General features: G+C 34.8%; 3 protein-coding genes, 1 non-coding gene and 5 pseudogenes across 9 annotated transcripts in view; 7 read left to right on the forward strand and 2 right to left on the reverse strand.

Moving 5' to 3' along the window:
• The window catches only part of LOC143570064 (coronatine-insensitive protein 1-like), a 3,042-nt gene extending 1,434 nt beyond the window's left edge, over nucleotides 1-1,608 (forward strand). The window contains exons 2-3 of the mRNA XM_077055815.1: nucleotides 51-522; nucleotides 617-1,608. Coding sequence (XP_076911930.1) covers nucleotides 51-522; nucleotides 617-1,414 — 1,270 coding nt within the window. The 3' untranslated portion in view covers nucleotides 1,415-1,608. The remainder of the gene's footprint in view (nucleotides 1-50; nucleotides 523-616) is intronic.
• A 2,160-nt stretch (nucleotides 1,609-3,768) lies between these two features.
• On the forward strand, nucleotides 3,769-5,928 carry LOC143570067 (coronatine-insensitive protein 1-like). The gene is made up of 2 exons (XM_077055816.1): nucleotides 3,769-4,260; nucleotides 5,220-5,928. The coding sequence occupies exons 1-2, from the start codon at nucleotides 3,779-3,781 to the stop codon at nucleotides 5,752-5,754; spliced, it is 1,017 nt and encodes a 338-aa protein (XP_076911931.1). The 5' UTR covers nucleotides 3,769-3,778; the 3' UTR covers nucleotides 5,755-5,928.
• Nucleotides 5,929-11,560: 5,632 nt separating this feature from the next.
• On the forward strand, nucleotides 11,561-19,618 carry LOC143570074 (isoleucine--tRNA ligase, cytoplasmic-like; annotated as a pseudogene). Its single transcript, XR_013141857.1, has 24 exons — nucleotides 11,561-12,007; nucleotides 13,008-13,073; nucleotides 13,876-14,019; nucleotides 14,113-14,273; nucleotides 14,350-14,515; nucleotides 14,939-15,052; nucleotides 15,130-15,227; nucleotides 15,303-15,381; nucleotides 15,454-15,612; nucleotides 16,447-16,536; nucleotides 16,619-16,752; nucleotides 16,818-16,977; nucleotides 17,068-17,151; nucleotides 17,227-17,439; nucleotides 17,519-17,644; nucleotides 17,745-17,882; nucleotides 17,970-18,073; nucleotides 18,187-18,250; nucleotides 18,344-18,432; nucleotides 18,540-18,825; nucleotides 18,904-18,971; nucleotides 19,054-19,176; nucleotides 19,284-19,349; nucleotides 19,460-19,618. The product of XR_013141857.1 is annotated as an isoleucine--tRNA ligase, cytoplasmic-like (transcript).
• Nucleotides 19,619-20,203: 585 nt separating this feature from the next.
• Nucleotides 20,204-21,193, reverse strand: LOC143570075 (transcription factor DIVARICATA pseudogene; annotated as a pseudogene). Its single transcript, XR_013141858.1, has 2 exons — nucleotides 20,757-21,193; nucleotides 20,204-20,671 (listed from the first exon to the last, which is right to left on the reverse strand). The product of XR_013141858.1 is annotated as a transcription factor DIVARICATA pseudogene (transcript).
• A 1,396-nt stretch (nucleotides 21,194-22,589) lies between these two features.
• TRNAR-CCU (transfer RNA arginine (anticodon CCU)) lies at nucleotides 22,590-22,662 on the forward strand. The gene has a single exon. It is a non-coding gene; the product is annotated as a tRNA-Arg (tRNA).
• A 103-nt stretch (nucleotides 22,663-22,765) lies between these two features.
• Nucleotides 22,766-25,951, reverse strand: LOC143570065 (sedoheptulose-1,7-bisphosphatase, chloroplastic-like; annotated as a pseudogene). Its single transcript, XR_013141854.1, has 8 exons — nucleotides 25,803-25,951; nucleotides 24,666-24,785; nucleotides 24,389-24,574; nucleotides 24,221-24,302; nucleotides 23,696-23,917; nucleotides 23,319-23,418; nucleotides 23,144-23,215; nucleotides 22,766-23,046 (listed from the first exon to the last, which is right to left on the reverse strand). The product of XR_013141854.1 is annotated as a sedoheptulose-1,7-bisphosphatase, chloroplastic-like (transcript).
• Nucleotides 25,952-26,358: 407 nt separating this feature from the next.
• LOC143570071 (uncharacterized) lies at nucleotides 26,359-27,901 on the forward strand. Its single transcript, XM_077055821.1, has 7 exons — nucleotides 26,359-26,439; nucleotides 26,530-26,751; nucleotides 26,834-26,950; nucleotides 27,020-27,163; nucleotides 27,241-27,342; nucleotides 27,423-27,491; nucleotides 27,601-27,901. The coding sequence occupies exons 1-7, from the start codon at nucleotides 26,359-26,361 to the stop codon at nucleotides 27,817-27,819; spliced, it is 954 nt and encodes a 317-aa protein (XP_076911936.1). The 3' UTR covers nucleotides 27,820-27,901.
• A 366-nt stretch (nucleotides 27,902-28,267) lies between these two features.
• LOC143570061 (uncharacterized) lies at nucleotides 28,268-31,961 on the forward strand (annotated as a pseudogene). The gene is made up of 2 exons (XR_013141853.1): nucleotides 28,268-31,029; nucleotides 31,612-31,961. The product of XR_013141853.1 is annotated as an uncharacterized LOC143570061 (transcript).
• Nucleotides 31,962-47,243: 15,282 nt separating this feature from the next.
• On the forward strand, nucleotides 47,244-50,387 carry LOC143570076 (uncharacterized; annotated as a pseudogene). The gene is made up of 3 exons (XR_013141859.1): nucleotides 47,244-47,930; nucleotides 48,543-49,891; nucleotides 49,969-50,387. The product of XR_013141859.1 is annotated as an uncharacterized LOC143570076 (transcript).
• Nucleotides 50,388-67,137: the final 16,750 nt, after the last annotated feature.

Here is a 67,137-nt window from a genome sequence, read left to right on the forward strand (position 1 = left end):
GTATATCTAAACTTTTAGTCACGTTTAAAACTATGTCATAATATTTGCAGGAACCTGAAAGTATTATTTCTAGAGGAAAGCCAAGTGATAGAACATGATGGAGGCTGGCTACATGAACTTGCAGTGAACAATACTCAACTCGAAACATTAAACTTTTACATGACTGATTTGTCACATATTAGTTGCAATGATCTTGAACAGATAGCCAAAAGATGCAAGTCTTTAGTATCGGTCAAGATAGGCGATTGTGAGATCTTGGAACTTGTTGGTTTCTTTCGGTTTGCGGTTTCACTTGAGGAATTTAGTGGTGGTTGCTTTAACAACCAGACCGAGCAGTATGGTTCTTTAACGTACCCTCCACGGTTGTGTCGGTTGGGTTTGAATTACATGAGCACAAATGAATTGCCCATTGTGTACCAGTTCGCTTCACGGTTAAAGAAACTTGATCTGCTTTATGCGCTTCTTGATACCGAGGATCATTGTGTGTTGTTACAAAAGTGTCCTAATTTAGAAGTTCTTGAGGTACATTATAATTATTCATGTTTCTATTAATATTTGTTACATTTGATAAATGAACTATTTTTTTTTAATAAAAATTTAAAATCGATGAAAACAGACAAGAAATGTGATCGGAGATCGTGGATTGGAAGTTTTAGCGAGATCCTGCAAGAAAATGAAACGTCTCAGAATCGAACGAGGTGCGGATGAACAAGAGCTTGAGGACGAAGAAGGCGTCGTTTCACAAAGGGGATTAACCGCGATAGCAGAAGGTTGTCTTGAGCTAGAATACATTGCGGTATACGTATCCGATATCACAAATGCAGCTCTAGAGTCCATGGGGATGAACCTGAAAAACCTCTGCGATTTTCGTTTAGTTTTACTCGATAAAGAAGAAGTTATCACGGATTTACCGCTCGATAGCGGGATCCGGTCTTTATTAACTGGCTGCACTAAACTCAGAAGATTTGCACTCTATTTGAGACCAGGAGGGTTAACTGATGTGGGGTTGACTTATATTGGTCAACACAGTCAAAACATAAGATGGATGCTTCTAGGGTACCTTGGAGAATCCGATTCCGGGCTTCTTGGGTTTTCCCGAGGCTGCCCGAGCCTACAAAAGCTTGAAGTAAGAGGGTGTTGTTTTAGTGAAAACGCACTTGCATTGGCGGTTTTACAGTTGAGATCTTTAAGGTATTTATGGGTACAAGGCTATAGAGGATCTAAAACAGGATTTGACCTGTTGACAATGGCCCGCCCGTTTTGGAATATCGAAATAATTCCACCGAGAAAGGTTAAAACCGGAGAAGGTAGGGAAATGGAACATCCTGCACATATACTCGCGTATTATTCTCTTGCTGGACCAAGAACTGATTTCCCGCCTTCTGTTATCCCGCTTGACTACATTGCGCAATAAATCTGTACATATTTATCGAAAAAGGTAGCATCTTTTTCGATCTTGAGATAAGTTTTATGTTGGTTTTGTTTGTTGTATCATGTAGTTGTATCGTTACTGTTTATACCGGTTTGTATTTTTTTTAGTTTTGGAATAACATTCGAGCGTGTGATAATTCGGTTTATGAGCCATTTGAAACATGGGATCATGTAAATATTGTGGTTTTGGTCATATAACTAAACTTTGATTTATTCTTGTATTATTAATAGTTGTCTGTCTGGTATAAAAATAACAAAACAAATACAAACAGAAAACAACAAAATGGAAACAAATATAGTGGTTCATATGCATTGTGTTTTCTTAAAGTGCCGTACCATTTAACATCATCAAATAAATCCAACCACATCTCTTATGTGGTTTTAATCCGATTCACATATTCAGAGCTTGGACAAATTTTTATGCAAGGCGATGACGCGTGTCATGCCCGGGCGTAGACCCAACGAATATGAACCATACACTGATCGGTGATGGACATGTGTTTACCAAATAACTGTTAGATGTTAACTAAACATATGAATGCCCAAATTCATAGAGACAACATTATACGTCTGGACCTACAATGGACAACCACTCCTGCACGGCCAGACGATCCATTCGGTCATCTGGCACGTCCAGTACAATAACCATTATAATATAAACACGACCATGCCCTGTATGCAAACACACAATCAAAGTAAGTTAAGAACAACACTCGACCATGTCCAGTATGATCCAACCATTACCGTTGTATTTGGTAAAATGTAATCGGTATTAATATTAATCTTCTTTATTAATATTAATATTAATCTTCTTTATGCTAAACCTTAATGTTGATAAATATACAATGTCTATTTAAGGTTCAATGATCAAATTTTATTTTGTCAACACATAATTTATATTGAGTTGCCTTTTAAATTTTAATATAACATAATCAATAAGTAGACAAAAAGTTTAAGTGTATTGCATTTGCACTAAACACATCCCACCCATCCACCCAAAGTGAAAAAAAAGACAAGAGCTTTGAGCCAGTTACCATCAGTTATGTCTCCCCCATTATATATGTTTCATTTTAAAGGGTTTATGCTAACTACCAAGAAGACAATGATGTTATGTAGTGGATCTCTTTAATAGTGACTAAATTACCATAACACCATTGGCTTAACTCATCTTTGTTATTTTAATTTCTAGGGAGAAAGAAATGTGATTTGGATTTAAGTCCTTATAGTATTGCTAAAAGTAGTAAATTGCTTAAACTTTTAAATATATCTTTTATTAAGTGCTATTGTTTTTAGTCTAGTTTTTTTAATGACCGACGAATAAAGCCTGGTTACTAAGGGTAATCCAACGGCAAAGGCGACTCTATACACGCGTGATCGCAAAAAGCATTAGGTAGCCCAAGCCCATCACGTGTTTTGTTACGGGGAATAGTCGCTGCCCAAACGCCCACTTGGGTAGCTTGAGAGTTGAGACCATGGTGCCTTTATTTGAAATCTTCACTGAATCTCTAATGCCGGTTGAGCTATGATTGTATTGTTTAACTAAAAGCAAATTAATATTAATGCTGTTTTCAGTCTAATGCACTCTATTTTTTTTGTCTATTTTATTGATTGTACTATTTTATTATATATTGATTAACATCAAATCAAAGTTTAACGAAAAGGAAATTATTAATATTGATATTGTTTACATTTTACCAAATAAAAAGGTTATGGATCCCCACTTGTGGCAAATGGTAGGAGGTTCGGTCTTCAAATGAGACTCAATTTCGATTCCTACTTGTAACATTTTGGGTGGATATTGATAATGGAGGATTTGAGCTAAGCCTGCGAGGTTGTCAGTTCCGGGTTTTAGTCCCACCATGTGTTACGCCAAAAAGTTATGCTGTTGTGGTGGCACAACGATTGTCAAGTGGCTGGCAGCCAACGGTATGGTTTTCCGGGATGCCCAAGCCAAACTTTGAGGCCAGCGTGAGCTTGGTTTACAACATAGCCCGGCCAGAGTGAAGTAAATGTACTATTCAAATTGGAGAGCGTTGTGACCTAACACATAAGAAACTTGCCGTTTTACAAAATAATAATAATAATAATAATAATAATAATGTAACAGTCAAGTGACGGTGACAAAATAGTTAGTATTAGCTTGTAAATAGAAGAAAGAGAAAAAAATATTAAAAAATAATACAGAGATAGAGATAAAGAATGAGATGTGCGAGGCTTTTATAAGATGCACAAAATTTAAATATAAATTTATGGAATTATTTTTTTTTTTTGGGTTAAATTATATGGACAAGGATAAAGAAGTTGATAGGTTTTTCTCTTTGTTTTGAATTCTTTCTAGAATTTAATCATGGATGACCGAAACTACAACAACCAACGAGTTCGTGGCGCGTTCGACGTTTTTGAATCCGTGTTAGCGTACATAGACGACTCACGTGACCGTCAGTGCATATCCTTGGTCTGCAGACGGTTATACGAACTTGAGGCTTTGACACGTAAGCATGTGACAATAGCTCTATGTTATGCAGCCACACCTAAACAGCTGCTGCGGAGATACCCGTCTATCGAATCATTGAAACTAAAAGGGAAGCCACGGGCCGCTATGTATGACTTGATACCCGAGGACTGGGGCGGGTATGCAAGGCCGTGGGTGGAGGAGGTTTCGAAGTCTTTTGGTTGCTTAAAGAGTTTGCATTTCAGAAGAATGATTGTTAAAGATGAAGATCTGGAAGTGTTGGCCCGTGAACGCGGGCGTGCTCTTGAGATTCTTAAGCTTGATAAGTGCTCTGGATTCTCTACTGATGGGCTTTTGCATATTTGTAGATTTTGCAGGTATTAGTTTTGGTCTTGTTATAGATGTTATAAACAATGTCACTTTTAGTTGCTAAATCTAGAGGTGTCGAGATCGGATTGATAAAAGGCGCGAAACGAGCTGAGCTTTATCGAGTCCGAGCCAAAAATAAAGCTTGTTTAGTTATTGAGCCCGAGCTCGAGCCTTATATGGGAAGATCGGTTAGGCTCGTCGTGCCTTAAGGCTTAAGGAGACTAGTGTATATTTAAGTTTTAACTCTCTTGAACTTCTATATTTTAAGTTAACACTGCACAGCCGAGCTCAAGCCGAGTCTTGGCTCGTTTAAGGTACCGCACATGAGTTTGATCTGACCTTAGGCTCGTTAAGGTTTTTCTCAAAATATAAAGGTAATGATAATATAAAAATTTTAAAAATTATATAAATTAGTTAATAAATGATAAACGAGCCGAGATTAGGCCCGTTAAGGTCTTTCTCAAAATATATAAAGTCAATTAAATTTTTATATAAATTAATTATTAATTAATAAATGAGCCAAGCTGAGCTCGAGCTTGAAAAATTGACTCACTAGCCATGTTCAAGCTTTAAAAAAAGAGCTTGAAACGAGCTGAGCTTGATCTTAGAAAAAGAGCTTGAAATGAGCTGTGCTCGAGCTATCATACGTTTAGCTGAGCTTGAGCCTGGTCTAGCTTGGGCTCGGCTCGTTTACACCTCTAGTTAAACAATTAAATTTTATCGAAGATTGTTATTAGATTGAGAAAGATTGAATCTTTAAATTTTTGTAGAAATCTTTTTCTAGTAAATTTTACTTCAAGTTGGCAGTTAATATCGATAATCCACATTTGTTTGACAACATGGGTATCATTTAACTTCCTTGAAAGCCGAAGAATTTATATCAATATCAATCATTCAAATGTTTGACTTAAAATGTCAATTAGGAGACATGACTTAAATGCTTGACTTATAATCTATGCTAGTGTAGGAACCTTAAAGAATTGTTTTTAGAAGATAGCCAAGTGATAGAGAAGGATGGAGGCTGGCTACACGAGCTCGCTACGAACAATACTCAACTCGAAACATTAAACTTTTACATGACTGATCTGTCACAAGTCAGTTCTAACGATCTTGAGCTAATAGCCAAAAGATGCAAGTCTTTAGTATCGGTCAAGATAGGCGATACTGAAATCTTGTACCTTGTTGGTTTTTTCCAGTTTGCGGTTTCACTTGAAGAATTTAGTGGTGGCTGCTTTAACAATCAAGCCGAGCAGTACGCTTCTGTAACATACCCCCTGCAGTTGTGTCGGTTAGGTCTGAATTACATGAGCAAAAATGAAATGCCCATTGTGTACCCGTTTGCTTCCCGTTTAAAGAAACTTGATCTCCTCTATGCCTTTCTTGACACCGAGGATCATTGTGTGTTGCTCCAAAAGTGTCCTAATTTGGAAGTTCTTGAGGTATACATTCTCACTTTTACTGTTTCTGTTAATGATTATTATTACAATAAACTAGGCCTGTGAACGAACCGAACGTTCAGTGAACTGTTTGCCGGGAAGTTTGTTTATGCTCGTTCATTTAATAAACGAACGAACATGAACAAAATATTTGTGTTCGTTTAATTAAACGAATGAACATGAACACATGTTTCGTTCGTTCATTTATGTTCGTGAACATTCGTTTATGTTCGTTTACATTTTAATAGCAAGTAATTAAACGTTATCCGGAAGAGTTATCTAAATGGTTTTATATTTGTTCAGTTGTCTTCATTTAAGTTATGTTCGTTCATGTTTGTTTGTGTTCATTTACATTTGTTCATATATGTTCATTTATGTTTGTTTATCTTTGTTCAGTTAAACGCCCTGCTTGCGGTGCGCCCATATAATGTATATATGTGTGAACCCTCGGGTGGGCAAAAGTGAAATTGCACTAATTTTGACGTTATTTTACTAATCTCGTGAAAATAACGTTAAAAGTGGCGGAAGGTTAATCAGGCATCATGTGGTGGCGCTGATAGCCGAAAGACAAGGGTACACGCACCAATCGGCCGATGTCCCGGTGGTTGAGTGTTATGTGCCTTATGTCCAAGGCTTGATGCAAAACTACTATCGAGCCGGGGGTCTCACCGGAAGCAGCCTCTCTATAAATCAATTTCCTTATTTGTTTCTCTCATTACTCACCTACATACTTTTTCTCTAACTTTTCAACTCTCTACTTTCTCTCTCTTAACTTTCTCTCTCTAACAGAGAATATCGACGACCTTCGGTGGTCGTCAAACGCGGTGGTCCAACGAGAATTTCGGCATAGTTTTCCAGCAAATTTTCTAAAGAGTGAAATCATTACATGTCAATGGTACTTTTCCAAATTCGGAGCTGTTTGAGCCCTAGAACAACTCCGACAAGAGTTATGGCCAAACTCCGGCAAGCTTGTTTTTGAGTTTCCTCTTCATGCGTGTCTATATAAGGCCTTTTCCGACGAAACTACGATAAGATATTTCGTTACGATGCGTATTGTTTTTTATTTTAAATAATGGTGTGGTACAAGATTGCACCAACTCAAAGGTTTTTTTTTTTCAAAAGCTAAAATAAGTGATTTTTCAAGCAAAATGAGTGATTCTTGAAAGTGTATTGTTGTGACATTTGTTAAATATTTGTATTTCTATATCGCGACATGCGACGGGTTTGATCAGAACCCTTCGTGACATGCTACCAAACTCAACAACAAACGAAATCAGATTTGGGTCGCGACACGCGAAGCAATTCTCTGTTAAGCGAAATTTGTGCCGTTACGAATTGATCCCTCATTTAATCCAATTATCACCAAATTGGTTGCTATTTAAATTGGCTCGTTTTACTCTATCATACCATGATTAAAACCACATACACTAATCTTTCATCCCTCTTCACCTATACACACAAGTCACAACCAAGTTCAACCACTTTTCAATTTTATTCATTTATCAAAAAAGCCCCAAATTCGATATATGAACCCTAAATCCCAAATTGTTAGCGTTTTCTGTTTCATTTAGTTTATTGTTTTGTTGTTTTGTAATCAAGCAGGGTGGTTGTTTTTTTAAGCAGAAGCATTAACTTTTATGGGGTATTTAATGTTCTGCTAGGGTTAAGTTACTTAGCAAATTGATTCCTAATTGTTGGACCTCTTTGTTGTTGAAGTTGGGATTTTGCACTTTTGGAACAATATATATCCGAAAAGATGACACTTGCTACCAAAAGTGTCACCTCTTGAAAAAAATATTTCTTTAACTTATCGATCCACATTATTTTAGTGTTGTTACCTTCAATTGCTACCAAAAGTGTCAATAAATAGCTTGAAACTCTTTAAAAGTCCATTTTCAAATGGCCGTCGCCAACCTGACAACGGATTTCGCGCATGATGAGATGAAGCACACTCTAAGGATGGTGATTCCATGACATATATCATTGCTATAGGGTTTTTAATGTTAAGTAGTACTTACGACCCAAATATTGCCGTTTGATTAATTCCTATTGATTAATTCCTAATTGTTGGACCTCTTTGTTCCAAAAGTGTCACTAGTGTTGTGAACTTCAATTGCTAAATGATTTCTAAGAATTAAACTGCTAATTAATAATGATTTCTTTTTGTTATTTTTACACAGATTTAATCTCAATGGATTGCTTACCTAGTGGCGTTCTAATCGACATTCTAGTACGACTAGACCTACCGAAGTTGTGTGCCATTAAGTACACATGCAAAAATATAAAAGATGTTAATGAAAAAGAGTTTCAAAAGGAGTACCACCTCAAACACCTTTCCAGGCCTATATGGTGCTTTAACTACAGTTACAATGTAACTAATATGAATAAAACCGAACATTGGTTGATTGGAGTTAGGGAAGTGGACGGAAAAACATTGAACATTCGACTTCCATTTGATGTGGATGTAGATGTGGTGTCAAAAGGGCATATCGAGCTCATTGCGGTTTGGAAAAGTCTCATTCTTTTTTGTTATCAAGGCTGTGGATTAATGGTGTTTGACTGATGGTCATGGAGGTTGAATAAATCGAGTATGAACTTGTTGAAGATCTGGATTCGGCGGTTACACGTTGGGCAACGAGGATAATAGAAGACGATGTTGATGACGATGAGCACTATATTATCACTTTGTTCCATGAGGATACGGAGGGGTAGTGCCATTTCTTTAGCCACCACTCCCACGCTGAGGGTGAACGATTTCCACATATGGCCATTGTCAAACCGACAACCAATTTCGCGATTGGCGATATAAAGCACTCTTTGAGGATGGTGATTCCAAGCATTCGCCAAGGACTGGAGTATGTGATTGCGACTATGCGAGGTGACCGAGAGCCGGTTAGCCGGAAGTTTATCATGGGTTAGGTTTTATGTCATACCCCGATTTAGGGCCTAGGCGTGTGATCCATTAGTTAGTACCTGTTTTGTATATATAACAGAGTTACGTTTATTTAGCAGAAGTCTTTGAATAAAATATTATTATTTTGAAAACTTAGGATTTAAATACCCGTTTGATCATTCAAATACATGTCTTTTGTAAATATGATTATCATATTTTGAATAAAATATATAAGCCATCAAATAACATCTAATGACTAGATCTCCAATCTTCTATTCTGTCTTGTTGGACTGATCTAACATTTCTGATTTCCTGTAAAATGAGGGAAAAATACGCCAGCACACAGCTAGTGAATGACGCTGACTCTGTTATAAAATCTTTTCAATACCATTATGAAATCAACAATAATACCTTTTTGACAACTCATTAAGCACCCAACTCAATTGGGATAAATTACTCTAAGTACATGTAGAAGTAAAACATATACACAAATCATTTCTAAAGCTTCCGGAGACATGTTGATGATTTGTATGGCCTTAGGAAAATGCAAAATGCTGAGTCACCATGTATGAATGGATCCATACACATGTATACTTTTAATTAGAGTGTCCGTTTCTTATTATTGTAACACAAAGTTTTAAGGATTCATAGATCCTATGCAATCATTCTGACTCTTAAAGAGTTTGTAAAAGTTTAGGGCGTATCCACCTTTTCTTTATGATCAGCTTTTGATACTAATTTCTGTTACTGATTTCTGCTATCGATTGTTACCTCGGACCTATAGTACGAAAATAACCTTTGTATAAATATCAACATCAACGATCTGGCTTCAGACCTTTAGTCTGTTTTGTATAGCTTTAAACCTTGATAATTTATTTGTTTATATAAAACATTTGAACCTTTAATCCCTTTGTTTATTTACCAATTATATGCCACGTTTCTTCTTCATGAAGAAACATCTATATTGGATTTCTTCCTTAAGAAAAACATTAATTTAACTATAACCTTTATATTTAAATATATATTTCTTAATCTTCAAGAAAATAAATATTATTTTGACTACACACCTTGTATGTAAAGCTTACGTTTCTTAATCATGAAAAAACAATATTTGATTATAACTCCTGCTTATGAAAAGTTATATAATGCTTAGTTGTAATCAAGGTTCGGGCTATACCCCTACTATGGTCTAAGCCATTACAATGATATTAAAATAATACTTAAGCGGAACCTCTACCTCACACGGGCATTTGGAGTTAAATGCCTAAGCTTGAATGAGCAGCACTTTTATTCTACGTTGCGTATTAGTGATTAAATCGTTAGAACTTCGGAACTTGACACGTACTTCGAGATGCGGCACGCAAAACGAGGCTAAATGTTATGTTGTGTATATAACCAAAATAAGAGATGCCGGAGTTGTGTGCCATTAAGCACATATGTGGAAGATTTCAATTTCTTCTTTCTTTTAATGTGGGATAATTTTTTTATTTCCTTAACATGAGATGCTTTTTATTTTTTTTATCTCATTTTCTCCGTTACTTATCTTGAGAATATTTGATCCCTCATCTTTACTATGTTGTTATCTTTGGCCCACAATTAATATGAGATTTTTCGAGATGTTACATTTTAGGTTTAGTTTAGCTTTAGGGTTAGGTTTTAGGGATGGGTTAGATTTTTTTTCATTAGCAAAAACCATTTTGACATATTTTCATGATTCAAAACCATCACTCGCTATGAACAATACTCAACTAGAAACCTTAAACTTTTATATGACTGATTTGTCACAAAGTTGTAACGATCTTGAGCTAATAGCCAAAAAGATGCAAATCTTTAGTATCGATCAAAATAGGATATAGTGAAATCTTGGACCTTGTTGGCTTCTTCCAGTTTACGGTTTCACTTGAAAATTTTATATTATAATGGACATTTCATGTTACATGTTTTTTCCTATTCCAAGAAGTGTATGATTTGAATCTTTATATATTATAGAGGAATAAAATTTAATAGTGGAACCAAGTGGTCTATCATGCAACTTGCATTCTTGCAATACATTTATAAAAAAAACTATTTCATCAAGTGAAGGCCTTTGTCACACTCCAATAGATACACCAACTACATAATATACATTTATGTGTTGTGTATATACATGTGGGCTGCACTTTGGCATACTTTCCTTTTATAATACATATATACTACTATAAATGGTCGTGATGATCTGGAAAAAAACTAGATAAGTTTAAAGGGAGTTAAGGGTGACATGGCGATTGACATAAATAAAGTTGGTTCAACTTTAACTATGCATTACATGCAGTGAAATCTAATGAAGTTTAACATGTCAATCTACATTTTTTTTTGTCATGATTATTAATCATAAGTTAAACTAGAAAACTACTTTGACCGGACTTCAAACAGTTTGGATCCATCGTTTAAGTACGCGATAACATTAATACATATCTTCAAGACAATAATGTGAACTACAACCACAAACCTAGGCTGTCTAACCCTCAACCTGGTACCTTGTAGTTGAGAAAATAAAACTATGTTAAAAAATAAAACAAATTATTACAAAATAATAAAATGATTAAAAATAAAACCTAAATAAACCCCCGTAGGTTATTTTTTGCCCATAAGAAAACCCAACTAATATTATCCTACACGGGTTTTTACTATTATTATTAATTATTATTTATTAATAACGAGAAAAGGAAAAAAAGATATATTATTAATATATTTGTTTGTTCGGACAAAAAATTAGAGTTGGTTTTAGGTTTAGGCCCACATGGGTTTTCTTGTCATGCACACAAATAATACGTATAAAAGGAATAGTTTTTGTACTTGTGGTTATTACTTATTATTCCTCTTCAGCCGCTGCACGTACAAGAAAAGAAACCAGGAACTTCTTTTGGTATTATTCTCTTGGTCGATAATTCTATAGATATCCAGCCGCATAACTTTTTAAGGTTTTAAATCGAAAGAAAAATGGAAGATGTATGTGACGGGAAAGACTTCTCGTTCCCTAAACACGAGGAAACGATCATGCAATGGTGGACTGAACTCAAAGCCTTCGAATCGCAGCTCGAGCAAACCAAAGACCAACCGGAATACATCTTCTACGACGGGCCTCCATTCGCCACCGGCCTCCCTCACTACGGCCACGTACTAGCCGCAACGATCAAGGACATCGTCACACGGTACCAGACAATGACGGGGCACCACGTCCTACCCGTGGAGCACGAGATTGATACAAAGTGGGGGATCAAGTGCAAAGGTGACGTGTTAAGGATGGGGATTGATAAGTATAATGACGAGTGTAGGAGTATTGTGACTCGGTATGTTGCCGAGTGGGAGAAGGTGGTTACGAGGACCGGCCGATGGATCGATTTTGATAATGGTTATAAAACGATGGATTTGAAGTATATGGAGAGTGTTTGGTTGGTGTTTTCTAGTTGTATGAAAAGAATCTTGTTTACAGAGCGTTTAAGGTAATGTAATTGAATAGCATAATAAATTTATCCATAATATATATAAACGAAAACCCTAAAATCCTATGCGTCGTGATGTGGTCGCTCTCCCTTTTTATGGAATTTCTTGATGATTTTTAAATGGAGCTCTCTCATTAATTTAACCAAAATTCATGGGTATAGATCTTACCAAAACCAGATAGCTCTTAAACGGGTTATAACATCTCATTAAATTAAAAATTAATCTTACCAATTATTTGATATGAAAATCCTATAAAATAGAGATATACTAAAATTTAATATTTAATTTTAAAATAAAAAGATATTATTTATAATTAATAAACAATTTTATGGTAAAAAACATAAGCGGGTCATGAGTCACAAAGTCCAGATAGCTTTTAAACGAATTCATGGGTAAGGGTCTCACCAAACCCAGATAGCTCTTAAACGGGTTATAACATCTCATTATATTAAAAAAATAATCTCATCAAAGATTAGATTATAACGTATCTTTTATTTGTGAAACCATTATTATTAACTATTCTTACAATAAATAAAATTAAAATCCAAATATACATATATAAATATTAAAAACGAATAATATAAAACAACCCCCGTAATACGGGGGATAAAATCTAGTTTATTATATATCTGCTATATATATATATATATATAGGGATGTGTTAAAATAAAAAGAGATAGCTTTATAGAAAGACTAGGAATAAATCATAGCCATTGGATCATGTTAATCAATGGTTGAGATTTAAAATTACCAAAAACCGACATAGTTTCCTAGAATTATTCTTTTACCATAGATTTTAATTCCAAATGTTAAAAATCTATTGGTTCTTACCATTCATAGGAAACTCTTTATTCTTATTAGAACCCTTTTCTATATATATATATATATATATATATATATATATATATATGTTTATGTGGTGGTTTTATGCTATGTTTAACAGGTGATGCCTTACAGTACTGGGTGCAAGACACCAGTGTCCAATTTCAAGGCTACTTTAAACGTCAAGGTTTGAAATCTTAATCCTATATATGATGCTATTATTATTGATATGTTATATTAAAGTTTTATCAAAATTAGGGGTGGTAAATATGACCCATGGGTTGAGTGGGTTGTAATAAAATGTATATAATAGGTCAGAGTGGGTTAAGCTAAAAAAAGAAAATGATTGAAACGAGTCAAATTGGTTGACATTTCTTGAGTTTTTTTATATGGAACGAGAGTTTTTTACCTCTTTAGTTTTTGATTTACATTTCGAGTTATGATTTTTTAATCATTTTTTTGAATTTTTTAATGAGGGGTTTTTGAAACGGGTCAAAATGGGTTGAGATTTCAGAAACCCCTCACTAAAATACTCAAAAAAAAATAAAAAATCATAACACGAAATATAAATAGAAAACTAAAAAAGTAAAAAAACTAAAATGTCAACCTGTTTTGACCCTTTCAACCCTTTTCTTTTTTTAATTTGACTTATTCTGACCCATTATATACATTTTATTGCAACCCATTCAACCCATGGGTCACATTTGCCACCCCTAATCAAAATGCGGATGGTGCTTTAGTCTAACTGAAAAGTTATATTATGTTTGTTGTTTTTGTTCGTTTGTGTTGCCAACTGTTTGTTTAGGTTTTAAATGAACGAACATGAGCATGCTCGTTTACTTCATGAACACAAAAATATGTCCAATTATATGTTCGTGTTCAGTTATAGTTAAATGAACAAACACGACCATGCCCCCGTTCGTGATTGTTCAGTTTGCTTACATGCCTATTTATGAATGTTTGTAAACTTGTCACCTATTTTCGAGCAGGTAGTGCCAGATCCTGAAGTAATGGTAACTTTTCCGGCTCTTGATGATCAAGATGGTGCTTCGTTTGTTGCATGGACAACCACACCATGGACGCTTCCTAGTAATCTTGCACTTTGTGTCAACTCAAATCTTATATATGTTAAGGTTAGTTGCCCATTATGCTTTCGTCAAACGTGCTGGAAAACTGTTTTTATTGTTTTTGTGATCATGCTAATGCATTAATTATTGATAAATCAGGTGAAGAGCAAAGCGAATGGAAAGTTTTATATAGTTGCTGAAGCTCGATTATCCGAGCTTTCTGTAGAAAAGGCTAAAGAAGGAACACCTAATGGCGATGTGGACGTGGTTGCTTACGAAGTGTTAGATAAATTTCCGGGATCTTCGCTCGTGGGCAAAAAGTGAGTTTTTATGCTGATTTTTCTTGTTGTATATTGGTAATTTTCTCAAATATTAATGCACAATATTGTATTGCAGGTATGTTCCACTATTTGATTACTTTAAGGACTTCTCAGAAACAGCTTTCAGAGTTGTTGCAGATGATTATGTTACTTCGGATAGCGGAACTGGAATCATGCATTGTGCACCTGCATTTGGTGAAGATGATTATCGTGTTTGTATTGAACACAAAGTAATTGATAAGGTGTGACAAGCATCTTACTTACAGTTAAATTATTATACTTTAAATAACCAGATTTTACTTTCTTTTTCTTGTTTTGGTGTATATTTTTTTTGAATTTTTTAATGAGGGGTTTTTGAAATGGGTTAAAATGGGTTGAGATTTTAGAAACCCCTCACTAAAATATTCAAAAAAAATAATTAAAAAATCATAACTCGAAATATAAATCAAAAACTAAAAAAGTAAAAAAAAACTTAAAAATTTCCTCCGTTTTTCACGTTCCATAAAAAAAAAACAAACAAACTCAAGAAATGTCAACCCTTTTCAATCATTTTTTTTTAGCTTGACCCATTCTGACCCATTATCTACATTTTATTACAACCCATTCAACCCATGGGTCATATTTGCCACCCCTAGTATTAATACTGTAAGTTTGGCTTTTTCTAGGGAGAAAATTTAGTTATGCCAGTTGATGACGATGGCTACTTTACAGAAAGAGTTGCTGATTTCAGTGGTTGTTTTTTCGAAGAGGCCAATAAAGATATTATTCAAGCAGTGAAGGCAAGAATTATTGAAATTTACAAAACATAAGTTGTTGCATGGTATTGCTTATCATTCATTATTTACTTTTTGTCCAGGAAAAAGGCAGGCTTCTAAAGTTTGGAAGGTTTATGCACTCATATCCGTTTTGCGATAGATTTGATACTCGTCTCATCTACAAAGCCGTTCCCAGCTGGTACATGTTCAAATTATTATTTTTAAAGATTTTTTTAAATTGCAATTTGTTTAAATTCTTTGTTTCTTGTTTAAGGTTTGTTGCAGTAGAGAAGTTGAAGTATCAGTTGCTGGAGAACAATGAGAAAACACAATGGGTTCCTGCTTTTGTAAAGGTCAATATTTTCTAAACTTATATTCTCTTAATACTAACACTATTAGTCATGTATTAATATATAAAATTATAGGAAAAACGGTTTCGCAATTAGCTAGAAAACGCGAGAGATTGGGCCATTAGTCGAAGTAGGTTTTGGGGAACCCCTCTCCCTATTTGGATCAGTAAGGATGGCGTGGATATTGAAGTTATCGGTTCTGTTGAAGAACTCGAAAGACGATCAGGACAGAAGGTTAACTGTTTTGACATTTCTCAGTAAACCTTACACTCTGAGTCAATTCAATTTTTTTGGTAATTAATACTAAGAGCATCCACACTCATAAACCAATTCAAACCTCCACCTTAGGGGAGTGGGGGTGGTCCGTTATAGGGGCCGAGCACGCGTGATGGCATCACGAACACCGCCGCCGGTCCTCCCATCACGCGTGATGGGGGGCCGGCCGTGATGGCCATCACGCAACTCAAAATCCATCACTAGTTTAAATTTAATATTTGAGGAGATAAATAAAAAAAAATCCATCACACCACCACCCCCACCAAAATTCCATGACTAGTGATGGAAAGTGGTGAGGTGAGGTGGCACACCGTGATTGGTGGGAGCAAGTGATGGTTTATAAACCACCCCCACCCCCCTTATCGTCACATCATACTCTGATAATTTCTTTAAAAAATCTCACTTTTTACTTCACGCGTAAACTAATAAAAACCTCCACCTCATCTTCCACATTATTACTTACTTTTAATATTATTTAATATTTAATAAATTACTTTTACAATACATTAATTTTATAATATAATTATTTAAAACTACTTTAAAAATATTTAATATTAACAGAACAAAATAATAAAAAAATGTTTAAAAAATTTATATATTTTTCGCACATTAATTATTTTTTTGAAAAGAAAAGACTAAAATATTAAAAAAAAAACTAAAATATTTAAAGAAAACTATACATTAACTGAAATCGACAAGTTACATGAAACATAAATTAAACATACATCAAATTATAAAATAAAATGAACATAACATAAAAAATACACACTCATATATTAAACGTATGCACAGGTTACTGACTTGCATCGCCACAAGATCGATCACATCACAATTCCCAGTCCGCGCGGTCCTGAGCTTGGGGAGCTGCACCGTGTAGAAGATGTAAGCCAATTAATTAATGAACTTTTTTTTGAACCATGTTGTTTTGCTACAGATTGATAATTTTCCTTTTGTGTAACTTCAGGTATTCGACTGCTGGTTTGGGAGCGGGTTGATGCCATATGCATATATTCACTATCCGTTTGAAAATAAAGAATACTTTAGCAAGAATTTCCCTGGACATTTCGTTGCCGAGGGCTTAGATCAAACTCGTGGATGGTTTGTTTCTTTTTTTTTTCTGTTACATTAATTAGTTTAACTGTATATGATAAATTTGGGTACAGGTTTTACACTCTCATGGTTCTTTCCACTGCATTATTTGGAAAACCTGCATTTAGGAATCTCATATGCAATGGCCTTGTGTTGGCTGAGGATGGTAAAAAAATGAGTAAAAAATTAAAGAATTATCCTTCTCCTATGGAAGTTATTGATGAATATGGTGCTGTAAGTGCTTGAGTTTGAAATACGTTAAAAGAAATTTACATATCTTTTCATGTTCTTGATCTGAATATGTTATTTTGTTAATGTTTACAGGATGCACTGCGGTTGTACATTATTAACTCTCCAGTAGTACGTGCGGAACCTTTACGTTTCAAAAAGGATGGAGTTTATGGCGTTGTAAGTAGTCTCCATTACTCTTATTTCTATTTGTTTTTGTTCTTTTACTAATTTGAAAGATGATCACTTGTGTAGGTGAAAGATGTGTTTTTACCATGGTATAACGCGTATAGATTTTTGGTCCAAAATGCAAAGAGACTTGAGGTGGAAGGACTTGAACCGTTCGTTCCTCTTGACCGGGCCACTGTTGCTAAATCGGCTAATGTTCTTGACCAGTGGATCAACTCAGCCACTCAGAGTCTGGTTCATTTTGTCAGATGGGAAATGGATGCTTATCGACTTTATACAGTATGTTACTTTTTGTTTATCTAGTTATATACTTATAAACAACTGATGCATACTTAATAATCTGTAAGCATATTTGCAGGTGGTTCCTTATCTCTTGAAGTTCATTGATAATTTAACTAACATATATGTTCGGCTCAACCGAAAAAGACTAAAGGGTCGTACTGGAGAACAGGACTGCAGAACTGCACTTTCCACTCTATACCATGTATTGATTTCTTTTATCTGTTTAAATAACTTACTTTTCTTTTTTTTTTTTTAAATGGGATTTGTGTTTAGTTTTGATTTTTTTTTACAATGGTCTGTAGGTGCTTTTGACATTTTGTAAAGCAATGGCTCCATTCACACCGTTTTTCACCGAGGTTCTTTATAAGAACATGAGAAAAGTATCCAATGGATCAGAGGAAAGCATTCACTTTTGCGGTTTTCCTGAAGTAGAAGGAAAAGTAAGCGGTTTTATTTGACGAAAAAAAAAACGTTCTTAGTCTTTGTATTTTTGTTGAATATTTTGATGGTTAATAATGTTGTTTCAGGGTGGAGATCGTATTGAACAAAGTGTTAATAGAATGATGACCATCATTGATCTTGCACGTAATATTCGCGAGCGCCACAACAAACCTCTGAAAACTCCACTCAGGTAATAAAAAATTCACAAATTTAAGCATGTTTGACAAAGGGTCTTTTTGGGTCATTCCAACCCGGATCGTTTTGACTCATGACCCAGATTGCCTAACTCGTCCATGGTTTCAGGGAGATGATTGTTGTGCATCCAGATGCTGAGTTTCTTGATGACATTGGTGGCAAATTGAAAGAGGTCAGAACTTATACAATTATTTTTTATAAAATCATTGTGTACCTATGTTACCATTTTATTTATTTTAATTGTGTGGTTGAATTTGCATCACAGTTTGTGTTGGAGGAGCTTAATGTGAAATATGTTGTGCCATGCAATGATCCTATGAAGTATGCTTCGTTACGTGCTGAGCCCGATTTCAGGTGTAGCTTTAAAACTTAAGCTCTTGTGTTTTTTTTTACTCTCATTTCTATCTTATTTGTAGGTCATGAAATAAACTCTCATTTATTGTTGACGTTTAATGTATCAGCGTGTTGGGTAAAAGACTCGGAAAATCAATGAGAGTAGTTGCAGATGCAGTGAAGGCAATGTCACAAGAAGACATTTTATCTTTGAAAAGTCGGGAGAAATTACTATTGCTACACACTGCTTAAAACTCACTGATATCAAGGCAAGTCATCGGCTCCATTTTGCCAAAAAAAAACATTCATTTATTAAACTATTGGTGTTAACATTTATGATGAATTTATAGATTGTGCGTGGATTTAAGCGTCCCGATGGTGTGACAGAAAAGCAAATGGACGCCGCCAGTGATGGTGTGGAAATTGAGCAATTTTATAATATTATATATGTTCTATTCTTTTGTTTAACATGCATTTTGTTTAATCAATTAGGTGATGTTCTGGTTATTTTTGACTTGCAACGTGACGATTCATTGGTTGAAGCTGGATTTGCGCGTGAGGTATTATTATACCGCCCCCTTAGAACACAACATTTTTTCGTTTTGGGTTGCCAAATGAAATATAAATATAATACTTTTATAGGTTGTTAATTGAATCCAAAAGTTGAAGAAAAAAGCTGCAGTTAAACCCACTGATGCAGTGGAGATCTACTTCAAATCATTGGATGAAGATGCATCAGTTTCTGCAAAAATGTTAAAATGCCAGGTACCATATCTTAAATTGTCTTTTTCATTAAGTAAAAATTAGATTATTATTGTGGTTATATGATTTTTTTTAGGCAACAATTAATTGCATCCTGATTTTTTTTACAGGAAGCATACATCAAGGAGTCAGTTGGCTCTTATTTACTCCAAAGTAACATGTTACCGAAACATGCGGTAAGATTACTCAAATACTGACACGCGCTGATAAAAGCCTTTTTTATGTGTTCTATTTTTTTAGAACTCTTTATATAGTTTTTACTTATTTGTGTCTTCTAATTTTGTAGGTAATCATTGCTGAGGAGACCTACAAGAACATTTCAAATTGCGACTTTCAGTTACTTTTGTCAAAGACAGCATTAGCGTCTAATGACAACGGGCAATTATATAGATTTTTACATCAGGCGCACAACCAGTGTTTAAATGTATTTACAACGGACCTGTGACGTATTTACCAAATATTTGGGACATTTAAATTTAATGTCAATTATCTATGGTTTTCGTTATTTATGTTATTTATGATGCCTCGTGTTGACCAGATGATAAGCATACATTCTCATTGTTCCTGTTTCTATAAATGATTGTTACATCAAACAACATAACTGCACTAACTGTTAATAGTTGATACTGGACCTTTCAATAATTGTTTACATGTTTTTTTCTATTCATGGTAATGTATGATTTTGAATCTTTATTATGTAAGCTATCCCCACACATATTAAAGGAATAGAATGAAGTAGTGGACTTAGTGGTCTATCATGCAACTTGCAACACATTTATAAAAACTATTTCATTAATTGAAGGCCTTTTTCATACTCCAATAGATACACCAACTACATAATATACATTTATGTATTGTGTATATACATGTGGGCTGCACTTTGGCATACTTTCCTTTACATATATACTACTATAAATGGTGGTGATGATCTGGAAAAAAAACTGGATAAGTGTTAGGTGAGTCATCTAATGACATGGCGATCGACAGAAATAAAGTTGGTTCAACTTTAACTATGCATTACATGTCAATCTACATTTTTTGTCATGATTATTAATCATAAGTTACACTAGAAAACTACTTTGGACTTCGAACGGTTCGGATCTATCGTTTAAGTGCGCAATAACATGAATACACATCCTCAAGACAATGATCTGAACTACAACCACAAACCTAGGCTGTCTAACCTTCAACTTGGTACCTTGTAGGTTGGGAAAACAGACCCGAGTTGTACATTCGTATATTGATTCCATTGTCTGGCGTATTGGCCAATTGCGAGAATTTGCCTGTGTCACTTGAGAAATTGCTCGTTCGTGCAAGGTGGACTGTGGTGATGTCATGAATGCTAGGCCTTCTCTTTTCTTTCCCATCTGAATGTTGCCTTGCATAGTACTTTTGAGCATGACTCGCTACTTGTGTTGGCGTTTTTGTCACCACAAAGTTGCGTGAAATGTTTCGCCAATCGCCTTTTCCATGAACTTGAAGACCCATCAAGAATCGCCTTTAACACATTAAATACAAGTTACCAAAATGTTATTAAACACAAAATATAAAATCTATACTAAGAAAAGTATAAAGCTAGTCACCTGTGTTCTTCTTCGGTCCAAGGTACACCTTTTCGCCTCTCGTGGTCAAAGGATCTTAACCTCAAAAACCTGTTCTTGAACGAAGTGAATCGATGATCTTGATTGAATTCAGACTTAACGGTGGAGTACCCTGGAACTTCATCTAAACCGGCCTCTATATTATTGATATCAGCTTCTAATTCCTCATATTGTGCTCTCACTTCATATTCTGACTTCCCGGGAACAAAGGCAGCCACATTTGACCACCTATCGGGTGTTTCAGTATCAAATATAGCTAGAGCACTTTCGAACCATTTGTTCTGTTCTTTCGTCCATTTTGATCGCTTGCTTTCTTGCATAATGTTATTCAAGCTCAAATCTTGCAAAGGTGAAGATGCTGTTTCAAAAACTGTTGAATATTTGTAGATGAAAAGTTTAGAATATTTGATAGGAATCATATCATTAATATACTCTTTTTCAAGATTTATTAGAACATATTCAAGAATCTTGAATATGACACATCAATTCAAGAATCAAGAACACCTTGAAAAAAATAAAATTTTTAACTAATATAACTTCCAATAAATCACAAATTTTTAACTAATCAAATACCCAATTCAGAAACATGATCAAAAAGTAAAACTGCACTAGTAAAAAAAAAAAATCGCTCTAGACTATGAATCTTGAAAAACATAGGGGAAAATAGAGAGCATAATTTACCTCTTGATGTGTGATGGTGATTTGTGGATGAGCCCAAAATGATTGCAAAAGGAGGTTGCAGAGTTGTCAATGGAAGTGTTATTGTGTGATATTTATACACCAAGTGTTGGATGATTTGTATAATTATAAGCTATTTCACTGTAGCTTCTCTAGAGGGTTTGCTTTATGACAACTTTTATAGTTGCATGAAAAAGTTAGCAAGATTTGGCATGACAATGATCCATTTGCCTTTTCATTTATTGTGTTATTATTGCTCTTACCAGAACCTTTAGGAGAAAGAAAACTCTATAAAACTTCTTTTTGTGAACCTAGTGGCAAATATCTTTTATTTTTTGTAATAATACAAGGACCTTTTTCCCATTTTATCTCTTGATATAATAAAAAAACAATATTAGTATTCGAATTGTTCTTAAACTCTCTACCAATAGCTCTGATACGAGTAAGATTTTACTTGTTATCGTTGTGTATTCGTTTGTAAGATGTTATTTAACACTTTGTTACAAAAGAACCAAGGGAATTAGATTTAATTAGTGTCGCACTAGCTACGTATAGTAAGTCGAATAATAAAGTTGTCATTGGTGTCATACTCAAACGTTAACGTCTTTGTGTAAACGTATAGAACAAAACTACAAAAGGGTATTAAGTATACCACCAGCCGCATGACGGAAGCCACTTCTTTCGAATGTCGAATGGGCATACGAGACAAAGATTGGGTGCATGAGCAAAACAGCCCATGAGCAATTATTTGAGGCAAATTAGTGAAAGGCAAAAGGAGAAAAGAAAGGAGTCAAGTGGAAAAGAACATGGCTTTAAACAAAGGTGTCCTTAACACATCTTTTCATTACCATAAATCATGCATGATATTCATATCGACTTCACAAAGTGTCGGTAACAAATATCAAAACACAAAATACACATCTGTTTAGTACGTCACTTGTTCCCTGCTTCGTTCGAGGTGCGGTCGTGTGGGCCATCGTGGAATTATCAAAGATGTGAGAAATGATTACATAGATCTTTCATAGATATTTATCTAAAAAGAATAATAGCAACAATAACAAACACATTTTAATTTTTGATTATGTGAATAACAGTCTGAATAGTTATAGATTATATTAAAGATAATTATGCCGTCAAGCGCCTGTAGCTCAGTGGATAGAGCGTCTCTTTCCTAAGCAGAAAGTCGTAGGTTCGACCCCTACCTGGCGCGAAATATTAATGTTTTTATATTTATTATTAATAAATTTTTAAATATAAATAATATATAATGGAATTCTCATTATTAAAATATTTAACAATACATGATCTTTGTATTAAGCTGAGGCTCCAACAGGGACACCGGATGCGAGCCTAGATGATCCGTATAGCGTTTCTTCAAACCGAATGATCTCATTTTTGGACCCGTAAGCTACTTGAGTCCGGTCATCAAGGTTCACAACAACCTTATCTAACACAGACCGTGTCCCATCACTGCTGTAACCACCTGCATTCTCAATCATAGTCCCAATGGAGCCACCTCGAAAAGAAGCCTTAGTTTCGCCTTTGTTGTTGGTGATATCACATTTGTGAAAACACCCTTTTCTTTCACAATAATCTGTAACAAAAACAACATTATAAGTTTTATAACAAAAAAAAAAAGGATGAATAAAAAATGTACATTTTTTTTTGAAAAACGAAGTGGCGAGATCGACCTGGTTAACATCGGGCACCATTCCACCGGTGTATCGCAAAGTGTACTTCTCTTTTACATAGTAATTTATCAGCTGTATTCAATCAAATAAAAGTTATTAAATAAAATGATACAATTTAATTTTCAATATTTCTTGATATGTTTAGTAGTATGATACAATGAAAGTTTAAAAAAACCTTGTCATAATCAGGATTATCAAAAGTGGCTCTCAAATTTCCAGGAGAAAACATTTTCCCTTCACCAATTTCTTTGTTTCTTTCACATGCTGCCATTTCCCTGACCATCAACATAAAAGTCGATAAATGTTTGTACGTGTTAGCCGATCGAGTTTATTATCTATTGTACTTATTATTATTTGATTTATTATTTATCTTTTTAAGTTTGTTTGCTAGTCATTATTATATCCCTAGTTTGAATATTAGAAAAGATTTCTTTAACGTTTTATCATTATCATTAGCTAGTTAGCTTTATCATTATCTTTTTCGTTGCAATCTCATATTTCTTTTAGTAGGTACGCTTATCATAAGTTTTTGATAAAGAATAATTCTTTTACCTTCGTCAAGAAGTAGAAACTCATGGGTTCCAGGGAAACCCTTGAGTGCTATAACATAAGTGGTTCGAGGTCCGTAAATTCCCATGGCTGCAGCCACTTGGTCCCTCCCGGTCACCCCGGTTAGCTTATCTCCCGGCCACACACCAAAAATGGTACCAACTGTGAAGTTGGTGTCAACAATGCTAGACCCGTCAAGGGGATCAAACGCAACACTAAATCCACCTGTCAAGATAAAAATATAAGTGTCTCCAATATTATATATCTATATATAATACATAATTAACCGAGTGCGCCACTTGTCACAATTTGACAATTCTATGAGCCCTCGTTTAATTTTCCCGCTTCTTTTTTTTCACCTAATAAATAAGTTTGTTTTTCGAAACCCCCCCCCCCCTTCCTCCTTAATTAAATCTTTATTGGCAACTATTAAATATTTAATTTAATATTTTCTTTATTTAACCTGTACGTAATACACGAGTTTTCTAGCCTAGTAACATATAAAATACTAAACTGTAAGATTTTAACCTTCGACCGGACCACCCATGTCTTGAAGCTCGGGAACTTCTTCCGAGCAAGCATATTTACAGAAATGCGAGTGACTCAATGCCTAGAAAACAGTTTACAACAAGTTATGTTATTTCATATTTATGACAAGAAAGTACATGAACAAAAGTACAAACATATGAAACTAACATCAAACAAAAGCTTGTCTGCGAGCACATCGACCGCGAGCTGTTCATCACCAAACGAGTTGATACACGCGGTGCCACCACAAGATGCAGTCCGGACTTTAAACGCGATGGTCCTAATCGCTTCACTCATGCTTATCAACACTCTGATCAGACCCTTGTCAGGGGTTGCCTTTGATAGAAAGTCTTCCTGTACATATATCACAACATTGCTAATATTAATAACAATTAATTTGAACTTTAATGACAAATTTATACCCGTAGGATCGTGGTTAACTCACCAAACTTTCACCGATTTCGCATTTGGTTACGAATGAGGAGTTTTGTGTCTTTGAAACCTTGATGGATGATCTAGGCATTACTCCTAAGGACTCTCCGAAAAAGGAACTCGACTTCAAATTCTGATATCATCAAAAAGTATTAAAGTCATGATTCATAGTACAAGATAAAAGAAAGGGAAAATGATCAAATTGCCCTTCAAAATAAATATTTTGTCCATTTTTAAACGGGGTTGTCCAAAAATGACCGTCCCATATCCAGTCAAGTCGCCTACTTAATAATCATCACCCGACTAGATTTTTCAACCAACCAGGTTATGCGGGCAGTTAATGCGGAAAAATATCAGATATCGGTTATCGCAGTGAGATATCGGTGGGATATCGGTAATTTTAATATCATGTAAAATTCATATATATATATATATAGCAATTTAACACTAATAACTCAGTATAGTCTCCTACCATTAACAGATTAACCCTTTTCAACTTGCAAAACACTAGCAATCATAGCAAGTAAGAACTAATTAAGACTTAAAAAACTAGCATTAAACACTAAAAGTTGATAATTAAGACTTAAAACATTGATATCGGGAATATCGGTCAAATATTGTCCAATATCGGTCAATATCGCTATATTATCGGTGCCGAAATTCTAACCGATATTTTGACTGATATTTCACTAAGGGACCGATAACCAATATATCAATGGTATATCGGTGATATATCGGCGATATCGACTGCATAACTTACGCCACATATCAATTTCTCGCCGAGACGCCTAGCTTTTTTTTGAAAAAAATAGTCGAATCGATGGGCCTTCTTAGGCGTCCCAATGAGATTTATCTTGTCTTCCAACAAATATTTTTTGGCTTCCGACGAGATTTTTTTGTCTTTTATTTCATCTTCTGCCAATATTTTTTTAACTTCCACCGAGGTTTTCTTTTGACTTCCCACGAGATTTTTTGGACAAGTGGCAGAATCTAATCTAGTTGGTTGAAAATCTTACCAGCTAATGATTAAAAAGTGTACATGTCAACGGGATTGAGGGTGGACGATATATGAAAAAGAAAAAGCTGTTCAAACGGACATTTTGCTCATTTTCTCTAAAAGAAAAAGCAATGAAATATGAAGCATGCATACCTTGGTGGTGAATGGTGGGGAGATGGTACGAGGAGAAGCAAATGAAGTTGTATGTTGAGAAGCAACACTTGGTGAGATTGTGCCACGTGCAAAGCACGCTACTCCTGTCTCCATTTTTATTGTCTGGTTTATTAAGGTTCAAACTTCAAAGATGAGGAACAAGCAGTAGCAAGAGGTTGTTGAGTTAGAGGTTTTTAGTTGTTTTGTTTTGAGGAATTAGTTCTTCAACAGATAAAGCAGGGAACGATGGAATGACACGTGGCAGTGAGGGAGTGGATAGATATGGTGTTGATGGAAAGTGTGGGGTGAGGTTTATTACTCATCTTTTTGAGAATTATGTGGTGTTCATGCATGTGGTGTTCTCATGAATTATACGAGTGATAATGTTTAATACAAATTCATGGAAATAGACTAAGTAGTTATATTTTTATTCTGGCTTCTTGACGGATTCAAAATTTTTTTAAAACAGGTTGAAAATTGATCGGGTTGAAGTAATTTGGGTCAAAAAATAGGTCGGGTAAATTTAATTTATACTTATTTACTTCTGTGAAAAGAAATGGATGATTTAATAAAGGCAATATATTCTATGGCGAAAGCTAACGCTCACGTTCCTATGCTTTCTCGGACTCATGGACAAGTAATGAATTAAAACCAAAATTTTTCTTTAGTTTATAGCATTTATATATTTGAACATGTAACTTATTTAATTCGTTATTGTTATATGCAGCCAGCCTCACCTACAACTTTGGGAAAAGAAATGCTAATATTTGCTGAGAGGTTAAACCGAGAAAGGCGGGGCATTTCACAAGTAGAGATATTGGGAAAATTTGCAGGTGCCGTTGGTAACTATAATGCACATGCTGTCGCATATCCTGATGTAGATTGGCCACATATTGCAAATCAGTTTGTAAATTCTCTTGGATTAAGCTTTAATCCACACGTGACACAGGCATGCGTTTGTTTATAAATTTTTTGTTATATATAAATGTCATATTAAAACATGTATGTAAAGAATGATATTGCTGATGCAGATTGAATCTCATGACTATATGGCTAAACTTTTTCATTCGTTCATTCGGTTTAATAACATCTTACTCGATTTTGATAAAGATATATGGGGCTATATCTCCGTGGGCTACTTCAAGCAGGTAACTTAGTAAATAATTCTTAACAATTACTGTTTGATCTTGGCATTTAAATACTTGTGTTGTGTATAGGTAACTAAGGCTGGCGAAATTGGATCATCAACAATGCCTCATAAAGTCAACCCCATTGACTTTGAAAACAGTGAAGGTAATCTTGGGATAGCTAATGCAATTCTAGACCATTTAAGCATGAAGCTGCCTGTTTCGCGTTGGCAGGTATTATTACGTTTAATCCTTTAAATTATAATTATATGAACCCAAAGCTTATGTGTTAATCGGTATAATAATCGCAGCGTGACTTGACTGATTCAACGGTTCTGAGAAACATTGGTGTCGGTTTGGGCTATTCACTTTTGGCTTACAAGAGTGCACTAGTAGGAATTGGAAAGCTTCAGGTACATTTATATGTTCATTTTTCGTAGGCATTTGTATCTATATTAACCAATAATTAACTTTGTGTGTGTGCGCATGTTAGGTAAACGAAGCGGCGTTAAACAAGGATTTGGACAATTCATGGGAGGTTCTTGCTGAACCAATACAGAGAGTATGTATATTACCCTTTTATAGTGTTAAACAAATTAGAATAATCTTATGGATCAAAACAGGGTCACAATTTTTTTATTTTTTTTATATTTGATTTTGGTAAAATGTAGGTGATGAGGAGGTATGGTGTTGAGGAGCCTTATGAGAAACTGAAGGAACTTACGAGAGGAAGAGCGGTTACTAAGGAGAGCATCACTGAATTCATTAACGGGTTAGAAATACCGGTGGAAGCTAAAACCGAGCTCTTAAAGTTGTCTCCACATAACTATGTTGGAGTTGCAGCCCAGTTGGTAGAGGATGCATGTATTAGAGCCAATGGAAGTGCTTGATTCAAGTTAATTCACAATAGATGCATCTTTTTTAATTTTTAGTGACACTTTCAGATGCGTCACTAAGTGGCATTTATTTCGAGTACAAGAGATACATTTTTTTTAATTATGAAGAAAATGCCATCTTTATCAGAAACTTATTCCCAGACTTGGAATAATACATTGGAATTAGAATGTAGTTTTAGTTTTATAAACTAAAAAGTTTACCATTATGAAGAAAAGCAAGTGGTTGCTACAGTCAAAAAGTAAAAAATGTGGAATTTTATTGGATATATGCTGAACCTAGAAAGCTGGCGAGCTACAGTCGCGTAACGGATTGACAGTCAAGAATATCTCGGTCGTGAGAGTAACGAATTGTGTGACGATTATGAATGGAATTCAATGTAATGAAAGTACAAAATACTCCAAAAACCAAGACCAAGACTTATGAAGATGAAACATAAATCCAATGGGTCCATGCTTCACTTCAGTCCCCTTCAAGTTATATGCCAAATATTACCAACATTATTTATATAAACCCAAGGAGTAATTGTGTTAAAACTCAAAAACAAGATAGACTGCTGGTCATGGCATACCTTTCAGTTTTCATCCATGCAATCATACTACTACTATTATGTTCTGTCGCACTTGCCACAAACCATACCGATCAACTTGCACTTCTGGCCATCAAATCAGCCATCTCTCATGACCCGCAACATGTTCTTGACTCATGGAACACCTCCCTCCATTTCTGCCAATGGAAAGGTGTTGCATGTGGTCGTCGGCATCCCAGGGTCACCGAACTGGACCTTGGATCTAGAGGCATAGTTGGTTCCTTGTCTCCTCATATCGGAAACTTGAGTTTTCTAAGAGTAATTAGTCTTGAAAACAACACCTTTGAAGGTGTAATCCCACCTCAAATAGGTAACTTATTTAGGTTGCAGAAGCTAATTCTCATGAACAATTCTTTTGAAGGTGAAGTTCCAGCCAGTTTATCAAACTGCACCAGACTTGAAGATCTTAGGCTGTCTCGCAATAAACTAGTTGGAAAGCTCCCAAACCAGCTTAGTTCTCTGATGAATCTCATGATCATAACCTTTCATAATAATGATTTAACAGGAGGTATACCGTCTTTCTTGGCAAACCTCACTTCTCTTGTAGCCATATCGGCTGCATACAATCATCTTGGCGGACGCATTCCACACGCTTTAGGTCAATTACACAACTTGAAGCAAGTTGGTTTTGGAAATAACCAACTTTATGGTGAGATCCCTCCATCCTTATACAATTTAACATCATTGATAGTTATGAGCTTCACAGACAATCAAATCAGTGGTGAACTACCAAAGGATATAGGGTAGCAGCTACCTAATGTTCAGGTTTTTGAGATAGCCGGAAACAAATTTATAGGAACCATTCCGTTTTCTTTTTCCAACTGTTCGAACTTGATAAAGCTTGGATTGTCTGAAAACGGTTTCACCGGGAAAGTTAACATAAATTTCAGTCAGATGCCAAATCTTTGGCTTCTTGGGCTAGATCAAAATAATTTAGGTAGTTCACATTCACAACCAGATGACTTGAACTTCATTGATTCCATGATCAATTGTAGCAATCTTGAAATGTTGCTTGTTCATGATAACAAATTAAGAGGAGTTCTTCCTAGTTCTGTAGGCAATCTCTCATCTCAAGTTACAACTCTTTCTTTTGCAGGAAACTTTATATATGGCACTTTGCCTTCTGGGATCGGGAACCTTGTGAAGTTAGAGCGGTTATTAATGCAAATTAATCAGTTCACAGGCATAATCCCTAATGAACTTGGAAATCTGCAAAGCCTAAAACTTTTATACCTACATAACAACCGCTTCACTGGGAACTTTCCAGATTTTATAGGAAGCCTGTCACAGTTAGACGAATTGTGGTTGTCAGCTAACAGACTACGAGGACAAGTACCTCAAAATCTTGGTAACTGCAGGAGATTGACATCATTGCACCTTTCTAAAAACAATCTTACTGGTCCACTCCCTATAGAACTGTTTCGGTTATCATCCCTGTCTACAGTTCTAGATCTTTCGCATAATCAGTTAGTTGGAACACTTCCCCAAGACATAGGAAAACTCAAAAGCTTGACAACGCTTGATTTGTCACATAATCGTCTGGTTGGTGCAATTCCAAACGCCATTGGAGGCTGCACAAGCCTTGAGAATCTAGACATGAAAGCCAACTCTTTTCATGGTCCAATACCTTCCACTATGAGTGATTTAAGAGGTCTTAGAAACCTTGATCTTTCTAGTAACAACCTTTCTGGACAGATTCCAAGGTTCTTGGAGCAACTAAATTTTTCTTTGTTGAATTTGTCATTTAACAATCTTGAGGGGCAGGTACCCTTGACTGGTGTTTTCAAGAACACAAGCGCGTTTGCAGTTAATGGGAACGGCAGGCTATGTGGAGGCCCTCCTCAACTTGGCTTCCCCGAGTGTGTCATGTCAGCAAGATCAAAAAAAGGTTCACATGTGCCGCGTGTTGTTTCTGTTGTCATTCCGCTTTGCGCGTCCCTTCTTATAGCAACGGTGTTGTGTTCGCTGTTTTGTTGGAAACGAAGGAAGACACTAACACTGCCAACAAGATCTTCTTTCATCCAACCATTTTCAAGGGTGTCTTACGGAAGCATACTCAAAGCCACAAATGGGTTCTCCCAACAGAACCTAATCGGTAGTGGGACGTTTAGTGATGTTTACAAAGGGATCCTTGAACCAGATGATGCAATGGTTGCAATCAAGATTCTAAAGCTTGAAAATCAAGGAGCTTTAAAGAGTTTTATAGCAGAATGTGAAGCTTTAAAAAACATTAGACACCGAAATCTTGTAAAAGTCGTTACTTCATGCTCGTCCGTTGATTATCAAGGTAACGATTTTAAAGCTCTTATTTACGAGTTCATGCCAAATGGGAATCTTGAAAGGTGGCTACATCCAAGTTCAGAACAAGAAACTCCAAGAAGATTAAGCCTTCGCCAACGAGTAACAATTGCAACAAATGTGGCTCATGCCATTCACTACCTCCACCAAGACTGTGAGGTATCCATAATTCACTGCGATTTGAAACCGAGCAACATTTTACTAGACAGTGACATGGTTGCACGCATTGGTGATTTTGGGCTAGCAAAGTTTCTTCCATTAAAACCACACAAAAGCAGCTCAATTGGAATAAGAGGGACAGCTGGATATGCAGCTCCAGGTAACTCATAACTAGGGGTATGCATGGGTTGGTTTGGTCTAAAAAACATAACCATATCCAAGATGCCAGTTAATGGATAGCCATAACCATGATCGGTTATGGTGGTTTGGTTATCGGTTTTAAATGTTATAGGTTGGTTAAAAGTGAATTTGGGGCATAGCTAAAAATAGCTTAAAACAATATAACTGTGCATTATTGGGGATGAAAGTTTGGGCTTTTGACCATGGAATGTGTTGTTATTACACATTTGTATATATTAGTGCATTTTTTTAAGGCTGTATACATTAGTGTGTTACATAGCATTAAAAATATACATATAATGTACACCATTAAAAATAATATATATAATAGGTTTGGTTCGGGTTTGGTGGATGTGGAAACCATGTTAACCATAACTGACCCACTATTGTCGATTTTTAAACAGATTCATCAATTTTTTTGGTACAGTTTGGTTTCATCGGTTAATTTGGTTATAATTTAATCGGTTTTCAGGCTTTCGGCACACCCTACTAGTAACTAGAACTTCAAAAGTATGTTTTTTGCGAATAGTTTTGTGACACTAATAATTTCATAAAATTGTAGAGTATGGTGTTGGAAATGGGATGACAAAAGAAGGGGACATCTACAGTTTTGGGATTTTGTTGTTAGAGATGATAACCGGAAGGAGACCAACGGATCTGGTTTTCCAAGAAGGATTGAACCTCCATGACTATGTGAAGATAGCATTGCCTGATCATGTCATGGAAGTCATTGAACCGGACCTTTTGTGTATCGATGAAGATCATACGGAAGCTACTAAGTTGAAGAGATTGGAAGAGTGCATGGTTTCATTAGCAAGAATTGGGTTGGCTTGCTCCATGGAGTCTCCCAAAGAGAGGATGAATACTAGTAGCATGGTCCATGAGCTTCATCGAGTAATTGAAATGCTTTAAAACGATAAAACGGATTTGAAACATCGAGAGATGGTGGCGCAGTTGGCTAGCGCGTAGGTCTCATAGCATAAGAGTGATCCTGAGTTCGGGCCTCTCTCATCCCAACGATAGTTTTAAGTAATTTTTTCAATATTTGTTTCTTATATTGGCTCATAATATCCGATTGTTCTTTTTTGTACGTGTTTTCTTAAATAATGTTTATAAACAATGTTTTGCTCAAATTGACATTTAATATATACTAGCAGTAGTGCCCGCGCGTTGCGTCGGGTGTCCCAATTGATGTTGGATTTCGTGTCGCTACATCCCTCATTCATTATATCAACCACACTCCCGCGATAACATAACTCTTCTTCACCGGTCATTATGGTACCGATATTTGCTATAGCAAAATTTATACTCGATACAGTTTAAGATACAAAAAATACAAAATTTATATAGCATTAGCTAAAAATTAATAAATTAAAGATTAAAAAACAGACGCACACAAAGACGCGTATCGAGTCAACTCAGGTTGACCCAATTAAAACCGTAGAAAAGAATAATGTATCATTCGCAGACTGCATCAATCTGAAAAAAACTAACGCTTTGTACCTCGTAAACAACTCTATATTGGTATGCTAAAAGTTCGAATAAAGTCGAGGTTAAAGTTGGGAGATCTATCTAATGAAGTACTCTATATATGGTTATTATGTATATAAATATAATATATAACTACATTATCTTTATCATTTTTTAACGGCTAATATTGATGGGCCTCTGACCCATCCAATCATCTCAATTCCACCCTCAAGACGAAACCCAACTATCAGTGAGAAATAGGGATGAGCAAAAATCGGTATGGTACCGGTACTGAAATTGGTACCGATTTGGTACCGTTGGTACCGAATTGGTACCAAGGTTTTTAGTTTTCGGGACCGGTATGGTACCGGTACCGATACGGTACGGTACCGTATTTCCCGAATTTTACCTTAAATACCGGTGCCGTCCATGTACCATACCGGTACCGAACCAAAAATTTCGGTACCGGTACCAAAAATTTGTGATTTTCGGGATCGGGATTTTCAGTATCGGTACGGTACCAAGCTGATCCCTAATAAGAAAACCACTTGACCCAACTTGAGCCCTCTATTTTTCCTTTCTCAAGTTAAATATCATTAAAATTATCATTAAAACTTGATAATTTATATCAGGGCTTATATATAGCCATCCTGTTAGTTACAAATATAAAATAATAGTTTAAAAAAAACAACTGAGTTAAAAGATATAGATAATAGATATAAATATGGAGAGCATGCCAACTGATGTTAGATTCAATTTGTTATGTATATATTAAATGAAGATTGATTGGTTCAAGTATATAAGATCAAAAAAAGTAAGGACAAATATTAATACCAAGTGTATGACTTTAAAAAGTTCACAATTTTTTAACTTATAAGAACTTGCAAATTAAAAGAAAAAAAGGTAAAAAAAGTTTACAACTTGAAGTAAGCCGCGCATTTTCTTGTTCGTGGCATTCATCCAAACACACACATTACAAAATCTGAAAATGACCAGAATGAAACCGTGTAATGTAGCAGCCGTGGCAAACATCACCTGGTCGTAAGTGGTTTTTAAAAATCCGACCATTGTTGATGGTTTAAGTGGTAAGGTGAGGAAATCTTCCCGCGTTTTTTAAGTTTGAACAAAGTAAAGCCTAATGACACATGACGTTGGAAATAACAAAGAAGACGCAAGACTTGAGGACAGGAAAACAAGTTCATCACCTAACTATAACGTGTGAAATTTCATGGTCAAATATTCAAAGTTACAACCATTTATAATAATAAAAAGGTCCTTAAACCATTTCACATGTTCCCCTCTAGATATTGGAAGAAAATAAAATACCAGAAAAAGCTACCTGAGGCTCAAACTGTAACAGTTTCACAAGCCAATTGCTAAAACTGCAGGCTTCCTTTAAATACTTTAAATGCTGAAGAAAATGAACTGGAAATAAAAACTCAACCAACATGTTGCTTAATTTGGGCAAAATGATTTTACTTAAACTCAGTGAAACATATATATCAATATTAACCTAAATTCTTATATAAAAAAACATTGATCAGTCAACGATTGGGCAATAATCAAAATTTATTAAAATAAAAAAAAATGATTAAATCTAAATCTCCCTTCAAATTAAATAATAAGAGTTTCAATACATAAATAAAGATAAAACAAAAGGCTACATAGCAGTTATAGCAACAAAAGAAACTTTTATTAGATCCAAGCCAACAGATTAAAAAGTAAAAGAACAAAAAGACATTAGGGGTTTTACGGGCCGTTTTGGTTCGAGCTAGGAGTGGCATAACACTGCATCTTAATACATGGCATCAATTTGCATAAACAAACATGGAGTTGCATCAAGCCATCAATTACTTCTGAAAGCACAGGATTTATTGCAGTCATCCTAACAGGCACAAGAAACGAACCTTCTAACACTTCTTAGAAATAATGTAAGGCTTAGCCTGCATCAAAGTATCCAAATGTGTTAGATAAGAACTTGCATAAAAGTTAATAGGGTTATTGACTTTAACCTATAAAATTAGTTTCCAAGAAATAATAAAAACAAGGACTTAGTTACCTCAAATTGTAATAAACACTGAATGCGTCCGTCGAAATATGGAGTTGACCACAATCAATAAGTCAAAGACGTTTAACTAATGACCAAAAAATGGCTGAAACAGGGCCAGAAAACGACAACATTTCTGATTTGGCCTCCTTCTCAACCAGCCCCGGTTTCGCCACCGTGGAAAAGCATTGAAAACCATTATATAAAAGCTTAACATTTGGGTGCGCGTGTTAAAAGTGATTACTTCAGTTTAAATAACCAAATGAAAAGACTCTTGTAATCACTTAAAGGCAAAGGGTGTGTGCTGGTACAATAATCTTAAGACTACACGTGATAGTAAATGCTACCGTATTATTGGCTAAAGGAATAAGATGACAGCTTAAGTTTGACCCTAATTTATGACTACATAATCCAGTTAATCAAAAGTCAAAAAGAGTAAATAAAGATTTCAGAAAGTTTCATGAAGAATTTAAAATGATGCAATTACCGCATTGTTTTGTTTGTATGTGGAACTTGTCATGGCAATAGAAACCGAGTAGCTGCTATTGGGCTCACAAAGAAAAGAAACACTTGAGAATTACACTAACACAAAACAATGTGAAGTTATTATATAAATGGCTACAATAACATAACTATAAGCATTCCGTACCTCTGTGCAAAGGCATAATCAAGGGCATTTGCTTTCTCCACACCTACGAAAAGCAATGAATAAACTATGAAGTCGTTCTTCTCCATTAAAGTATAGTCTAGATGATGGTTAAAATTTGCATACAACAACATACCATCATAGAGAGCTCACTTATAAAGCAAATATGAAACACATGGTCCACCCTCACGATAATATGTCATGGTATACAAATTATAACCATCATCTAAACTATTGTCAATGTGTGTCTATTGTCTCTGTTGTGAATGTGCATTAGTAAAAGAAAATGTGTACGACAATAGAGACACACACAGAAAAAAGATGTTATATCAGTGTTTAAGCAACCTAAAAAAACTTTCAATCAACATTATGATGAGAATTTACAAAAGAGAGTGTCATAAAGCACCATCAATTAAACCAATTTTTTGTGTCTAGTGAATGAAATGTCATGTTCTAGTAGTATTTGAGATTAACAAAAAGAAAGAAATAAAGTTAAAAACCCTTGAATTCACAAGCTTTAATGTATACTAACTATACATGTAAACACATTAGAGAAACTAATTCACAAGGCCAGTGACGGTGATTTGCCTAATAGCATCAAACTGATTAAAAAGGTACACTTCTGATATAATCTAATCCAGGATGAAACACAAGCTATCAAAGATCTAATCATATATGGTATTAGTTTAACCAATAAATTAAACTACAAAATAACTTAAATGATTGTTTTTCAAACCTTTTGTGGGAGTGGAACCGTGCTGCCTTCATCTTCAGCTCATTTGCTGAATCTTATTTGTATCGTCTATTTGACCTGGTTCGTCTCTGTAAGTTTGTTTGTTTTCTTTATGTTTGTTTGTGTTCGTTTATGTTAATGGTTGTTTTTATGCATGGGCAAAATGAAGGCACAAATAAGTCATTTGTATCGTTTTTTTAGAACACACTCACAATTGACAATATTTGACTCTTCCTTCCTTCATTTGAGCACTGATGCAATTCTAGAATATTTCAGTGCATAGGTAATTATCGTCCGTGAATTACATATATTCTTCTAATTTGCAAGGTGCAACCATTAAAGGGCACCGTATTGTGTCAAATATAACTCAGATTATTTAATTACCATTTAAATTTCTTATTACAAGCGTAAGTAATTGTAACATGGAATTTGATCCAGTCAAATTGTCATTTTAAGAAACCAAATTCCATTTGACTTTTTTAGGTTAGGTGTTCAAATATGTTACAAAAATGAGTTTATTATGTTTCTACAGGCACAATAGTATTTCATAACATCCACAATGACATATAAGTTTGTATATGGGAATATTTACCAAGTCTGCTGATGAACTTTAATAAAACCAACAGAAACAAAGAATCATATTTAGATGGTTTTTTGTCTCTTAGCATTTGAATTTACTAAAAAGAACAAATATATAGTCATGTTTTTTTATTGTTTTGTTTTGGTGCGCAGATGCAGGTAAAGAAGTAATGCAGTCACTGTAAAATGTTTTCCCCACGGATTGATCAAAAATACTCACTCACGGAACATAAACCAACTAACAAACTACATAACAAAGCAGTAACAAACTTACAAAGTGAATACACCATTGATACAACCGACAACTGATGGCACAAAATCTTTAGCTCAATGCTGATACACCTGCCTTGTGTAGCAATAATAACCAAAAACAAAAATATTCAAATTATAATTAAACATTTGTGATCTTGAATATATAAAATGGACACAAAGACAAGGGCATACGAAAATAATTAATATTTAAAATCTTGAATATATGAAAATGAACACAAAAACAAGGGCATATCAAATGTATGAGGAGATGAATACATGGATCTCTTTGGCATACTGAGATTTCTATTTTTGTAAACAATTGTGTTATTATCAAAACACTCCTTGCTACAATTTTCCTCTCTTTCAATAGCCGCAGCCATACGAACACAAAAATCTTCTTGCTGCTATCGCCCCCTGACATAATCACCCCTCCACCACCACTGTTTAACCCCATTTCCCACGTATTGTGAAATTGTGTACAGTTACTTTGAAGGTTGTGCATTTCCTTCCGATGATCACCAACAACCGGTAAGTGATTGATTAAATTCTCGCTACACTGTGTATCCAATATACTATAGCATTACATTGGCAAGAAACAGTATTATTAGCTTTGCAACAGCCACATCAATATAGAAAACATACAGAAATTCTAGTTAAAACACAAGTTTTAGATCCATCAATTATAGTTATGTAGATCAAACAGTGTAACAAATACGCATGCCTGAGAGCACTTCAACTAAGGGCGAGCAAACCTTAAACGCAAACCGAAATTAACCGACACCAAACCAAATTAACCAATAACCAACAGTTATGGCTAAGGTTATTTGATTAAAGGCGTCCCATAACCGAACTGAACCGAAAAGAATCAACACATGCTTATTAACCTTCATATAATTTGCAGTTTGATGTCACCTATTCTATTTCCAGGCTTGTGGTTAATTAACCAAAACCAAACCATTACCTAGCTTCATAACCAATTAACCGAAACCTAAGTTCAGTTATAGTTAGTTATGCTTAAAAAATCCCACAACCAAAGCTAACAGTTATGGTTAAAATTAAAAACTAAACCGAACGGAATCAACCGCAATTTGCACACCTATCTACCATTGTTGCATCATATAATAACACAAACAAAGTATAATTGAATTGAATTGATATATTCTCCCTGCCGATGACATTTCTAAATTCCAGGGCTATGGGCTCAACATTAAAACCCTAAATTCCATATTCCAATACTATACTGAAAAACCAATAGTAATAATAATCAAATCATGCTTCGACCGGCTGCTTTCGCCTCTGTTGAACATGTCAATTTCCAGGAGCCGTGCTATATCCGCAGTATCATACTGCACAGAAGAAATTAATCAAAGCAAAAAACGTTTAATAACAATACGATACGAGGAGCACTTACCTGCATTATGAGGGCAAACATCTCATACTTATAGCATAGAAGAGAAACCGCCGACCTTTTAATTCAGCCTTTTGATTGCACAATGATCAATGGGTTGAAGAAGGAATGAGAATGGAAGAGTCTAAATTGATTGAAGGAATTAATAGAGCAAATTGAATTAAAGAATTAATAGCATTCAGGAGCTCAATAAATTAACATTAATGAAAGCAAGTTTCAAATTACTACATGGATATATAATGCCGTGAATGTAATTCATTGATTAATTTGCGAATTTCGGATTATTATGTCCCTTTCATGATATGATTTACTCGCATTTTTTGTGTTTTGGTGTCTTTTAATGTAGTTAGATATGGGGACTGACTTGAGGAGCAACTTTTTATAATGATATTTTTATAACATTTTTTTTGTTATTGTTGTTGACATATAATGTCTCTCTTTCTATCCAGCATCACACCTGCAGTCAAGATTCTTTGGTATCATGATGAAAGTTTAAACATTACTGGATTAAACTACAATTTTAGTTAATATATGTGTGATTGTCTTCATGTAATTTGTATTTACATTGCTTCACAATGTTTTTGTTAACTAACGTTTGAGTTGAATTTATGTGCAGACAACTGAGAAAAGTGGGGCAAAAGCGAAACTTGAAGGTAAAGATTTTTAACTTTGCATTTTGCGGTTCCGTCTCTTGACATACAGAAGATTGTATGATTTTCCCGCACTAACATAAGTCAAATCCTGAAATCCTAAAACAGTTTTGTGCTGCGAGAGGCGGATTTAATTCACAGGCGTGTGAAAGAAAACAACGAAAAAAATTGAAGACGAAATCGATTCAGAGGGAGAAGATGAAGTCGATTCAGAGTCATCTATTCTGAATCGAGCGTACTCTACACTTTTTGAGGTAATCAACTACTTTCTAAGCTTTAACCTTTGATTTGATTTATATGTTGTGGGAACTTTACGACATCCCTAAATTTTTTTCATTACTATAACATTTTTTTAAATAGTTTGACAAATTATCGAGTAAGTTTCTACCATAAGTTCGATATTTATTGGAAATAGGACTTTGAAGATTGGCCTGTGAAAATCTATTTGCATATTTATCACTGTTAAAGATGAACAAATGCTGCCCAAATTTGCACCATTTCTTTGTTTCACTTTAATAAAATAATTGTTTAGTTTCCTTACACTCTTCCAAATGAAATATTTTGGAAGAACATACATCCTATTGCAGAAGGATCTCATGTTAGCTATATGCACACTTCATAAGTAAGTTTCTATAAGCTAAAACTATGTTATAGTTAATACATTAATAAAAGAAAAGCCCATAGTTTGTATTATGAATATAGCAGTTTGTTGCTTTTGTGTTATGAATATCACCATGATTCTTCTATAACTTGTTCTTTTGGTATGTTTCCCTTTCATTTGGTGTTTTGGATCTTGTAAAAAGGACTCTTATAATCAAACTAGCTGAGGCTAGGAGTAGCGTTTCCAATGAAAGTTTGAAGCCTAAGTTGCATGAAAAACGGATTTATCTTCATGCGAGGGAACGTCATGGGCAACAAACCGATAACCATAACTTAGTTGAAAGAATGAGTTACCAAAATCAATTCTTTTTTATATTTATGCTTCGTAAAATAACAAACAATACATTTCAGTTTTGTGAAGTTGGCTGAAATCCAATGAAAGTTTTGTGAAGGCTGAAATCCAATGAAATCCAATCGTGAAGTGTGCTTTTTGTCAATTAATTGTGTAGATTTATTTGCCTTACTTTATTCTTTGGTTTGAGTTTTCTCTGGTTAGAGTTATGTATTACAAATCACAAACCGAAAAATAGTTCAAACTAACAAGTCCCATTTTGTTGTTTGCAAGTGGTTACTTCTTAAAATGGGATTAGTTTAAGGCAACCATGTCGCATTCTAAACCTTAGTGTTCCAAACTGGTTCACGTTAGCAGCCTATTTGATCAAAAGTTTGCGTAGTTTATTACGTGTCAGTGTTTCCAGGGTTTTTGGGTCAAAATATGCGCCTATTTTATGGCCTTACACCCCCTTCCCCCCCACAACGCGGGTGGTAAAAAACTAGCATATATACAAAAACGGGAGAAATGGTGCATTCAAAGTTGTACAAAATGAAGTTAAAGTTGTACATCGTTATTTGTGACGCATGTTGCTTTACCAAAGCTTGGCGGTGGTAGAGGAGACTGCCCTTGCCCCAATCTTAGGTAATTTGTGTATCTTGGCAGCTTTGATAGTTTTATGCCTAATTGTACATACGAATTTGCTTAAATCTTGCTATGCATATGATTGTGTGTGCTTGATGAAATCACATTACTCATGAATTCAAGTCTGCTGTGCATTCACATGTTATTTTAGGTTCAGTTAATGTGTGTTTTGTTGGTGTCATTTTGTTTTTCACATTAGTAGATCTTTTTGCGTTAGCTTAGTTTATTTAGTTTTTTATGGTTTTGCTTATTTGGTGCCCACCAAGTGTTTGATAAAGTTACATGATGAAATGGTTTTATATGGATTCAAGTCTATCGTTTTGCGATCTGTTATTTTTTCCTTCAACATATATAGTTAATGTTTGGTACTTAGCTTTTAACTGTTAGATTGACCAATCCATCTTACACACTTTCTTGCATTCATGTTGCAGGTTCATATGTTGTTGCTAGATGTGGCAACCTACTTAGGCTCATGTTTTTTCTCAAGGTGCGTCTTCTTTAACACTCTCAACAGTAGTTTATATGTATCAAAAGTTGTATATTTTTATGAAAACAATGACCCCCAAAGTACTAATTTTAATGTTCATAGACCAATCACAAGGAAAACTTGCAGCTTAAATAGCCAACAAGAAACAATGTTTGCTCGAGGTACTATTTTCACTACATATACATGAAGAATTTTGTTTCAATTTACTGTTTATCTTATAAAAATTTAATCTCTTTACATAAATGACTACATTTTATTACATACACATAAATATAGTTAGGCAACTTTTGTATTCAACCAAAAATAAAGTAGTTTGTTGACGTCTTCACCATGTACAAGCTTGAATTGTTTATCCGGGTGTACACTAAAAAGGGACATGGTATATAACTATATATGTATTTCCAAGAAAAAAATGATAAAGTTGGTTTTTTCAGCACTTGATAAAGTAAGCTATATACACCTGTACCTGAATATGAATATAGCTACAGTTTAATTTTTATTCCTTTGTGTGTTTCAAATGCTACATATTACAAATCCTAGGTACAATTGTGAAGCCCGGGCATTAGTGGTAATGTTTGAACGTTGTTAGTTTTCGGTTAGGGTTTCAACCCCCCCCCCCCCCCACCCCGCGGGGGTGAAACAACTAGTTATTAATAGCATTGAGGAGCCCTAACGAAGGGCGGGGAAGGAATGAGAGGAAAATGTAAAAAAGTCATGTTCCAGAGATTTGTTAAGGAAAGAAAGGGAGAGAGGGGAGGGAAAAGGCTAGAAAATTTGGGGTATGTTTAGCAATAAGTTTTTAGGAGCTTTTAGGGGCTTCAAGCTTTTAAGAAAAAGCTCCTATCTAACAAAAAACCTTGTTTGGTTCAATGGGCTTGAAGCTTTTATATTATGAGAAAAAGCTTTTTTTCTAAACGCTACTACTACTAGCGTTTAAGAAAAAGCTACAAGTTTTTACAATTGAATTTACAATTTTGGTACTTGAACTTTCATCAACTTTTGTTAATTTATATAATAGTTACATATTTTACCCTTATTCAAAACTAACTACCACATGACTCTTTAAAAGTCCATAACTTTTTCACACGTTAATATTTTTTAAAACACATTACATCATAAAAAAGAGCATTTTATTCTCTTTAATTTGAGTATGATATTGTTACCGGTTATGATTGGCAACAAGTCGAGTCAGACGAACTCAAGTCATGTGTAAGACCAAATTGAAGTCGGAACGAGTCAATAAAAAAGGGTTAATTTAGTTCGGTTCGTGTCGGTACGGTTTTGGGTCGAAAGGGGCCAGGTCAGAACATGTTTCAAATTAAAACGGTGTCGGGTCGGAAAGGGTTTCAAATCAAAAGAGGTTGGTTTAAGAAACTATTTATTTGAAATTACTGTATATTTTAGCTTTGTTTCTTGATTTTCACCACGATTACACGCTTGCTGCCTTTGCACGAAGTACACGTCTGCATTCGGGTTATGCGTGCACTAATATCAAGTGAATCACGTACCGATACTTATTATGCGGTTGGTCTCAGGTTGCGCGCGCACTCCGCCGCACCGCGCTGGCATCCAATTAGTTTTATTAAAAGCTCCAGCTACTCTGTCAAATACCTAAATATATTTAAAAAGCTCCAGCTGCTCTGTCAAATACCTAAATATATTTAAAAAGCTCCAGCTACTCTGCCAAACACCTAAATATATCTAAAAAGCTATAGCTAACCGATACCAGCTTCCAGCTTCTAGCCACCAGCTACCGGCTTTCGGCTTACAGCTAGTTTTGCCAAACATACCCTTGATCCTATACTCATCCTCCCAAATTGGAGAGATTTGAGGAGAAAATGAACGTGTTTAATTTTAACTATATTTGAATTCCTAAATTAACCTTATCTTATCTATTCTTTTTAAACATAAACTCACGTTCTAATATCATTCCAATCAGTTTTCTCTTTTGTTGGTACCTGCGTAACTTTGTTGGTAGTTGGCTCAACTACCAATCAGGTTAGTAAAGTTTTTGATTTCTTCTTTTGTGTTGTTGGCACATCGTAAAAGTTTTGATTTCTTTTTTTTTTTGGCACTTCAATTATTCATTGTTTTAGATTAGATGATATAGATATGGACATGTATAGTAGAAGCTTGAGGCCACCACAATTTAGGAGGGGCAATTTTTATTATCTAACCCATAGTTTGATTAATATGGTATTCATAGTAGGGATAATCTCGGGATGGTACCGGTACCAATCTCGAAAATCCCGATACCGAAATCCGGAAATATATGGTACCAAAAATAACAAAAAATGTATAATATAAATAGTTGTATTATGAATTTGATAGTGCTAGGATTTTCGTTTTCTATTCATAGAAATCTAGCTTGGTTATTTTTTTTGTTAGTTACTTTGGACTTTACTCGTAATAATTAAGCGTCTTTAAATATTCATAGATATTTCGTTTTTGTTTTTTAAAGTGAATTTTGGCACTTCGCTATGGACGATCAAACACTTTGTGATCAAATACTTCATATTATTCATGTTGTGCGAGCTAGACAATTGCAAGCAGCTAGTCTAATCTGCTTATTAGTAGCTTTCATTACACGACATAGATTGTCTATCAAAAAAAATGCTAATATACCTACTAGAGATGTAGTTTTACAACGGCGGTATGTACGAGAAGAGATGTTACATGACCTTTCAAACAGCGGTAAGTGTCGTCAACTTATTCGTATGAGTGAGAGAGCTTATATGACATTGTGCAATATCTTAAAGCATAATGCTGGTCTCCAACCTACTCAACGAATGTCCGTTGAAGAGCAAGTTGCAAGATTTTTACATATTGTAGGTAATGAAATGAGAAATAGGTTAGCCTCTTGGATATACCGTCGTTCTAGATCAACAACCAGTCGGTGTTTCCATAGAGTTCTGAGAGCCATTATATCGTTAGAAAGTCATTATATTCAACAACCTAAAGGTGATATTGTCCCGAAAGAAATTCAAGAGAAAAAGAGATTTTATCCTTTTTTCAAGGATTGCATAGGGGCAATTGATGGAACACATGTCCGTGTCAAAGTACCAAACAAAGATGCTGCCAGATATCGTGGTCGTAAAGGATAACCAACAATAAATGTATTAGAGGCTTGCACATTTGACTTGAAATTTACATATGTTTTGACTGGTTGGGAGGGGACTGCATCAGATTCGAGAATAATAAAAAATGCACTTAGTAGAGATAATAAACTAGTAATTCCAACGGGTAATCTCTCAAACAAAATTTAATTAATTGATATAATATTTTAAAAATACTAATTACAATTTAATTATAGGTAAATATTGTTTAGTAGATGTAGGTTTGCCTCATACAAGCTCACTAATGACACCATATAGAGGCGTTAGGTATCACTTGAAAGAGTACTCCACTCGTGCCCCGGAGAACCAAAAGGAGTTGTTCAACCTTCGTCATGCATTGTTACGTAACGCAATTGAACGAGCATTTGGTGTCTTAAAAAAGAGGTTTCTAATCATTAGAAGTACAGCAGAACCATTTTACACTTGTCAAACACAATCAGACCATCTTTTTGGCATGTTGTGTTTTACATAACTTTTTACTAGAGGAAGATCGTGACAAAGATCTTGAAGATGAAGTCTTACATGAGGTGTTAAATGGACCAGTAGAGGAAGAACGTCATAGTACTAGAGGCATAGGAGAGAGTAGTACCGAAGCTGACTAATTAAGGAACTCAATCGCAAATCAAATGTGGACTAATTATTTGATGTTACAAGAAGATGAAATAGATATGCCAGATTAGTTTTAGAATAGTACATTATAGTTGTTTGTTTTGACATTGTATTGATTGGTGTTTGGGAACATTTATGTTATTTGGTTTTGTATTAGTAATTGCTGTTACATTTATCAATTGCAAGCTTTTAATTGTTCTAACAATGTATTCTTGTTGAATTTGTATTACTAACAATTGTTATATTTATCAATTGCAAGTCATCATGAGCAAACATGACGCCAGTGAAAATACCAGTGAGAAAGAAAACATGATGTGGACAGAAACTATGGATAATGCATTTATACAATCCATAATAACGCAACAGATCAACGGTTATAGGATTGGTGGTAACTTTACTCCACAAGCATACAAAAATATGGTTGCAGAACTTAGCACAAATCTTCAAATGACTTTTACCAAAAGTCATTTGAAGAACCGTCTAAAAACTTTGAAAAGTCGTTTTTCTACCTGGTATGATATGTTTAACGGAACGTCATTAAGTGGGTTCTCATGGAATCCTGAAACTCAACTAATTGAAGCTGAGGATGAAGTCTGGAAAAAACTAATAGAAGTAAGTTTTTTAATTATTTACTTGAATATTCCGATTATCGTTTATTATACTAATTATCTTGATTTTGTTTAATAGTCAAAGCCAAAAGCTACATCGTTGAAGACGAAGAAAGTCACAAACTATCATGAAATGCTAGATTTATTTGCGAAGGATAGGGCATCCAGTGCACAAGCTGAAACTGCTAAAGAAAGAAATGCCCGATTGCAGAAGGATGATGGCAGTAACACAGAAACATCTCCAGATCTAGATGAATTCTTAGCTGCCAATGATGTAATTCTAGAGAGTCAATACAATCTTGATAATGATGTCCATGTGGTTGATCTTGTGTCTTCTCTACCCGAGCAATCTTCAAGTGCAAATAAATGTAAGAGTAGAAAAAGAAAAGTTAAACAAAAAGGTGATGATTTAACCTCAATGATTATGAATAGTGTTGGCAGTGTGGCTAATGCTATTGCTGAAGGTAATAAAATTATTCATGAGAGCAATAAAATACTTGAAAGAGTTAATCATCGCGAGTACACTGGTGATGAAATTATTAAAGAATTGGAGCCGATGGGTTTGGGACCTGATGAAATATCACTGGCTTTCAATTATTTGGTGGAGAATCAAGCTAAAGCAAGATCATTATTTAGTTGTTCTCCTAATATGCGGTTGCTTTGCTGAAAGGTATGTTGGGTTTACGTAATAAAAAGATTTAAGAATGCATTTATCTAGTAAAGTTTATTTATGATTTTATTTGATATCTTAGTACATTTATGACCTTTTTATTTCTTTCTTGTTTATTTGTCCTTTTGTTCACGGATCTTGAAAGAAATTAATTGTTTAACGATTATTTTTTTAATGGTTGTTGTGCTTATTGGGTTTTATTGTCTACTTTAATATACCCCGTTAGTGTAAAGAACTGTAGATCTCAGTCTATTCTTCTCTTCCCGCCTTTACTTTTTTACATTTTCCCGCCTTTTGTTTCCATTCATTCCATCGCATACCAAGCAGCATACGTTCTTATTTCAGGTTGGTAGGTAGGTATGTATGTAATCAATTAATGATTTTGTGAACGGTGAATAAAATTTGAATAGTATTATTATTATTGTTAATTTTATACTTTCTTGCAACCCGAATATACCACATCCACAGCCCTAGTGAACTTGAATTATTATTATTATTATTATTAAACTCAGCCATCATCCATGCAAGATAGTTCATCTTCATCCAAAGAGTTTTTATGTTTTCATTCTATTTATAGGTCGGGCCTGGTTGTCTCCTATATATATATATATTTCTTTTACACATGGAGCATATGATATTGCATGTGCGGTCTATATTTGTTATGTTTTTCTTTTTCATTAGTGTGTGAGGTGTGTGTTTTATAAACTCCATGTTGCACTATAAAAAAAATGATAGTGAAATAATGTAATTTGATCAAAGTGCCATTTATTTGACCGAATTTTGTTAATGAAAAGAGGCAACAAATGTTATCCAATGTATTTTTTATATTAGTTTTACTTAAAGGGCATAATAGTAAAATTATAACTTTCTTTTCTTTTCCTTCCAACTCGAAAACACATAAAATATTAAAAATCTTTTATTTTCCTTTCCTTTCTTTTAAACTCAGGAACACAAAATAAAACTTTTACTTTCATTTCTTTTCTCTCCTAATTTCTTTTCTTTTCCTTCCCCTCGTTAAATGAAACTCGGGAACACAGTAGTTGAAGGGATAGAACGCATGTTTTGAACAATTATTATTATTATTATTTATTACAATATATCAACCCTAACCCTTCATCCTTCATCATTTGTATTTGTATATTTCTAGACATGCATGTTGTATTCCTATTTTGTTCTTGAATCATTGCATTAGAAATGAATCGAGAGGTTGGCAAATTACTTTTTCTGCCCAATTAACCGGTTAAGTCCCCATGAAGTTGCATGTCAAATCTTAGCAACGTTATCTATATAAACCCAAGGAGCAATTGTGTTAAAAGTTAAAACTCAAAAACAATATCGAATGTTGGTCATGGCATACCTTTCTGTTTTCATCCATGCGATAGCACTACTATTAAGTCCTGTAACGTATGCCAAAAACCATACCGATCATCTTGCACTTCTGGTCATCAAATCAGCCATCTCTCATGACCCGCAACATGTTCTCGACTCATGGAACACCTCCCTCCGTTTCTGCCAATGGAAAGGTGTTACATGTGGTCGTCGGCATCCCAGGGTCACCGAACTGGACCTTGGGTCTAGAGGCATAGTTTGTTCCTTTGGTTCCTTGTCTCTTCATATCGGAAACTTGAGTTTTCTAAGAGTAATTAGTCTTGAAAACAACACCTTTAAAGGTGTGATCCCACCTCAAATAGGTAACTTATTTAGGTTGCAGAAGCTAATTCTCATGAACAATTCTTTTGAAGGTGAAGTTCCAGCCAGTTTATCAAACTGCACAAGACTTGAAAATCTTAGGCTGTCTCGCAATAAACTAGTTGGAAAGCTCCCAAACCAGCTTAGTTCTCTGGTGAACCTTGTGAACATAGCCTTTCATCGTAATGATTTCACAGGAGGGATACCGTCTTTCTTGGCAAATCTCACTTCTCTTGAAACCATATCGGGTGCAACCAATCATCTAGGTGGACACATTCTGCCTGCTTTAGGTCAATTGCACAACTTGAAGGAAGTTGGTTTTGCAAGTAACCAACTCTATGGTACGATCCCTCCATCCTTATACAATTTAACGTCATTAACAATTCTAAGTTTCTCAGTTAATCAAATCAGTGGAGAACTACCAAAAGATATAGGGCTGCAGCTACCTAAAATTGAGCAGTTCCAGATAGCAGGAAATAAATTTACAGGAACCATTCCATTCTCATTTTCTAACTGTTCAAACTTGCTATATCTTAGCTTGTCTAAAAATAGTTTCACAGGGAAAATATACATAAATTTTAGTCAGATGCCTAATCTTTGGTATGTTGGGCTAGATCAAAATGGTTTAGGAAGTTCACAACCAGACGAGATGAACTTCATTGATTCACTGGTCAATTGTAGCAATTTTGAAAAATTGCTTGTTCATGATAACAAATTAAGAGGAGTTCTTCCCAATTCTGTAGGCAATCTCTCATCTCAAGTCACAAGTCTATATTTCTTTTATAACTCCATATACGGAACCTTGCCTTCTGGGATCGGGAATCTTGTGAAGTTAGAGGAATTGATCATGATATCTAATCAGTTCACAGGCATAATTCCTAGTGAACTTGGTAATCTGCGAAACTTAAAGCGTTTATACCTATCTTACAACAGCTTCACCGGGAACTTTCTAGGTTTTATAGGAAACCTGTCTTTGCTGATGGGCTGCGGTTGTCAGATAATAGATTACAAGGACAAATACCACCAGATCTTGGTAACTGCAGGAGATTGACATCATTGCACCTTTTTGCAAACAATTTTACAGGCCCAATACCAATAGAGTTGCTTCAGTTATCTTCCCTGTCCAATGTTCTATCTCTTTCTCATAATCAGTTAGTTGGACCACTTCCTCAAGACATAGGAAAACTCAAAAGCTTGACACTACTTGATTTGTCACACAATCATCTAGCTGGAGCAATTCCAAACGCCATTGGAAGTTGCACAAGCCTTGAGTATCTAAACATGAAAGCCAATTCTTTTCAAGGTCCCATACCCCCCACTATGAGTGCTTTAAGAGGTCTTAGACACCTTGATCTTTCTAGTAACAACCTTTCCGGACGCATTCCTAGATTCTTGGAGCAGTTTAACCTGTCTTTACTGAATTTGTCATTCAACAATCTTGAGGGGGAGGTACCCGTGACAGGTATTTTCAAGAACACGAGCATGTTTGCAGTTAATGGGAACCATAGGTTATGTGGAGGCCTTCCTGAACTTGGCCTACCCAAGTGTGCCATGTCAGCAAGATCAAAAAAAGGTTCACATGTGTCGCGTGTTATCCTAGTTGTCGTACCAGTTTGCGCGTTCGTCGTTATAGCAGTGGGGTTGTGTTTATTGTTTTCTTGGAAACGAAGGAAGACGCCAACCATGCCAACAAGATCTTCATTCATCCAACCATTTTCAAGGGTGTCCTATGGAAGCATACTCAAAGCCACAAATGGGTTCTCCACACAGAATCTAATTGGTAGTGGGACGTTTAGTGATGTTTACAAAGGGATCCTTGAACCACATGATGCAATGCTTGCAATCAAGATTCTAAAGCTTCAAAATCAAGGAGCTTTAAAGAGTTTTATAGCAGAATGTGAAGCTTTAAAAAACATTAGACACCGAAATCTTGTAAAGATCATTACTTCATGTTCGTCTGTTGATTATCAAGGTAATGATTTTAAAGCTCTTATTTATGAGTTCATGCCAAATGGGAATCTTGAAAGGTGGCTCCATGCAAGTTCAGAACAAGAAACTCCAAGAAGATTAAGCCTTCGTCAACGAGTTACAATTGCAACAGATGTAGCTCATGCAATTCACTACCTCCACCAAGACTGTGAGGTACCCATAATTCACTATGATTTGAAGCCGAGCAACGTATTACTAGACAATGACATGGTTGCTCACATCGGTGATTTCGGGCTAGCAAAGTTTCTTCCATTAAAACCACACCAAAGCAGTTCAATTGGAATAAGAGGCACAGCTGGATATGCAGCTCCAGGTAACTAATAACTAGAATTTAAAAAGTCGTTTTTTTGTGTAAAGTTTTGTGACATTAATAATTTCATATAATTGTAGAGTATGGTGTTGGAAATGACATGACAAAACAAGGCGACATCTATAGTTTTGGGATTTTGTTGCTAGAGATAATAACCGGAAGGAGACCAACGGATCCGATATTTCAAGAAGGATTAAACCTTCATGGCTATGTGAAGATGGCATTGCCTGATCATGTCATGGAAGTCATTGAACCGGAGCTTTTGTCATGTATCGATGAAGATCATATGGAAGCCGCAAACATGAACCGTGGTTTGAAGAGATTGGAAGAGTGCATGGTTTTGTTAGCAAGAATTGGGTTGGCTTGCTCCATGGAGTCTCCTAAAGAAAGGATGGACACTAGCAACATGGTCCTTGAGCTTCAACGCATCAATGAACTAGTACAAAATACTAAGGATCTTGAACGTCAAGGGATGTTGGCGGAGTTGGATAGCGCGTAGGCCTCATAGTATAAGAGTGATCCTGAGGTCGAGAGTTCAAGCCTCTCTCACCCTATTGATATTTTTAAGTAATATTTTCAATATTTGTTTCTTATATTTTTAAGTAATATTTTCAATATTTGTTTCTTATATTTTTAAGTAATATTTTCAATATTTGTTTCTTATATTGGCTCATAATATCCATTTTTTTTGTGTTTTCTTAAATAATGTTTATAAACAATGTTTTCTCAAGTTGTCATTTAGGCAGCGTTTAGTAGAAGGGAATGAGAGGCGGAATGGAATTGGTTATTTCAAAGGAATGAAAAAAATCATGTTTGGTTGTCATGTGGTAATGGAATGAACCATTTCATAATGAATGAAATTTATTCCAAATATAGGATTTTCATTCTTTAAGAAGTATAGGGGTCTGTTTGATATGGGGTAATGGAATGGAATGGATGGGGTAATGGAATGGATAATTACCATTCCATTACATATTTGGTTACCATGTGGGAATGAAGTGAATTATTAGTCTTTATTTTCTGATAAGCTAGAAAAATTGGAATAAAATAAAAATGATAGTGAGTGGCAGTGGGATGGTGGTGGTGGGCGGCGAGTAGTAATGGTGGTGGGAGGTGGTGGCGATGGGCGGGAGTTAGGAGCGATTGTTGGTGGTGGTGGTGGTGAGCGGTGCTGGTGGGTGGTGGCGAAGGTGGGTGGTGGTGGTGACGGGAGGTGGAGGAGGGTGGTGGTGGCCGATGGCGAAGGCGGAGGCGGTGGTCGATGGTGGCGGGCGGTGGAGGCGGTGGTGGTGGGTGGTGAGAGGGCAATGGGTAACAGTGGTGGGAGGGTGGTGGAGGTGACATTTTTTTTCATTCCATCATAATGGTCTATTTCATTCCGTCTCTCATTCATGCATACCAAACGCTACCTAGGTGTTTTTTTTCATTCCTCCAAGGAATGGAATCAACAACAACAATAATAATAATAAAATATTATGATTATGATTATATTATAATTATTATCACAGATTATTATATTATTGTTATTAATTTTATTATATTATCATTATTTTTATATTATAATATAACAATTATTATATTAGAGTTATTATCGTATTCTCAATATTATTAAAATTATTTGGCGAGTCAACGCTTCATAACATGCATGCGTGATTCAACATTTTTATGATTATTTTTATTTGCTTTAGTGGTCTCGCTGAAGCGCGCGGGTCTTAAAAATAAGTTAATACGAATATTCATATTATTTATTATTATTACTACTAATAGTAGTAGTGGTCATGAAGGGATGATCATTCCATTCCTATATGATAACCAAACATGACAAAGAAATGGTAATGGTTCATTTCATTCCCTCATCTATTCCATTACGTCGTACCAAACATATCCTTAATATATACGTTTACAAGATTTGTGAATAGTACATTTGTCCTAGTACTCCTCAACACCTTCGGACAGTTTTTTTCCCTAGACTTGTTCTGTTGGTACACTTGACATATTTTTTCCAAATAATTTTTTCTAAGGATTTTTTTTTTACTTTCGAGAATGTTATTTTTTCCGCGGTTTAGCGTGCCACAATGATACGTCTAACATAATACTTTTTTCATGGGTTTCAATCAATGCAAATTATTGATGGATGTCGAATCCAACAAATAAAATAAACCAACTTACACTTATTGTTTATAGTATGAATGGAAATTAGGCTTGTGTCCTCAGGGATGCATACTAACTAAATTATACCGAAAACATTTTAAGCACGGGTATAATTGTTTCGAAAAGGGGGATTTCGATTTATACTTGAACTAGTATTTTACACAGCGCCTTGCGCCGGGCAGGTTGGTAAAACACGGACGTTGGTAAACCCCAAACATTGTAGGTCTCTGCTTTGAGGCGGTAAGTCGACACGAATTCGGTCAGTTTTGGATTTTGATTATGTGCGTTATGTCATTAGAACTAAAACAAAAACAATTTAAAAACTGAAGTGGATCACTGGGGTGTCGTCGGTCAGTAAAGCTCGGGCTTTGGTAAAACCCTAGTGTTGTCGATCTTGGGCAATGAGTCTACTCTGTTTTGTCTCCGTCACGTTCGTTACGATACTGGAACTAAAAAAACAAACATAAAAACAAAATTTGTATCCTGTCAGTTTTCGTTATTTTCCGGTCCACGCTAAAGTTAATGTTGAAAGACAAGTCATTCTATCATACTAAAAAACATAAGTAACACAATTGAAGAAAATAAAAGAATGCCTCGCTACAACTGAGATTCAAACTTGGGTTGCAAACCAGCAGAAAGAGTTTCACTAACCAACACAACCACCCAACCAACACTAACACATGTGTAATTTTTCAAAACTATTAATATATATACACAAACAAAAAGAAGTCATTTTTATGACACCAAAGTTCTCATTTATACTAATTAATAATAATAATTAATGAAAAGAAACTTATTATATACTTAATTAAACTGTAAAGGAGAATTTAGAATGTTCTCTACTACTACATGATCCAGATGAGCGACACCCCAAAGTTCTTCGCCCGCATCAGAATTTCAAAAAGGAATGGAAAAAAAACAATAATAAAAAAAGTGAAAAGCAAAGTAAGGCATTTTGCACAATTTTAGGATATAGAAGAGCATGTGAAACACGTACCATTTATGAACTAATTTTATCATGTTCTCTTGTTTTGAATCTTCAATATATTATGCTCTGTTGCATCAGCATTAATTGCATTGAACCATTCGGTTTTCATTTGATAACAAGGTTACACACTCGTATCCCATCATCACCACTTTCCATGTAAATCCACTCTCCTCTTCCTCATCATCATCAACCTCAAGTTGTGGTTCCCGGGGAGGCTCACTGCAATTTTTTTGGTAATGGCCTACATAGTTTAAGGTGTTCCCCTCACATGAATCACCTTGAAACGTGTTGAACCGCTTTCCTTGTGGAATGCGTCACATGATATCGTTCTGTGATAGATTTAAGATTCAAGAATCCAAGAAACGTCAAGTTAGCAAGGGTTTGTGGGATTTCTCCTATGAGTTTGTTGCAAGATAGGTCGAGTGATTCAATTTCTGATATGTTTCCAAGAGCCTGTGAGATTCGACCCATTAGACGGTTGTGGGACAAGTTGAGCTGGAGTTAATATAGACTTCTTTTTACCCACTTATCTTAATATCTCTTCTTCTCTAAGTTCACTTAGTCTTCACCTCACCAGCTTGCAGGGGAAGTTACCTAATAACATCTTAAATCTTAAATATCTGGATGAACTTTACTTGTCAGGGAACAGTAATCACTCTAGCCTACTTCCCTAGGTTAACATAAGCACTAACATCCCTCGAAGGTTAGATTTGTCATTCACAAGCTTATCGGGAGAGATACCCACTTCAATTGACCATCTCAACTCTTTAGTTCTGTTGGTCTCCCAAATTGTGGTTTAAATGGGTCACAGATCCTATAGTCCTGTAAGGGGCGTGCAACACGACAGTGCAATAGCGGGGTAGGGTAGAATCAAACTACAGTAGAAACTCGATAAATTAATACTCGATTATTTAATAAACTCTCTAAGATAATATTTTTTGCCGGTCCCGACTCGGGGATAGGGTGCTAAATTAATAATTCGCTAAAATTATAAGATAATACATTTTTGATAATTTCTTTAGACCCCATATAAAATATAAATTAATAATTCCTTATATATAGCATATTACATGAATAATTTATGAATGTTTCTTGAAAAATGACTCAATTGTCTTTTGTTTTTTTGTTGAAATCAATTTCCCCTTGAATCTCGTCTCTAATTTTCCTTAGCATGGTAAGAACTTCTGGTGTTGTTTTCTCATAGCTCAACAAGAAATTGTTCAATGTGATTGCCGCTTTAATAGCTTCGTTTCGCGAAGGGGGCTCCATTGTAGAACTTTCATCATCTTCTTCATCAATATCATCTTTATTAATTCCAAAAACGCTTTCAGTAATTTCTTCATCAGTCAACAACTGTGCAACTACATTTTCTTCTGGGTGAGTCAGAACATTCTACTATAAATTAATAAAATATTAATTAATTTATAAATTAATAATTATTAATTTATCGATTAATTAATAACTCTTTTAATTAATAAATTTTGGTGGTCCCAAGTGTATTATCTTATAGAGTTTCTACTGTAACTAACTAGCAGTGCGGCAACAGACCGCAGTCGTGCAGGCGGCGTGGTGGTGGACTGAAGCCCAATAAGCGATTGACTGAAATTGACAAAAATAAAATTAAAAGAGAGTGGTGGCTGCGTGGCAGCAAAGAGCAACTTCAGGGCTTGAGGAGTACGATGAGCGTGGTATGGCGGCGGAGATGATGTTGTAGCATCATCAAAATAACACCTAAAAAAATAAGGCGGAAGCTTTGAGTGGTTGGCAAAATGGGATAAGTGGCATGAGTGATCAATCTATATAAGCTTTATTCAGTGAACACTAGAAAATAGAAACGAAAACAGAGAGTGACAAGGCGGCGGCAGTGGTGGCACGCCGCCCTGCCTAGGGATTGTATTAGGCGGCGGCTAAGGTTTGTATGTTTGAGGAAGAAGAAAGGTCCAGAACCCTAAGGCTCTTATACAATATATAGACATCATAACAAATCCCTAACTTAATGGGCCCATGGGCTCTTACTAATAAACCATAATATGATAATACTATCAAATAGAAAGCCAACCCTTTTCATGGCCCAATACCTACCACTTTGAGTGCTTTAAGAGGTGTCAGAAACCTTGATCTTTATATTAACAACCTTTCCAAACAGATTTCAATATACTTGGAGCAGGCTAAATATGTCTTCACTGAATTTGCCATTCAACAACCTTGAGGGTGAGGTACTTGTTCGAAGGTACGATTTAGTTCCTTATATTTGTTTGAAATAGTCGTTTATTAATTAGTGTGTAATTGTTATGTGAGGGTTTCATGAATATTGAACCATGAGGACTGAAGCTGTCAAATGAGGAAGTTGGTAGGCTAAAGCTGGTGTATTGGATAGCTTGGGGACAGCAGAGGCATACTTGGATAAAATGGAGGACTAAAAGTGAAAGACTGTTAACAAGTTGTTAACTTGTTATATAGCAAACGAGTCTGTTCAGTTACGAAATACAATCTCTATCTCTTCATCTTGTATCTCTCAAGATCATCTCTTCAATTTGGATTCTAAATCTATTAGGATTCAGATTTGGTCTTGAAGCTGAAGATTACTGAGTTGGTTTCGGTATGTTTTTGTATCCATAGAGTTTTGTTCATATTAGAATTAAGTTTTTTGTGTAATTCTTTTAACATCTGTAAGATTGAAGTTCATGTTAATAAGATTAGATGAGTTTTATGTTTTAATCAAGAGTTTGTACATGGTATAGAGCCTCATGCTCACCGTTTTTTTCAAAACCCTAATTTTCATATTCGACTTCAATTGTTTGTTTGGGCTAGATTCCGGTTTTTTAAATCACTGTGTATTCACGGATTCTAACTGATTTGTTGTGGTTTTTTTGTGCAAGGAACACATTGGTGAATTGAAAGGGGGTTTTCATCTTTTGACACAGTTGTAGATCTTGAGGATTCTCTACACTTGTAATCAGTAAATCATTGAAATAATATTGATATCATATTCCGCTATTTCTTTAAAAATTTGGCGTCTTCTTGAATTTTCTTCTTGTTTCTTCAAATAAACCACTGTAAGTCTTCTTATTCCCTATGGCTGCCGGAGTACTCTGTAAGTATTCTAACTTCTGCCAGGGTTAGTTATTGTACAAGGGTTCTGATTGTTGATTGTATATTGTTTATAGTCAATCATTGTTAGTTTTGCTTCTAGGCCTTTTGCTTCTAGTTAGTCATTGTTAGTCACTATGGGTGATGGTTTTGTGAATGATGACTCTGTGATTAGTAAGCTAGATTTTGGTCATCCTCTCTACTTGCATGCTAGTGATACAAGTAGTGCTTCTATTGTTAATATCACTTTAAAGGGTACCGAGAATTACACCGTTTGGGTAAATGCTATGGAACTTGCCTGAATGTTAAAAATAAAATTGGATTTATAGATATGTCTTGTGTTAAACCTGCTAATGAAGCCTTAGGCAGACAGTGGGAAATGTGTAATTCTGTTGTATTGTCTTGGATTCAAAACTCTGTTGCAGAAGAACTTTACCTTGGTCAAATTTTTTCAAAAAATGCTGCAACAGTTTAGGACGAATTAAGAGAAACTTATAACAAAGTTAATGGGTCTGTCATTTACGACATACATAAACAGATTAATTCAGTAAGTCAAAATGGTTTATCTTTGGCTAAATATTATCACAAGCTAAATTCTCTATGGAGACAATATGACACAATTACCGATTTACCCACTTGTAATTGTCAAGCAGCTGCAGGTATTTCTGAATTCAATCAGAGACTAAAGTTAATGCAGTTCCTGATGGGGTTAGATGATGTATATCAGCCAATTAGATCTAATATACTATCTAAAGATCCTCTTCCATCAGTTAAGGCTGCATTTTCTATAAGTTCTAGTGAAGAATCACATAGAAATACATCTGGCTTAGGCTCTAGCAAATCTCAGGCAACTGCTTTTGTTGCCAAGACTTTTGAAACTAAAAAGAAGACTTCTAAAACTATTGGTCTAAAGTGTTCTCACTGCAATTTAACTGGTCATACTATTGAAAGATGTTATGAACTTGTTGGCTATCCTGATAATTACAAGAAAAAGTCTAATATGATAAGGGAAAATAATCAAAACAATAATAGTGTGTCTAATTTTTCAAAGGGAAGTAACAGCTCTAACCTTCAGTTTTCACCAGATCAATTTGCAAAACTTTTGTCTTTAATAGGTGATCAATCTGCTTCATCAGGACAACATATTAGTGCTAATATGTCAGATAGTATTCTTATTGGTGAACGTTGTAGGAATTCTTATGTTAACATAATGTGTTCTGCTGGTTCAACTGGAGTCTAATTTTTCACAAGGGTGGATTATTGACTCGGGTGCTAATCAACATATGACTGTATCATAATATAATATGTTCGATTGTGTTGATGTGTCAATGTTGGACTGAGTGTTGGTCACCCTAATGGGTTCAGGGCTAAAATTACAAAAATTGGGAACCTGAAATTAACAAACGATATAGTTTTGCTAGATGTCTTGTTGTCCCAGAATACTATGTGAATTTGCTTTCTGTTTTTAAACTTTCTAGAGACAACAAGCTAGAATGTAGGTTTAATGAATCAATGTGTCATGTTCAGGATTCACGTCACAACAGGATTCTATTGAGTGGTAGACAAGTAGATGGTCTTTACTTCTATAAAGATGTCACTAGAGGTAAATTACATGGTGTTTCAAATATGATTATGTGTTCTAGTTCTAGTGAGTTATGGCATAATAGACTTGGTCATCCTTCCCATCAGGTTTTGAATGTGTTAAAAAATGATCTTCAAATCATAAGAATTAATGAATCTGTACCATGTGACATATGTCATAAAGCAAAACAAACTAGAAACTCATTTACTTTGAGTTCTTATATTTCTAAACACCTAGGGGAATTAATTCATTTAGATGTTTGGGGACCTTTTAAAGTTTCCAGTATTGAAAGTTTTTTAAATATTTTTTAACAATAGTTGATGATTATTCAAGAGCGGTCTGGTTGTTTTTATTAAAATCAAAAAGTGAAGTTTTCTCTAACATAGAAGGTTTTGTCAACTTACTTGATACACAATTTTCTATGAAAGTAAAATGTTTTAGGTCAGATAATGGTACAGAATTTGTTAATCAACATTTTGAAAATTTTTGCTTAAATAAAGGGATTATTCACCAAACATCATGTGTGAACACCCCACAACAGAATGGTATTGTTGAAAGGAAACATAGACACCTCTCAAATGTCGCTAGGTCTCTTATGTTTCAAGGGGGGATTCCCTTGTATATGTGGTCAGAATGTGTACTAACTGCTACATACTTGATTAACAGGACTCCTACTTCTGTGCTTGATGGTAAATCACCTTATGAGTTAGTATATAAGTCTAAGCCTTCCCTTAGTCATCTTAAAAGTTTTGGATGCTTATGTTTTGCTACTAATTTGACTCCTTCAAATAAATTTGATAATAGAGATAAAAAATGTATTTTTATTGGATATTCTAATACTAAAAAAGGTTATAAACTTTGGTGTTTAGATACTAAAACGTTTTTATTTTCTAGAGATGTTAGATTCTATGAAAATGTCTTTCCTTTTAAACATGAAGAGTCTGTTTTTGAAAAAAAAAACTAGTGAACAAAGCATTCTGATTTTCTTTGATGACATGATTCAAACACTCAATGATGAAGGGCAGGCAATTACAAAAGATAGTGACAATGATGTTCTTCATTCTGTTTAAACCACTAATACATTAGGAAATGAGCAACCAGTAGGTAGTGTTGCTCCTAGTAATGCAAATCATGATGAAACATCATTTGAGGATGCTACTGGTGGAAGTAGTACTCCTGGTAAGGCCCAACCAGATGTATCAAGTCAGAGAACTAGTGAAGATAATCTTGCAATATCTAATGATGAACCTATAGTTCCAGACCAAGCTGAGAGTGAATCAATTTCTAATGTTGAGTCAAGTATAGTTAGAAAGTCTAGTAGAGTTAGTTCTGTTCCTAGGAAGTTTATTGACTATGTCGTTGAAGGCAAGGTAAAATATGGCATTGAAAAGGTAGTAAATTATTCTAGGTTAAATACATCTGATAATTGTTTTGTTACTATGCTAAATAAAGGGGTTGAGCCTAGAAGTTTTAAAGAAGCTAGTTCTGACCCTAATTGGATCAATGCCATGAACCTAGCAATGGAAGCCCTACATAGAAACGGAACATGGATAATTACTGACTTACCTAAGAAAAGAAAAGCTATTGGTTGTAAGTGGATATATAAAATAAAATACAAAGCCAATGGTAAAATTGAAAGGTATAAGGCTAGGCTAGTAGCTAAAGGTTTTAGTCAAAGAGAGGGTCTTGATTTTGATGAAACATTTTCACCTGTTGTGAAAATGGTTACTGTGAGATGCTTGATTAGTCTAGTTGTTCAAAAAGGCTGGAATTTATATCAATTAGATATAAATAATGCTTTTTTATATGGAATATTGACTGAGGATGTTTATATGAAGTTACCTGAAGGATACTATGATTTGTCTAGTGGTAAAGTGTGTAAGTTAGTTAAGTTGTTGTATGGGCTTAAACAAGCTCCTAGACAATGGAATGAAAAACTAACTAATACCCTTATTGGTCTTGGTTTTGAACAAAGCATAAATGATTACTCTTTGTTAATAAAGTCCGTTGGTAATGTGTTTATCATTCTACTTGTTTATGTGGATGATATTGTAATTACTGGAAATTGTGAAACCGAAATAGAAAGTCTTAAGTCATCTTTAAACAAAAGTTTTATGATAAAAGACTTAGGAAAACTAAAATACTTTCTTGGCATTTAAGTAATTGAGTCTCAAAATGGTTTGTGTTTATCTCAGAGAAAATATTGTTTGGAGCTTTTGTCTGAGTTTGGGATGTTAGGGTGTAAACCTGTTAACATTCCCATAGAACCAAATTTTGTGGTTACAAATTTAGAAAACTCAGATAAAAATGATTCAAAATTAAGTAATATAACTGAGTATCAAAAACTAATCGGGAAGCTTATATATCTCACGCTAACAAGACCTGATATATGTTACACTGTTCATGCATTGTCCTCTTAATTCTCATCTCAAAGTAGCCCTTAGATTACTTAGGTATTTGAAGGGCTCACCTGAAAAAGACATATTCTTTGAGAAAAATGAGAATTTTGAGTTGAAAGGGTATGTTGACTCAGATTGGGGCAAGTGTCTGGCTACTAGGAGATGTGTCACGGGTTATTGCATATTCTTAGGAAGTAATTTAGTTTCCTGGAAAAGCAAAAAATAAGACACGGTTTCTAGGTCATCTGCAGAGGCATAATATAGAGCCATGTGCACTGCTGGCTGTGAAATAGTTTTGGTTATTAAAAATTTTGAAAGACTTTAATGTGGATCAAAAACTACCGGTTAGGTTATTTTGTGATAGTAAATCAGCTATTCTTATAGCTGCTAATCCTGTTTTTCATGACCGAACAAAGCATTTTGAAATTGATTTACAATTTTTAAGACAAAAAGTGGTGACTGGTGTTGAAACCAATCAAAATTGATTCAGAAGATCAAATTGCCGATCTTCTTACAAGATTAGATGAGTTTTATGTTTGAATCAAGAGTTTGTACAGTACTCCGTGCTCATGGCATGTATTTTCAAGAAGAAAAACGTGTTTGCAATTAATGGGAATAGAATGCTATGTGGAGGCCTTACTGAACTTGGCCTACCCAAGTGTTCCTTGTCAGCAAAATCAAAACAAGGTTCCCATGCGTCGCGTGTTATCCTAGTTTTCATCCCAGTTTGTGTGTCCCTCGTTATAGCAATGGTGTTGTGTTTGTTGTTTTGTTGGAAAAGTAGGAAGCCACAAACACTTCCAACAAGATCTTCATTCATCCAACCATTATCAAGGGTGACTTATGGAAGCATACTTAAAGCCATAAATGGGTCTTCGAAGAGAACCTAATCAGAAGTGGGACGTTTAGTAAAGTTTTTAAAGGTATCCTTGAACTAGACGATGCATTGGTTGCAATCAAGATTCTAAATCTAGAAAATCAATGAGCTTTAAAGAGTTTTTTAACAGAATGTGAAGCTTTGAAAAACATACGACATCGTAATCTTGTACAGGAAACTCCAAGAAGCTATTATCAAAGTAACGAATATAAAGCTCTCATTTATGAGTTCATGCCAAATGGGAATCTTGCAAGGTGGCTCCATCCAAGTTCAGAATAAGAAACTCCAAGAAGATTAATCCTACGCCAATGAGTTACAATTGTAGCCGATGTGGATGAAGCCATTCACTACATGCACCAAGAAGTTCAATTGGAATTAGAGGGACAACTGGATATGCAGCTCGAGGTAACTAGTAACTAGGATGTGCATGGGTTGGTGTGGGTCAGTTTTGGCTGAGAACCATAACCGAGATGTCCGTTAATGGATAACCATAGTTATGACCGATCGGTTATGTTGGTTTGTGTTGATCGGCTTGAAGGTTATAACGGATCGGTTATGGGTCGTTTAACCATGAATTTGGGTCTGACTAAATGTAGACCAAAAACAACATAACTGTGTATTATTTGGATCTGAAAGTTTGAGCTTGCAATTTTTTGACCATGGAACAAATTGTTATTACACATTTGTATATAGAGGAAAGTGAATACGATGTTGTTAGTCGTGTAACCTTACACCCGAAACCAATCAAAACTACGTAGTTTTGATTAAAACCTCCAATTTAAAATCCTTTCCATTCTTGTAAAAATATTAATATACTAGTCTTTTGAATACATTCAGCTGTACCTTCTCTCTAAATTCCACCAAAGAATAAAACTTAATTTTTTTGGCCTTTTCGGTCAGTGGCTTGCAATTTCTTTAGTTATTTTATATTTTCTCATTTGAATTTTAATTCAATACTAATATCAATTAGGGTATATTTGGTTGGAGGTAATGGAATCAGGGAAGAATGGAATGGACAAGGGAATGAAATGGATCATTACCATTCCATTTCCTTGTTTGGTTAACCTATGGGAATGAAATCAATTATTCATTTATATTGTTTGGTATCCAAAAAAATTGTAGAAATGAAATAGAAACAATAAAAGCACTAATATCTCAAAATACTTTTTAACCAAAAAACTTACAATGGCGACGGTGGTAGCTCCGGTGACAAAAATGGTGGTGGCGGTGGTGATGGTGGTGGCGGCGGTGGTGGTGTCGACGGAGTTGGTGGTGGTGTCGATGGTAGTGGTGGTGGTGTTGAGAAAGTAGGGTGAAGGAGGAATGGAATGAAAAAAAAGAAGGGGTGGGAATGAATGGTTATGATGGAATGAGATTCCATGTGTAATGAATGATTCCATTCCATTGAGCAACCAAACACCACATTTTTCATTCTCACGTAATGAATCATTCCATTCATACTGTTATTCCTGCATACCAAACGCTACCTTATTGTAAATTCTTACATAACTGGCTTGAGATTTCTTGGATTGTTTTATATATTTTTATGGATTTAAGTTTCTGTATTAATATCAATGAGATTATATATACCACTTAAATAATAGATAAATGAAACATGAATTATCCGGTACAAGCACAAGAACCGCATATTAAAATACCTGCAAAACTTTTTAGGCAAATTGGAAATAAATAATCATAATTTTTGTGTATTGACCAGTGACGGATCCAGAAATTTTTTCCAGTGGGTTCACTGTATTTTAGATGTTCAAGTTTCATAGAACCGGATATAAAAAAATTCGGTTCAGTTCGAGTCAGCAGGGGTGGCTCATTCATTCTAGAACCTAAAACGAACAAAAAGCCTAAGCCTTTTACAAAATATATATGTTTTTGCTTACAGCATGTATTGAAATATTGAATGAATTTCTATCTCATTCATAAAACAGAAGAACAATTTTTTTCACTTTTATACTATTAATAGTAGAGTAAGGTAGAAAAGAAAGATCATAATGCAAATACATGAGCACCTACCACATAAAAAGTGACTTGTATGGACCTTTTATTGATGTAAATATTTTTTTTTGGCTTCGAATAGTTTGTTTGAAGCTTGATTTTTTTATTCCATCATAGGTTTTCAAGAAAGGAAAAAAATATGAAAGTAAACAAAAGCAATCAATGAATACATTAAAAATGTCTATAACCAATTGATCAGCATACGCTCCAGATCATCCAAAATAAGCTTGTACTACATGTGTTTAGTGCTGTGACTGGGGAGTGAGGACAGAGAACTGGGTAGAAATGTTATTATGCAAATTAAAAAAAAATAATAAAAAATGTCGTTTAGTATGAGAATTGAACACAGGTTCCCAATATTGAAAAACAAGGAATTTACCATTAGACTATGGTTCCATTATGGTTATAGGTTCACTCACAATTTATATATGGGTTCACTCTCATATTTTATATAAACGCTCTATATAAAATCCGAAACTCAGTGGGTTCCCGTGAACCCGCATCCTTGAACATAGATCCGCCCCTGGTATTGACCGATAATAATCCCAACTTTAAAAATCACCACCATCGGTCCCAACTTTTAACTATTTTTGTGTCAATGGTCCTCCGTTAAAAAAGACTTAACGCCATTATGTTTTTTCCCAAGTTTCAAACCGATGTTTTAGGGCTTTTGATCAGAAGAACAATACAATTCGACCGATTTAAAACTTATCTCGAAACTGTTATCCAAACGACGAAACAATGTTTCGGGTGTTTGAATTTCCAATTAACAAAAATCAAGTCCTCTTAATCTTCGTTTCGAGATAAGTTTTACATCAGTCGAATCATATCGTTCTTCTTATCAAAATTCCTAAAACATCAGTTTGAAACTTGGGAAAAAACATAACAGCGTTAAGTGTTTTTTAACGGAGTACCATTAAGACAAAAATAGTGTTCTTCTGATCAAAATCCCTAAAACATCAGTTTGAAACTTGGGAAAAAGTATAACAGCGTTAAGTGTTTTTTAACGGAGTACCATTAAGACAAAAATAGTTGAACGTACCGCTGGTAGTGCTTTTTAAAGTTGGGATTATTATCGGCCAATAAACAAAAATTGAGATTATTTATTTCCAATTTGCCAACTTTTTACTATGTAAAACCATAATAACCATAATAACCATAATAGTAGAATCATAAGGAGGCTTTGGATTTTTGGATGGAAATCTCTTTAAGCAAACATACTTTGCAACAATCTATATATACACACATGGCTATTCGTTTATGGCGTCAATCTTCTATTTTCATGTCTTATTATGCAAAACATCTAACTTTTAATTTTTTGTGGCCCATAATTCTCACTCATAGTATCATAGTGAAGACTTCAATAACGTATCTTTTGGTTTACAATACTTTGATTTGGTCATGATGGTGGTGGTGGAGGACGGTGGTTGGTGGTGGCTGACGATGGTGATGGGTGGTGATCGATGGTAGTGGCGGGTGGTGGGGGTGGATGGTGGTGGTGGTGAACGGTGGGTGGTGGCGGTGGTGGCGGTAGTGGTGGTAGAATCTCGTCTCTTAAGACGAACGGTGGATGGTGGTGTGGTAGAACTCGTCTCTAAAGACAAGATTTGAAAATCTCTTTTTCCTAGAATTTGAAAATATGGACAGAAAAGGTATAAACATAAAAAAACAGTCTCTCAAGACGGTTTTTTTGAGAAAAAAAGTTTAGTAGAAATTTGAACTTTTACTCCAAATTTCAAAATTATTTGGACTTTCTCTTCATTATTTTCCCAAATCTTATATCCTCCCTAACTTTCCTTAGTTATTTGGCTTGCTCCCTCTATATTATTATCTTTTTCCAATGCATCTAGAAAGTCCAAATTTTAAAAAATTTTGAGGAAAAAAAAAGCTATTTTAGGCTTTCTCTCTCTAAAATGGACTATTTTGGGAATTTTGCCGAAAGAAAAACCTTTTTTTGCCTTAATAACATGTAAAGAAAGCATGAAACATGCATTGTCAGCAACCAATAACATACAAAGAAAAAAGAGAAAGATTCAACGCAGACAATCAATTCCACTGTTGCATAATCTGCAAATGCGAGCTTGGATTTACGGCACGATGGGCAGGCCGCCGATTTTGTTGGTATGATTTAAGTTAAAAGAGTAGCGGGGGCCTTTTCGTGAATCATCTAGCTCCATGTAAGTAAGCAAGTCAACTCATTGGGGAGTTACCTTTATATCCTATTTTTAAGTTGTTTTAATATTTTTAAACCAGTGTTTTGAAACCCGGCCCGACCGGTCAGACCGGGACCCAGTCCCTATACCGGGTCGGGTCAATGTTTTTGTTCCGTTTCAAAAACCTAGCCGGGTTTTGCGGGTGGTGGTCGGCCAGGACCGGTTGACTCGGCGAATGAACCGGTAAAACCCATCTTTTATTAAATCCAAAATGAAATGTGCATGCCGGGATCGAACTTGGGTCATTTCAAACTTGGGTCATTTTAGAGATAGAAGTTTTAATAATTATCCCATGAGCCAACCAAGCTTCACTGATATATCTATTAATAAAAAATTGACTCTATATATTTTAAAAACAATGTATAAAACATAAATTAATATTGAAGTTTGTTATTATTAATATTATTTTTATATGTATATGAATTATATATATTTATGTAAATATATATTTAAATTATTTATGACGTCATCCGGGTTAAACACCGATCCGCCCTCCGGGTGGGTCCGACTTTTGACCCGGTAAGGCATCCGGGTCAACGTCCAGGCCGGGTCTGAAAACAATGATTTAAAAAGGTAACTTATACAATATTTATTCTTTATAAAAAAAATTGTGGATGTTTAAAACTTTTAGTAATTGTTTTTTGATTAACTTAATCTAGAATTTCGTGCACGCCGCGTTGCTGCAAAGCCATTAAATCAATACAAAAACATAGGGCATGTAATTATATTTGTAATTTAGATAAATTACATGGACCATCTTATGTAATTAGTTATGAAATATTAGGTGAAAAAACAAATATATACATTTTATGTGTTACGGCGGATGATATCTGGGTTGGTTTTGTTGTACTCGTTGTAGCAAAGGAAAAGGAAAGATAAAAAGAGAAAAAAAATTTAGAGAGTTTGTACCAGATATTTAGATTATTGTATATGAAGTCCACTTGTACTCTAAGCTAGCATGATTGTACCTTGGCATATTTAACCATTAAAATGAAATGGAAAGAAATAAATGGCCAAATAGAATTTTTCATCGGTGGTGAAAAGAATAGAGAAAGAGTCCCGAGAGGAACACGTAGGCGCTAGGCATAAAGTGAACGGTGGTCCAATAAAATCAAAGGGAAAAATGAATGGTAATGCTAAGAGTAGAGTAAAAGTTGTTTTTTTAAAATGAAAACCATTTGAGTTATGAAAACCCTATGTAATATCGTGTTTTTTTTATTACATATAATATACGTTGTAACATTTAATACAAAATATCGAAACATCAAAAAAAATGTTTTGCTATTTTTTACTAATTTTTGTATATGTTTTCAGGAGAGAGAAAAAGTTATATTTATATTTACATTTTTATTCACTTTAATTGTGAATCACAAGATTTAAACATTAATTAAAAACATGTAATTGAGAATGAGTTTCTAGAGTTTTCACAACTCAAGTTGGTTTTCATTTTATACTTAGCCTATATATATATATATATATATATATATATATATATATATATATAGGGGATGGATCTTGCGAGAAGTAAATCTCAACCATTGATTACAAAAATTAATGATTCATGTTATACCATGGCAATTTAGTAAATATCAAGAAGTTACTACCAGATGTTAATTGCTTACAAGGGCAAATAAGTCATTAGTGTGTAGCTAATAAAAGAAACGGCAATTAAACATTTAATGTGTTTTATTTTTTGCATGTACATAATATAAAATTTTATTTTTAGATACAATTTGCTTTTAATAAATTTTATACTAAAATGAAGACAACATAATATTTAACAAAGTTGTTTATTTGGATATTTACATCGGAATTTAATCTTTTTCATTTCACTCATTCGGTGTTTATTTCCACAGGAATTGAAAATGAAGACAATATAATAATTAAAACTATTTAATTGGATATTAAAAATGTACATACATGCATACCCATGTTCGTA

Source organism: Bidens hawaiensis, unplaced genomic scaffold (assembly GCF_021521415.1).
Source record: "Bidens hawaiensis isolate Kalapana, Puna unplaced genomic scaffold, B.hawaiensis_p1.1 tig00024820_1, whole genome shotgun sequence".
Classification (NCBI taxonomy): Eukaryota; Viridiplantae; Streptophyta; class Magnoliopsida; order Asterales; family Asteraceae; genus Bidens; species Bidens hawaiensis.

Excerpts from the sequence above, each read along its gene's own strand:
- LOC143570067 (XM_077055816.1), top strand. The coding sequence starts at position 3,779 with ATGGATGACCGAAACTACAACAACCAACGAGTTCGTGGCGCGTTCGAC. Across the intron at positions 4,261-5,219 it reads CATATTTGTAGATTTTGCAG|GAACCTTAAAGAATTGTTTT; the intron begins GTATTAGTTTTG and ends ATGCTAGTGTAG.
- LOC143570071 (XM_077055821.1), top strand. The coding sequence starts at position 26,359 with ATGGATGATTTAATAAAGGCAATATATTCTATGGCGAAAGCTAACGCT. Across the intron at positions 27,343-27,422 it reads TAGGAATTGGAAAGCTTCAG|GTAAACGAAGCGGCGTTAAA; the intron begins GTACATTTATAT and ends TGCGCATGTTAG. Across the intron at positions 27,492-27,600 it reads TTGCTGAACCAATACAGAGA|GTGATGAGGAGGTATGGTGT; the intron begins GTATGTATATTA and ends GGTAAAATGTAG.